At 33.1% G+C, this 72,089-nt stretch overlaps 5 protein-coding genes and 1 long non-coding RNA gene across 13 annotated transcripts; 3 read left to right on the forward strand and 3 right to left on the reverse strand.

Moving 5' to 3' along the window:
• The first annotated feature begins 11,975 nt into the window (after window positions 1–11,975).
• Window positions 11,976–14,672, forward strand: LOC140987850 (3-hydroxy-3-methylglutaryl-coenzyme A reductase-like). Of its 2 annotated transcripts, XM_073456547.1 has the most exons (4): window positions 11,977–12,148; window positions 12,236–13,352; window positions 13,440–13,786; window positions 14,134–14,672. In XM_073456547.1, exons 2-4 carry the CDS (start codon window positions 12,239–12,241, stop codon window positions 14,368–14,370), a joined length of 1,698 nt encoding a protein of 565 aa, XP_073312648.1. In that variant the 5' UTR covers window positions 11,977–12,148; window positions 12,236–12,238; the 3' UTR covers window positions 14,371–14,672. The 2 variants fall into 2 exon arrangements, with proteins under 2 accessions (XP_073312647.1, XP_073312648.1); XM_073456546.1 differs by having other exon boundaries at window positions 11,976–13,352.
• Window positions 14,673–14,960: 288 nt separating this feature from the next.
• LOC140987853 (AT-rich interactive domain-containing protein 6-like) lies at window positions 14,961–24,668 on the reverse strand. Its single transcript, XM_073456551.1, has 12 exons — window positions 23,815–24,668; window positions 23,697–23,736; window positions 20,280–20,332; window positions 20,041–20,086; window positions 18,872–18,961; window positions 18,398–18,523; window positions 18,215–18,266; window positions 18,050–18,122; window positions 16,912–16,978; window positions 16,769–16,819; window positions 16,125–16,217; window positions 14,961–15,406 (listed from the first exon to the last, which is right to left on the reverse strand). Exons 1-12 carry the CDS (start codon window positions 24,582–24,584, stop codon window positions 15,302–15,304), a joined length of 1,566 nt encoding a protein of 521 aa, XP_073312652.1. The 5' UTR covers window positions 24,585–24,668; the 3' UTR covers window positions 14,961–15,301.
• A 4,734-nt stretch (window positions 24,669–29,402) lies between these two features.
• On the forward strand, window positions 29,403–36,957 carry LOC140988047 (protein AUXIN RESPONSE 4). The gene is made up of 2 exons (XM_073456900.1): window positions 29,403–30,743; window positions 36,525–36,957. Exons 1-2 carry the CDS (start codon window positions 29,538–29,540, stop codon window positions 36,729–36,731), a joined length of 1,413 nt encoding a protein of 470 aa, XP_073313001.1. The 5' UTR covers window positions 29,403–29,537; the 3' UTR covers window positions 36,732–36,957.
• A 317-nt stretch (window positions 36,958–37,274) lies between these two features.
• LOC140987286 (protein SRC2 homolog) lies at window positions 37,275–38,418 on the reverse strand. Its single transcript, XM_073455738.1, has one exon. It carries the CDS (start codon window positions 38,272–38,274, stop codon window positions 37,447–37,449), a length of 828 nt encoding a protein of 275 aa, XP_073311839.1. The 5' UTR covers window positions 38,275–38,418; the 3' UTR covers window positions 37,275–37,446.
• A 15,976-nt stretch (window positions 38,419–54,394) lies between these two features.
• LOC140989037 (uncharacterized) lies at window positions 54,395–55,104 on the forward strand. Its single transcript, XR_012177411.1, has 2 exons — window positions 54,395–54,561; window positions 54,792–55,104. It is a non-coding gene; the product is annotated as an uncharacterized lncRNA (long non-coding RNA).
• A 186-nt stretch (window positions 55,105–55,290) lies between these two features.
• LOC140988565 (uncharacterized) lies at window positions 55,291–69,173 on the reverse strand. 7 transcript variants are annotated; one of them, XM_073457572.1, is made up of 12 exons: window positions 68,578–68,684; window positions 68,444–68,490; window positions 68,272–68,324; window positions 67,953–68,072; window positions 67,756–67,864; window positions 66,276–66,527; window positions 66,078–66,190; window positions 65,713–65,777; window positions 65,111–65,331; window positions 64,883–65,036; window positions 64,175–64,215; window positions 62,324–64,087 (listed from the first exon to the last, which is right to left on the reverse strand). In XM_073457572.1, exons 3-12 carry the CDS (start codon window positions 68,275–68,277, stop codon window positions 63,963–63,965), a joined length of 1,206 nt encoding a protein of 401 aa, XP_073313673.1. In that variant the 5' UTR covers window positions 68,278–68,324; window positions 68,444–68,490; window positions 68,578–68,684; the 3' UTR covers window positions 62,324–63,962. The 7 variants fall into 7 exon arrangements, with proteins under 7 accessions (XP_073313670.1, XP_073313671.1, XP_073313673.1 ...); XM_073457569.1 differs by lacking the exons at window positions 68,272–68,324; window positions 68,444–68,490 and adding an exon at window positions 55,291–55,406 and having other exon boundaries at window positions 63,956–64,087; window positions 68,578–69,171; XM_073457570.1 differs by lacking the exons at window positions 68,272–68,324; window positions 68,444–68,490 and adding an exon at window positions 62,056–62,285 and having other exon boundaries at window positions 63,956–64,087; window positions 68,578–69,171.
• Between the last annotated feature and the right edge of the window lie 2,916 nt (window positions 69,174–72,089).

A 72,089-nucleotide genomic window follows, 5' to 3' on the forward strand; every position in this document is an offset into this window, starting at 1 on the left:
AATACATACATATATTTATTTATTTATTATTTGTGGGTGTGTTTGTGTTTCAGTATGTGTGAAAATTTACTTATGATGTATGCCTAAAATCATTTTAGGACATGAGTTTTTGGTTTATTTTTAAATCAGTGCGCATGATATATTGAAGTGGACTTGATTGGTACATATTTGGCATTTATATGAAAATTAGCACAGATGATTAAAATTGACCCAATTAGTACATGTTCAACTGCAATTAATTAAAGTATACATGAAATATCATTTTATATATTTTATTCATTTAATTTAACATATTGGGTTTTGCTTAATCGACCCTTCTAACACCACCACCACCGTCCCTTTTACACTTAATTATCTTTAGTTCTAAACCAACGACAAATAAATTTCTCTTACATTGCATTAAAACTACAACTACAAAGAAGTCAAAGATTTAAAAATAATTATTTTGATTTTTTTTATGATAATAAATTTTTCAAGTGTTTAGAAATAAGAGTAGTCTCCTATTAGATAACGATTGAAACATGGAATTAAATTAAATCCATTGTACGCTTCAAAAAATTTTAAATTGTGTAATTATTAGTACTACTAGTAGGTTTTGGTACGTTCATTTAAATGATAAATTTTACCAGTTCTTGGAAGATATTATTCAACTTTACTTTTTTTAATTATACTAGTAACAAAGTATGTGCGTTGCACACAGGTAAATCACTATGAATATTAGTCTTAAATTTGTAAATCAAATAAATTTGTAAATCAATGTAGACACGTAATTTTTTTCACAAATTGTTCAATAACAAATGTTATTTCACGGTTTATCTATCATTTCAAACAACCATAATTTAATTTCTTCAATATTTTTCTTGTTTGATTTTTGAATAATTCAATATCTTTTTCGATTTTTTAAATTTTTTTTATGTTAAGGAAGGTGCACGGCTAGGACACAACCTAGCCGTGGCCGCAGGTTGTAGGGAGAACCATGCACGTCCTCGTGCATGGCTCGCTAGGGCTGGTCTAGGTAGGTCTAAGGGGCTGGGTCATGGTCTTAGGAAGGTGACATAAGGATTGGTTGGGTTGGCCAAGGGCTAGGAACGAAGTGCTTAAGGGTCAAACAAGTTAGGGTTTAGGATATTAAGTGCAGAAAATTCCAACAAGATTCTAGGCTTGTTCATGGGTTATAATTGGCTTGTTTTGGGTTGTATATGGTATAGTTAGGTGTTATTAAGCTATGGTTCAAGTTTGGTGAAGTTTGGTTAAGTTTTGAGTTAATTCGGGTTAAAACCGAGATGTATGTTTAAGTTTTAAATACGAATTGAGAAATTAGTCGAGAAGCTTAAGTTTACGTCTAAGAAATATTTATGGGTTTATTTTAAGGTGTTATGTTAAGTTTGGAATGATTTGGGTCATCGTTTTAAGGTCTAAGGATAAATTGGGAAGTTAGAGTTTCAGCGGCAAAACAGTCATTTTACATCTGAAAAATGTTAAACGTCCTGGCAATACCCTGACTGTAGTAATAAATGTTAAAATATTTATGTCAAATGTTTATGGAATTTTATGATGAAACGTTAATGCTAAAAAGACATATTGCATGCTTGATTTAAAAGAAAATTGATTTATATATGCATGAATTTTTATAAGTGATGGAAATATGAAAAGTTGAAGGAGGTGAATTGATTGTGACTAATACGATGATATGTAAGGCCAATTCTCAATTGACGGGTTAGAGTGTCCGTGATGTCCCCGTCGTCCGGTACCGTGGTAATACGTAGATGGATCCATCGACCTACGGCTAATACGAAAGTCACAATTGAGGATCTGAATTCCATAAAAAGGAAAACATATACGTATATGATGAAAAGGAAAAAGTATATGATAAAAGGAAATATGTTTAAGTTTATGTTAATGAAAAGCTATTTTATTAAAAGTATTTTCACTGTTGCTTATGAATGTATATGTATTACTTGATATCATGGTTAAAGTTTGCTGAGTCAATAGATTCACTAAGTGTGATCGATGCAGGTGAGCATGATATTAATAGAGGACTTGATGGTAGAACTAGCTGGACTGAAGGTGCACACAACCCGAGGACCGTCGCTAGTTTTCCACAAAATTATGTTTAAGATTTAAGCTACTTTAAAGATTTTATGACTTATGATGTTTTCGAGATGTTTTTGAGAGGATGTTAGAGTTAAGTTTACTTTTTGACATAACGTTAGCTTAGGGTTGGTTGACATTTACGATTTTATATTTTAAATGCGCTCTTTTGGATTTTCAAATAATAGTTGGTTAGTTTATTTAAAATAGTTCAAAAATCAAAAGTACTTCAAAATATATTTACGTATACTTTCGGCCGAATGCTTAGGTGGGGAAAAAATTCTAGTATATTTTAAAGAAAAACGAGTAGTGGACGTTTCATATTTACAATCATGTTTCAAAACAAAATGAGAAGAAAAAAAGAAGGAATGAAAATAATTAAGAATCAAGAAATAACTATATTTTTATTTTTTCAAATACATGACATTTTCTCAATATTGTTATCAAATCAAAGATATTAAAAAATATATCAATTAGCAACATAATATTTCACTCAATCGTATAATTGTTTAATAATAATAAATGATAATCATTATGTATACATTTCTATTTGAATGAAAAAGAAAAAATATGATTTGAAATCTTAAAAAAAAGTTAAAACTAAGAAAAATCATAAGAGTTGTATATAATTTCTTTAAATAATATCAATATAACACAATGATAATTGAAAATAAATTAAATAATTTTACATATATAATCTCGGGGAAATAATTTTAACATATGTTATATAAAGTTTAGTTTTCGGAGAAAATTGAAGAAAAAATACAATATCGTGTTAAGGAATCATTATTGGTTGACAAAAAAAAACTGATTTTCAAATTATCTGAATCATAATATGAAATTATTATAAAATAGAAAAAACATGATCGAATATATCTATGTTATAAGAATAATAAGAAGAAAACATGCATTGTAGTTGCATAAAAAAAAAGAAAATTTTATCGATAAAATATCACATATCCAAATGAAATTAAAATATCATTTTAAAAAAATTTACTGCTAATTAAATGTGTTGATTAACTGTGGGGACGGTAATCATCTTCTTAATCGTCATTGGGATAATTGGATCAAATTAATTAATCTGGGTCTAATTTTTTTTTTATATACAGTGCGGAACGATATGGAATTCAACTAATTTACATATCAGTATAACAGTACAAGTCTTGTACAACATACAACCATTTAAAACTCAGGTTCAACAACTAATTATCAAGTGTTCAAACCCTATTTACATCAATGTCCGTAGTCTCCACTCTAATCACGATCTCTCCTCATCTCCTCGACCCTGATACTGTCCCACCTGTTGCCATGCACACATACAAACACGACAACAGCCGGATAATTCCGGTAAGGAATACATCCCAGTATAAATCAACAAAACATGCAATCATATAATCGATAGAAACGCATGAAATAGATATCAAGAACACGTATCAAATCTGAACACATGAATCAATATAAACCTGTAAATAAACTCGTGACTCCACATCTCAGACTAGACTCATTCCTAGTCTAGGGATCCCGATTTTCCAGACTTTGGCATACTATATCGAATCTCAGCAATAGAAGTAACTCCACTCCCAAGCAAACATCGATATAAACCAAACATCCAGTGTTTTGACCTATCCGTCAAAGACTGTGGCACATCCGCCAATTACTCCTCTGTGACAATGTGCAATAGGCCAGTGACTACTCTATCACAATCTGGCACCTCTGTCACAAGACCAATCGTCTAAATCATGCGTTCTATAAATCAATAGAACAAGCATATCAATGCAATAAATTCAAATAACCGAAAACAATAGCAAATAAGTATGTGGTTTAGGGAAACTCAGGTCATATCTGATTCGAGTTATCAATCCCGGTTTAACATTGATTTATACATTTCTTTTTGTAGTCTCGGTCTGAAGAAATGGACGTTCTGAATTCAAGGCAGTCAATACAATCTGAAATGACATATTCGACAGGTACACTATCAATATACCATCCAAATCAAATCTGTTCTGATCACTCTTAATCTGATTCAAAATCAACAGCATAACGGCACTAAAATAATGTCCCCGATAACTCAACAACTCGAGATATCAATTACAATTCATAACCAATAGCCAATACGATCCATAATTAATCAATAATCGCAATTTCAATACCAAATCTGTATATCTCAATCATATCCATTCTGAAAATCATAACAATTGCATAAACGGTCTGTTCTTCGATCTGACTTTAAATATATACTGATCAGTATATCCAGAACACATAATACTAGTCAACTCACAATTCCATCAATATCATAATTTCAAACTATATCAGAAATCAATAAAACTTATGTCTTGTTGTAGCTGTTGACAAGAGGAGCACGGTACTGTGTCCTGATTCAAATTCTGACGGTTAGATCTTGTAAAATCAGAATTCTAGTCTTCGAGGAATTTTTGCAAAGTCTCTGTAGCTATTCTCGTTTTTCCTTTTCTCTTAAGTTGCTGAATGAAAGATTTTAACATATATATTTGCATGGTGAAGACAAGTGTCCTCAAATCCCATAATTGCACTTTAGACCTTGAAGTCTTCACTATTTGCAATTTGGTCCTCACAACTCTTTTTAATTCCATGTCAATCCTAATTAATTACAAAAATCGTGGAATCTAATTCATCATTCCAAAATTCATAAATTAAATAATCTCGGATTAAAATGATAAAATCTCGGGCCTTACATTAACATTGTTGTGAAATGAAGTAATATAAATCATTATAATCAGATAATTATGAAAATTGAAATTTTTGTGATAAATAATTTACCTTGAATATGTTTTATATTAAATGACATTATATTTCAATTGATTTGAATTTAAAGGACAACATTAGATATTGAATTCTTGAACATTTAAAAAAAATACAAAAACTCAAATAATAAGAAGACATATTTAAGGATATATTTATTATTGGTGAGAAATATAACAAAATCTAATGCATATGAATGCAACTTCGTGATTTAATTTTTGTACAAAAAATTTAAATCTATCTTTATTAATATAAAAATCTATGTATCCAACAAATAAAAAGTATATGAATAAAAAATTGAAGAGCACATATTAATTATACGTAAATCAATCTAAGCAATACACATTAGATTAGCACTAATATAATTTTGTCGATTTTGATTGTTTTGTGAAATCGAAGTACATTAAGTCATTTGGCTCAAAAAAAACTCAACACCTTCACATGAGAATGAATATATCATATTGTATACAAAAATTTATTTAAGTTAAAACTGTAAATTGAAACTATACATTATTTAAATGTGATAGTTTTTTTAAACATGACTAAAGTCGGAAAACTTCCAAGTCTCCAAAGCAACATATATAATAAAGAGATTGAACCTCGACATTCGAGATCTAATTATGAAATTAAATCGTCCAACCAAAATGAATAAATAACAAAATTCAAATTTTAATACCCGACAAATAGAAAAATTACAAAAATATGATATAACATTAAAAGTAAAAGTAATACATGTAAGTTGATCAAATCATCATAGTTCCATTGAAAATAGGATCCAAACAAGAAAAAACTTTTGAAATTCGTTGATTATTAGCGGCATCTCAAAAACTTTTGGTGTATAGAAATATAAATTATTCTTTAATATTCCATCAATCCCTCCTTGCCTTTCATAACTTTTTTATTTTTTATTGCGCCTTTTCAATAATTTAAATACACGTCTAACTTGCAAAACAAAATAATCAAATAGAATAGACACATAGTATTCTAAGCATGTTCACACATGTATATATAACACATTAATCCAATAATTCATATAGTGATAAATAATTTTTTGTATTTCTAAAAACTCCAATTCAAATCCTTAAATCTATATATGAATCTGCCTCTTATCCAATATAGTTTGATTTTCTTATATTTGCAATTAAAGATAAATGATGATAAATAATAGTAGATGAGAAATATATATAGACAAACACCCAGCTCAAAAAAATTCAACACCTTCACATGAAAATGAAAATAATGATTATTGTCCACAAAAATTTATTTAAGTTAAAACTGTAAATTGAAATATACATTATTTATATGTGATAGTTTTTTTTAAAACATGACTGAAGTCGGAAAACTTCCAAGTCTCCAAAACAACATATATAATAAAGAGATTGAACCTCAATATTCGAGATGTAATTATGGAATTAAATCGTCTAACCAAAAATGAAGAAAGAAAAAAAATTCAAATTTAATATCCGATAGATAAAAAATTACAAAAATACGATATAACAGTAAAAGTAAAAGTAATACATGTAAGTGGATCGACTCATCATAGTTCCATTGAAATAGGATCCGAACAAGAAAAAACATTTGATATTCATTGATTATTAGCGGCATCTCAAAAACGTTTGGGTTAGAGAAATATAAATTATTTCCATCAATCCCTCGTTACCATGACTTCCAATAACTTTTAAATTTTTTACTATGTTTCTTCAATAATTTAAAAATACACATCTAACTTGCAAAACAAAATAATTCAAATAGAATATACACATAGTATTCTAAGCATGTTTACGCGGGTATATATAACACATTAATTCAATAATTCATATAATGATAAATAATTTGTTGTATTTCTAAAAAAAATCCAATTCCAATCCCTAAATCCATGAATATGCTTCTTATCCAATATAGTTTGATTTGCTTGTATTTGTAATTAAAGATAAAAGATAATAAATAATAGTATATGAGATATATATAGACAAACACCCAGCTCAAAAAAACTCAACACTTTCACATGAGAATGAAAATAATGATTATTGTCTACAAAAATTTATTTAACTTAAAACTGTAAATTGAAACTATACATTATTTAAATGTGATAGTTTTTTTTAAACATGTCTGAAGTCGGAAAACCTCCAAGTCTCCAAAACAACATATAAAATAAATATATTTAACCTCGAGATTCGAGATGTAATTATGAAATTAAATTGTCCAACCAAAAATGAAAAAAGAAGAAAATTTAAATTTTAATATCTAACAAATAGAAAAATGACAAAATTAATATATAACAATAAAAGTAATATGTGTAAGTGGATCGACTCATCATAATTCCATTGAAATATGATCCAAACAAGAAAAAACATTTATCATTTGTTGATTATTGACGGCATCCCAAAAACGTTTGAGTTAGAGAAATATAAATTATTCGTTAATATTTCATCAATCTCTCATTACCCTGCCTTTCAATAACTTTTTAATTTTTTATTACGTTTTCTTCAATAATTTAGGTACACGTCTAACTTGCAAAACAAAATAATCAAAAAGAAAAAGAAGAAAATTAAGCATATAGTATTCTAAGTATGTTTACGCGGGTATATATATGAAATGTCTCTAACTCGTTTTCTTTAGAATATACTAGAAATTTTTTTTCTAAAACAACCGGCCGAACCTATATACATATATATAATTTATTTTACTCAAAATTCAAAAGTGCAGTAAAAGTCATTAAATCGTAAACGTCAAAATAAACCTAAAGTTAACATTTTTCAAAAATAGAATAAACATCTTAAATTCTCTCAATAAGGATAAAAGTCATCAAAATATTTAAAGTACTGTAAAATCGTCATAGTGCGGAAGAACTAGCAATATATAAGTCCTCAAGTTAGTGCACCATCCGCCCAGCTAGTTCAGTCATTCAACCCTCTTGTCTCAACATCAAAATCCTCACCTGTATCATTCATACCTATATATATACACACACACCGAATTCATCCAAACTTATCATAACACCTTAAAATACACACATAAATATTTCTTAGACATAAACTTAAGATCCTTGACTAAATTCGTAATTCGTTTTAAAATTTAAATCGAAGTCTCGGTTTTAACCCGAATCAACCCAAAGCTTAACCGAACCTTACCAAACTTTAACCATAGCTTAATAACACCTAACCAACCTTTTTCAACCAAAATCAAGCCATTTAAAACTCTTGGAAGCCACCTAGTAGGCTACAGAATTTTCTGCACTCATTCAAACAGAACCCTAGCCTTAAACCAACAAGTCCTTCGAACCTAGCCCTTAACCAACGTGTCAAGCCCCTATCCAACTATCCTAGGACCTAGACCGAACCCTTAGGAACCTACTGGACTGAGCCTAGTGATCCATGCACACGCAGCCCCCCAAACCCGTGCCCTTCATGCATCGCGCGGCCAAGGAACTCGACTCCGACCTTTACCCTCGAACCAGGTACAGCACCACCCCTCTAGGACCACGACCCGACCCTCCTCGGACCTTTGGACATGGCCCAAACGTGGCTCATAGCCTGCACCTTCCAATGGCTCAAAACCAAAACCCTAATCCTATTAAACCCAATTTTCGATCATGCATTTAAGAGCCCTTAAACCCTTTGAAAATCGACCCTTCTAATAGCCCTACCCTGGCAGCCCCTTTGTTCATCAATAAATATCAAGAATCATGCAATAACATCAAGGTTTTCCATGTGTTTTTCATAAAAAACGAAAAATATAGAGTAACATATTTTTCATGCAAACATGTATAATCACACATAATATGGTATGAACGATGAGCAAAGTAGGAATAAGGCGTGTCTTTGCGTGATTCACGCATAAAAATCAATTCTAAACGCGAAGAACGTTGGCGGAGAAATGGGGAATCTTTGTTGCGTTTTCTTCCTTCAAAACCTATGGGATTTGGCTAAAAACGTGTGGTGTGTGTTCGTGTGGGGTGGGGAGAGAAAACCCTAGGATTCTAGTGCTTTAAAAGTGAGTTATGAACAGTTTTAGGCTTTAGAAACTGCAACATTTAATATAAATAATTAGGTAGAATTCTAGGCCTAATAACCTTGTTATAATAGGCTCATTATAATGTTGCTAACCAACTCGTTTAGGAAAGTTTTCGAAAAAAATAACCGAGCCTCCAAAAAGTCCTTGTTTTCTTCTAAAATTGATTACCGGTTTAAAATACAACCCGACATGCAAAAACACCTCAAAAAAACCATTTTCGAAAATCACCTATTAAATATGCCATGAATTAAATAATTAAAAATAATCATTTAATAAAAATATTTTTCTTTTATAATCTCAGGTCTCTGTTCCTCGGTCGCGTCTCGAATATCCCTTGAAAACACTGTTTTATGCATTCTAATAGAAAATCATATTTTTAAGATGTAAACATGTCTACCACATATAATCAATGTAATTAAAATGATTTAATTAAGTATTTTCTATTTTTCCTAGATTTGCATGCAGTTGGATTACGTTATCGCATTTTGGACCTTACAATATAACACATTAATCCAATAATTCATATAGTGATAAATAATTTGTTGTTTTTCTAAAAAATCAATTCCAATCAATAAACCTGTGAATATTGCTCTTATCCAATATAGTTTGATTTGCTTGTATTTGTAATTAATGATAAAAGATGATAAATAACAGAAGATGAGGAATATATATGGACAAACACCAATATTAATTGTGTATCATATATGATTACCAAATGACAAAAATATACATATCTCTAATAATTAACATGTATGACAAAATGACAATTTACTCACACTTTTATAATAATAATAATAATAAAAATAAAAGATGATAAATAATAGTAGATGAGGAATATATATGGACAAACACCCAATATTAATTTTATATCATAAATTATTACCAAAAGACAAAAATATACATACCTCTAATAATTAATACATATGACACAAGGACAATTTACAAAATAAACAATGAAAACTCATATTTTTATAATAATAATAAATTTTCATATAAATAACAATTACGACCTAGCATGTTCAATTATTTTAAAGATTAATATACATACATACATACATACATACATACATATCTCTAGTGATAAAGGTTGGCTATAATAGACAAAAAAATAGACACCAATTTTTTCTTTCAATTTTGTCTTTATGTGATACCAATATTACACTTTTGTTTTTTTTTTTTAAATTTTTAGTTCAACAAATAGTTTTGTGTTCAACAATTCAAATAGTACTTTAGGTCTTTACTATTTATCAAATGTCATTTTAGTCTTTCGATAATTATAAAAAAGACTGTACACACACGCACCGCGTGTGCAGAGTAATTAGTATATATAAAGGTTGGGACTTATATAGACAAAAATGGGCACCAACTTTTTCTTTCAACTTTGACCTTATATAATATCAATATTACACTTTTGTTTTTAGTTTTTTTATTTTTAATTTCAACAAACACTTTTATTTTTATTTTTTTAAATTTCAACAATTCAAATAACACTTTAGTCCTTCATTAATTATAAAAAAGATTATACACGCGTGTGCATAGTAATTAGTATATATAATGATACCAAACGCAGTTTGCTCACGTAACAATTAAACCAAAACAATCTATAATAGATTTTGTATGCCTACGATTTAATTAATTAATTATTGTTGAAATTGCCATGAAATTATAGAAATCGTTTTCCACGTTGAAAATGGATTGCAGCGAAGCTCCTTTGGTTAGAACTCCACTCGATACATTGAAAAATAACCAATGACTTTATTGCCAAAAGTGCCACTGGTACCAAAAAAAAAATTTAATGAGACTTTCTCATGTATCGGTTTTGTAAAACGAATCTTTCACCCGACCCAACTCATAAAAAATATCATTTTTATGTCAAAAGTATTACTTTTCATGATATTTATAGATCAAATCAACTCGTCTCACAGATAAAACTCCATGTGACCATGTCACAAACAACCTGCTCATGGACCAGCACCTTTGCTAGCTTGCCGTGTTTAATGGACCTCAAACTCAAACAACATACTATCATTATAATAAAAATAATAACAACAACAATAACACAAGTACGAGTAGGGGAGAATGATAAAAGCAATACATTTTTTTTTAATTTATATTTTCGATCAGCCTATGAAAAAAGAAAAGGTTATTGTGGAAGGATAGTGATGTTACTCTGATGTAGTGAGATCCTGACCAGAGATTTCTATACTAACCCTCTGGTTGGCGGTGGGCAGACTTTTTTGGATGTTCATGTTCAAAGTAATTGTTCTATGTTAGTTTCCATTCCACTGAATATGAGTCGGCACACGTCTCCATTAGTTTTCCTTCAACTAATTATCTTTTCGAAAAGAGTAGGTCTCTTTTAAGACGGTCTCATGATTCTTTATATGTGAGACGGGTCAACCCTATCGATATTCACAATGAAAAATAATATTATTAGCATAAAAAGTAATAATTTTTCATGGATGACCCAAATAAGAGATCCGTCTCACAAAATACGACCCGTGAAACCGTCTCACACAAATTTTTGCCTTTCAAAAATGGTATCTTTCAAGACCTCTTCAATTTTTTTCTGTGGAAAATATTATTCCAAAAGAAAAACCCACCATGTTCAAGAAAATAAAAGAGAGATTTATTTTTCAACAATGGTAGCCCGGCATGCAGTTGAAAAACAAAGTAAGGGATCTCCATTAATATCACCAATTTTTATTCTTTAAAAAACTTCAAAGATACCCACTCAAATTATATTGAATTAAACGAAAAATAATAATTATTCGAATTTATATATATATATTTAAAGTAGGTCTCTTGTTATACGATCTCACGAATCTTTATCTGTGAGACGGGTCAACCCTACCGATATTCACAATAAAAAGTAATATTCTTAACATAAAAAAATAATATTTTTCATGGATGATCCAAATAAAAGATATATCTCATAAAATACGATCCGTAAAATTATCTCACATAATTTTTTGTTCCAAAAAAATTACTTTTTGATATAGGCCTGTCACCAATATTATTATTTATATTAATAAAATCAGGTGTGTTTTTTGACTGGTGGATGTGGAGTGATAGGGCCAGAAAGCGGAATTTACTCTCATAGGGTAGGTACAAACACAAATGCAACGCGTACGCCTCACTACCACCATTTCCAGCACTATAAATTCATTCTTCTGCACCACCGCTGCAAATCACCACCTCCTCCGCCTTCGTCCATCTCTCAATCCTTTACCCTTTTCTCCATTTGCTGAGAAAGGGTGAAAAGGTGGAAGCTTGATCCCATTTTTCTTGCATAAAATACATTTACAGTTTGAGGTGGAATTTCGGTTGTGATTTGGTTTTCTTTTTAAAGGAAATGGAGGCTCGTCGGAGGATGATCAAGGGTGGCCTTCAGCAGCCGGAGATTCTTGGAAATGATAAAGATTCGGAGGCGGTGAAGGCCACCGATGCTCTTCCGCTTCCTATGTATCTGACCAACATTGTCTTCTTCGGTCTCTTTTTCTCCGTCGTTTATTATCTGCTTCTGCGGTGGAGAGAGAAGATCAGAAACTCCACGCCGCTCCATGTGGTAACCCTCTCCGAGATCGCGGCCATTGTCACGTTCATAGCCTCCTTCATTTATCTACTCGGGTTCTTCGGCATCGGCTTTGTGCAGTCCCTTCTCATTCCTCGCGCTTCCCACGACGACATTTTGGATGAGGACGATTTTGATCTCAGGGTGCTCAAGGATGATTCTCGTGCTGCTCCTTGTGGGGTGGCCGATCAATGCAAGATTAGTGATCCGCAATTGTCTCCTTGTTCGCCTGTGGAGGACGAGGAGATCATCAAGTCTGTGGTAGAGGGCAAGACCCCATCGTACTCTCTGGAATCAAAGCTGGGCGATTGCCGCCGAGCCGCTGCCATCCGCCGAGAAGCCCTGCAGCGCACCACTGGCAAATCCCTCGCGGGGCTGCCTCTCGAGGGCTTTGATTACGATGCCATACTTGGCCAGTGCTGCGAAATGCCTGTGGGTTACGTGCAGATCCCCGTTGGCATCGCAGGGCCGCTTTTGTTGGACGGAAGGGAGTACTGGGTTCCAATGGCCACAACGGAGGGTTGCCTGGTGGCCAGCACCAATAGGGGATGCAAGGCCATCCATGCCTCTGGTGGTGCCACCGCTGTACTTTTGAGGGATGCAATGACCAGGGCTCCTGTCGTTAGATTCGGCACCGCAAAACGGGCTACTGAGTTGAAGTTCTTCCTCGAGGATTCCCACAATTTCGAGGACTTGTCCCTTGTTTTCAATAGTTCCAGCCGATTTGCTAGGCTTCAGAGCATCAAGTGTGCAATTGCTGGCAAGAATCTGTACATCAGGTTCTCTTGCAGCACAGGGGATGCCATGGGGATGAACATGGTCTCCAAGGGAGTGCAGAACGTCATGGACTTCCTCAGAAACGACTTCCCAGACATGGATGTTATTGGCATCTCTGGTATTTTTCTCTCTTCAAAAGAATCATCTTTCTTTTTCTTTACTCACAACCACAAACTAACTCATCATATTTACCTTAACCGAACAGGAAACTACTGTTCCGACAAGAAACCGGCTGCAGTCAATTGGATCGAAGGCCGGGGCAAGTCAGTTGTTTGTGAAGCTATTATCAAGGAAGAGATAGTGAAGAAGGTTCTCAAGACCGACGTTGCTTCCTTGGTGGAGCTCAATATGCTAAAGAACCTCACTGGTTCTGCCATTGCTGGAGCTCTGGGTGGCTTCAACGCTCATGCCAGCAATATTGTGTCCGCTATTTACATCGCCACTGGCCAAGATCCTGCCCAAAATATCGAGAGTTCTCACTGCATCACCATGATGGAAGCAGTCAATGATGGAAGGGACCTTCATATCTCTGTTACCATGCCTTCTATTGAGGTAAGCTTCACTTCTTTCCATTTCTTGTTGGATGTTGTTGGCTAGGGAATTGTCCAAAACTAGCGATTTTATGAGGGCCTACAGAATGTCAGACGTTCATAATTTCATACATAGGACCCACAGCGGTCCCCTCTATAGAAATCTTGCCCATAAAATATGGATCACATATACTTATCTGCTGATATTCCTCCATCATATTTCTCGGCACCAATATTAAGATATCAAATCTGAATAGAGTCCAAACAACTGGCTTCCATCACAATTTCCCAGTGGCATCATAACCAAATATTATGTTTGATTGAGGACCATTGTTCTTGCATTAATATCTTTGCCATGTTCCTATATAGGTTGGCACAGTCGGAGGTGGGACTCAATTGGGGTCTCAATCAGCCTGCCTGAACCTTCTTGGAGTAAAGGGAGCCAGTAAGGAGGCACCAGGATCAAACTCCAGGTTGCTAGCTACCATTGTGGCTGGTGCAGTTCTTGCGGGCGAGCTGTCTCTCATGTCGGCTATCGCTGCCGGGCAACTCGTCAAGAGCCATATGAAATACAACAGATCAAGTAAAGATGTGTCCCAGATGTAACTTATGGCTCGCACATGAATTCAAACAATAATGATGTTAAACCCTTACCGGGATTATCACTCTCCTTTTCGTTTTTTCGCATTTTGTTATACTTGCAAGAAGCCCAAGGTGGAAATTTTGTATATACACGGGAATACTAGTCAGTCCTAGCAAAACAAAGCTTCATCTGCTTTTCTATTTCTACTGGCTATCAGTGTCATTGTTTCTATCTTTCCACTGTATCCAGTATTTTCAATTTTATACAGAATTCTAAAAGATTGTTTTTTGATAGTTTTCCATTTTAATAAACAGAATTTACTCCATTATTTGTAGTTTTTCCCACGCTTACGAGAATTCTGTAGCATTAGCACGATGTGTAGTTTCTCTCTCGATTATTCTCATGTTACATCGCTCTTTTAATATTTACTTCTGATCATTAATCTAGCATATTTTTACATAAATTCACATACTTACAATAAAAACCATTTTCTCCAGAAAAAAATTGATAATATTTCTCAAAACGGAACCAAGGATTGTAATTTAACTCATATTTCCAAATTGAAGCCGACTAATAAATGCTAGCTATACAAATCAATAAAATGTAGAGCCTATTCTTGTGATAACCACATTAAAATACTCCACTGTTGTCCAAATATTACCAACATCCAGCAATTACATCCACTTTCGCAAGAAGGGAGAACATTTTATACAAGGGGAAAACAACGACGCCTAACAGAAATCTTTCCAGTTTCCTAAAAGCCTCAAAGGCCCAAACTTTTAAGTGATTCTACCCAAAGAAAATAAAAGTAAACAACGGGATTCAACGATATATGTAGAAACCTAACGGCAGTCAGTCATCAGTCAGTCACCACTCGGACAATAACATATCCCTAGCAAATTTTTAAATTTGAAATAAAACTATCTATCCTTCTAACGACAACTATATCGTTTCCTAAACATCTGATTGCTCGAACGGTACTCGCACGAATAGCTGCCCATGCAAGGTCACCACAGCAGATGTCAGATGAGGATCGATTCTAGACGGCAAGGTGACTACCTGAGAACACAAAGAGGAGAGGAAACCTCATTCAAATACAAATTGAACAAGTTATGAACAATGTAAACAAATTAAACCCACTCTTATATTTTCAATGAAAAAACAAGACAATGATAAATTGGAAGAACATACAAATGTCTTAGATCTGACTAGTTGCTAGAGGTGAGTAAAATATCAATCTACCCGAGCTAACTGATGGAATATAATTAGTTCAGTAATTTGATACTGTTCAATAATTGATCCGTTGCATAATACAATTAATTCAGTAGTGTCCATGCTTTTCTAAGAAAAAATTAGCTAAGTCAAAAGGTAGTATTTTCAAATTTTATGTTCTATTCAATTAGTTCGATTATTTTGAACATTTCATTTCAGTCAGTTCAGGTTTTATGATAGTTAAATTAAATTTGATTGGCTAAATTTCAGCGAAAGGTTTATTCAATATCTAAAACGTATTGACTGAGGAGTACATTCAATACCGCTGGCCCAAGCTTAAAATCATGTACAGGACAAGCAGATACCAAACCATGTTATGCCGGTCGTCCATAACCAAAATGTATGACAATCACTTAGATCAATGAGCATAGAGATCAAAATAAATAAATCCCACGCTTGCTTTTTTGAAAAAAATGGATACAAGACAAATATTCCACGTTCCTCGGTCCTCACATTCACACCAAAATAGATCTAGTAATATAAACCTTGAATGACATATCATAACCTTTTTAAATGGAGTGACACCCCATGGATTATCCTGCTCTTCTGGTTGCCCAGATATAACCAAACGGCCTGCAGGATCCGACTGTACGCGCACCTGCCATAGAAGAACGAGGCCATAATAACAAGTTGTTAGATCATATAAAGACATTCGAGGTTTGGTTTTAAACCAAAAAAACGGTAAATCCAAATCGAAAAAGCCAAAAACCGAACTGAATCCAACCGAAAACCGAATTTTTTAATTCGGATATAAATGTTAAAACTGAAGTTTCTATGATTCAATTTCAGATTATATGTCAAAACCGAAATGCAAAAAAAAAAAACCAAAATTTAAGTGAATTAAGAATATTATTTTAGTTCTTTGTTATTTTATATAATTCATTTAAAGTTATATTTAAAGAATATTTACTAAAAAGATAATATATTATATTTAAAATATGTTTAAATTATAAATTTAAATAATTTTTGAAACCGAATAAACCGAACCGAAAGAAAATGATTCGAATATCGGATTATATATATATCTAAAATGAAAACTGAAAAAACCGAAATAATTTGCATAAAACTGAACCGACCGACCGATGACACCCCTTACAATGACCGGTGATACCCAAAAAATTAAGAAATGTGCATAAGCATGTTACTTGCCTCCTCACGCAAAAACCCGGGAACTAAAGCATAGACTTCAAAACAATCTTTCTGCAGAAAATAGTAACTTTAACGTGTAAAATCTCTATGAAATAGCAAACATACACCAATTAAATATTCAAGGAATGGTAAGAAAAACGCACAGTTCTTTGCACGTTGACCTTCACCCAATCAGCCGGGACACCAACATCCACAACCATCATCTCCTGTCTGTCCATAACACTGAATTTCATAAGTGGACAGAAAAGAAGGCATGCAGAACAAGTACATTCAAAACCAGCAACTCAGTCGGACAGGGCATGTGTGACGTGTCCAAATGATGAGGTAACCATATTTCTTTTAGTTGTCATTTCAATGTTAGTAAAGACCTACTTTGAGAGAGAGAGAGGATAAGACATAATGAAGAATCCAGAAACCGATTGTCCATGAGTGATTATGAATTATGATACATCTATCAACCTTATAGTTAGTTTCTAGAAGATAGAAGATTGGAGTAGAAACGCCAGTAATTTTTGTCAATACCATCTTCAATTTCTCATCACATTTCCAGACGTCACCTGTCAATGCCCCCCAAAACAAGCTTCTTACCAAGTAGGGGAATAAATGAGGGGAAGGGAAACAAGGATTGATTTAAATTGGGAGTTCACAATATCTTATATTTTTGGGGAGACTGATCTTTGTTCATTGGAATGGCTGAAACTGTCACAATCATTGGTTATTACAAATGGAAACAATACGCGACAAGGTTGGGGAGGGGATATGACTGCTTTAGCAGTTGCAAAGGATATGAGTGGGTGGTGAAATCTAGGGGAAGAGGCTTTTGTTTATTGGTATGTGGTACAAATGATGAAAGGTAGCATCAATTCTAGGGGCAAACTTTGAAGTAGTTGACAGTGGAGGGAGATAGGGTCTAGTAGCTGGGTGGTAGAGGTAAATAGAGGGGTGACAGAGGTGGAGACATTAAATGAGTGAAGTAAATAGAAGATTTTAACTTCTTTATACTAAAGTTTGGTGGTACTTTATCAAAAAATTCCTAACCACAGCCCCTCAGGATAAGAACATGAGTATTCTTCCAAAAAGAAAAAGAAAACAGTGATGAACAATCCCCACTGACAAAAGTAGAGCTGAATGCAGAATGAAAAGGAGTTTATAAAAGTTCTACATCATCCTTAAGCAAAATAGAAATCTTTAACATTGCCAAGGCATTTGTCACCAGAAAGAAATAAGATGTCAAAGGTTATGTCCAGAACCTCATAAGGCTTCAAATTACAAGATCTTAACTGTTGTTTTGATGCTAAACGTGCAACTTTGACAGCTTGCTCAACAGGAGATGATCCCTTACGCTTCAGAAAACCTAAAGCAATAACAAACACCAATGACGTAAAATCCAAAATATGGAAAATAGAGTCATAGAAGGACCAATCCAATTACAATAGCAAGACTTACCAATATTTCTCAAGTGTTTTTCACGCTTCAACGATGTAATTGGATTCTTATCCTGTCAAAACAATATTCAAGAAACAAAAGATGGAAATCTCAATTATGGTTAATTAATACGATCTTAATTGTTTAAGAGACCAAGCACAGATGGAGAGGACGTGCAAAAATGAAATCAATTGTGAGTTATACCTTAATGATCGGATCTCCAACCTCACCATTGCCGAGAAGGCGCTGGGAATGCCATCCCTGCATGGCACGAGCAGCAGCATCCCTTCTTGCCCTACCACCTGATCCTGGAGCATGATTAGGATCCGCCTGCAAGTATTGGAAATTGGATAACCAAATTTTATAACATATACAGTTTCTTGTCATCAGAAACTGTTCAACATTCAAAATATCGCAATCCAGGAATATTACAAAACTAGTTAAATATTGCTTTGAAAAGAGATGTTATAGCCTGGAATTCAACTTGCATCACAAGTACAACATATGAAAAGTAGTCTGAACTGCTATCACAATTAGCAGAAGTCAAAAAAAATAATGAATCACCAGATTCCCAGAAACAGGATCCGATAAAGTAGCTCACAAGTACAACATATGAATAGGAGTCTGAGCTACTACCACACTTAGCATAAATCAAAAAGGAAAGAGATAAGAAATCACCTGATTCCCAGAAACAGGATCTGGTAAAGTGGCATCAGTGAACGGTAGCACACCGTTACGCATTTTGTATTTTTCATACTCCAACAGCGCCTGCAAGACAAATCATCTGCTCTAGAATGCACAAGGAAAAAACAAGATTTTCTATAACCACGTATAACCCACAATAGACATCGGACTGTCGTGTACGAATGTCCATAATGCAGGCAGACCAATAAGTAAAAGCTAACTGTACCAGCAAACAATCAAAGATTAAAGAAAAAACGGAAAAAATGGTATGCATTGAAATGTAAAAAGAAAACAGTAAGGAGACTTTTTCATGGCATATCAAACATTGCCAACTTCATGCTTAGCAAGTTGTTAAAATAACAAGTCAGGAATTCGATCCCAAATGTGACAGCAGAACAGCCGTAAAATACTCCAAGTCGATTTCCTTATCATTGTAAGAAGAGAAAAATAACTCTAATGAACAATTTTTTTCCCAGAAGCAGCATGAGGAGGAACATGACATGGCATTCCTGATCCAGGAGAAAAGGTCGAACAAAAAAAGACAGTAATGCCCTACTACCTAGACCATTACCATATCCAATTATTACCTTGTCTTATAGCTCAAGCTGCGGGAAATGTTAACAAATAATACTCAACATCCCTAGTAACCACCCAACTAGTGTTTAACAGTCTTTAAACACTTCCTACCAGGTCAAGCTCATTTTCCCAAATAGAGTGATGACAAGACTTATCATACAGGTCACTTGTTCATAGTCACTCATATATATAGGTAAGAGAGAATTTTCTTACAAGTAAAAATTATAAAATGGTGCATTGACTTCATGGAATTCAATCAGTTATTTGGAATAGGAAAAAAAAAGACAAAAATGAAGGTTCAAATCTTCTGTCCACATCCAGCCATAGCAATTTGGAAAAACTCAAACAGCGACAAACATGAATATATGTATGATGCTCCTTTCGTCACAAACAAAAGAACAAAATTACACTTCATTACACCATTCCAAGGTATATTGCTTGCAACATTATACAGACACATAGACACACATGTAAAGCCAAAAAACAAGATACCTAGACAAAAAAACAAGAGATTAGCTTCTAAGCCACCAATACATGAAAGAACTGCTTTACAATGATAAATCGTGAAAGAAACTTGTGATTATAACCTTCTCATAGAAACCTCGAAACGTCCAAGAAACAGTGGTGCAGGTCCTGTTTAAAGTAGCAAACAATATTTAGACATATAGATGTCCACTTCAAAGAAAGTAAGAAACTGCAGAACCGTGTAGTCGTGTAGATTATGACACAGTCCATGAGAGTGTGCATTAATAAGCATATAAGTGGTCCTAAGTACAATAAACATATCGGATTTACTCATAGAATATAAATAAAGGTTTATACTCACTTGGGAGGCCTAAAGGATTCTCCTACTTGACGCCACAACTTCAATGAAGTAACCTACAAATTGAGAATCAAGATGAAGGTTATAAAGGTTTGCTTCATACTAATCAATTAAATCTTTAAACCAAAATACAATTTTAAAAGGTAAAAAGATCAACGTGGCATTAAAAAAGGTAGTATAGATCAACAGATATAAATTAAAGATAAATTAAAAATCCCTTAATCAAAGCCTCTAATTCTTCATATGATTGTTTTTCATACACAATCAAGTATAACAATAAATGTACTTATCAACCTACAGTAATTAGCATCCCATACAAATTGGGGCAAATGAAAAAGAACACATCAATCGCAGTCGTGAAATCAAGCACACATCATCAGCTTGACTTTATTTCAAAACAGATATAGCTTTCTTAAGTCTGTACAACACCTTGTTACCTTAAGTAATATATCCCCAGTCTGCTTCTTGTATATCCATATACACTTCTAACAAGTCAACAAATGAGAAGACATTCTTTGCATCTAGTTGAAACACGGTCCATTCCTTATTCATGACAATGGCCGGAATGACTCGAACTGTATTTGGTCAATCAACAGGAGAGAATCTCAAAATAATCTACATCATTCATGTTTATAGCATTGAGCAACTAAGTTGCCTTGATACCTAACAGTTATATGATTGGGCTTATGTTTGACAATAAAGATCTATGACTGACCGACGATGTGAATGTGTTGAGGGACGTAGGTGGTGGTCGGGATCTATGCTTAAACTTTAAAGGCTTGGTGTTGGTCAAGATCGCAGGAGGCATAATACATTCATTCCTTTGTCAATGGACTTGCAATGGCATGTGCATTGAGATGAAGACTATAAACATCCTTGGAAGAAGGGATCTAATAAGTTAAGGAAGTGGAATGGAGAGGTTGATTCGTCAATATCAGAGAAATGTAAATAGGGAGAATCCTCAAGTTTGGTTTTGGTTTGGTCATCCTGGTAGAATATTAGCTAATATTCAACAATATAAGTTAATTGTTGAAGAAGTCAACATTATTCTTTAATATAGTACATATAAACATCATTCTTTAATATAGTACATATAAGTTCCTCTTATTCCATATTCCAAATTCCAATGAGAAATAACTAATAAGAGGTCTAAATGTCCTTGGCATAAGTTTAAACTAGATAGGGAGTCGGGACACAAGAGTGGCAGTAGTTAAAAATACACAGCGAGAACGAACAAAGTGCTCTCACATTTTCAATATATGTGTTAAACTCGTGACTTAGCTTGGTTTATCAGCTTTATCAAGATCCAAATGAACTAGTAAAAAGGTTTGCCTTTAAAAAATGTATGTTTCCATTTGTCTAGTGACTTTAACCATATAATTTCTAGGGAGACACAAGGTCATATACCGACCTTGTATCCTTGACTGTAGGGTACATCAAAGCATTAAAATATGCATTAACTGATTAACCCACTACTAATGTAACGCTCCAAAAATTTAAAAGTCCACCTAGACCGCATGAATCTATTTCAATTGTAAGATATGATTTATCTAGTTAAATTAAAATTTAAAAGTAAAGAATTTTAAAGATATTTTATTTATCCATGACTTTTCAGGTTTGATGGTTTTGAGATGGCTTCCAAAGGAAGATGCTTGAACACGGTAAATTTTATTTAGGATTTTTGAGGTGAAAGTTATAAAAATTAAAATAATCGATATTATGCAAGGAGGGTCAAATTGTTACATTTTTGTCCAAGTTAAAGTGCACCATGTAATCTATTTCAAATGTAAAATATGATTTATCTAGTTAAATTATAATTTACAAGTAAAAAAATTTTAAAGATATTTTTGTATAGCCATGACTTTGAGATAAAGCTATGAAATCAATTTTTGATATGTCAATAGAGATCTTATAAGATTTAAACTCATAATGAATATGAGACAGTAATTGCGTTGAAAGGTGAATTAAAGTTTTAACTCACTATTGAGTTGAGATTTTAAGAATATAGTTAAGGTATATCGAGAATTAGCTTAAGCTCCAAGATTTCATGTAGGTGTTCAGTTCTACATTGAGATTTTACAAACAATTATGAAATTATGATTTCTTCTGGTGAATAAAATTACAAGGAAACAATGATAATTTAGCACAAGAGAAAGTTCAACCATGTGAACAAGTTCGGGTAAATTAGCTTTTGGTGGCTAGGTAACAACATGATGAACTTAACAAGAGGTTGATGAGTTTTAGTTGTAATTTAATACTATACTAAGATCGAAGATAATTAGAAGGAAAATAGTAATAGTAGATAAAAAAAAGTACATATTGAAATTTCAAGTATATTTAGTTGACTCAATTATGTACATTTTAAAAGCACACATTTTTGTGGTCTATAATTTTAGACACAACAAAGTTTATGATAAAATCATGATATGAAGTTTGTGACTTGAACTATAATATTTAGGCGTGAATCATTTAATTTTTTTGAGCTTTGGATTTAAGAAATTGTTTATGCTAGTGCAAAGAAAAATATTTATAGTTAATGTAACAATGAGGTATCAGATAGGCATAATTTGTTACAATGATATAACGACTTATAATCGTGGATACTATAGGATATAACAATATAAGTGTTAGTAAAATATTTTTGTGGCGAATTAAAATTTAGATCATGACGACTAAAGAAAAATTGGACATGCACGAGGACTTACTCGGTTATGTAGCTGTCATAGGAGATTCTCTTCCGCCCCAATTATGTTCTGTGGATATAGTTTTAAATATACGTATATATACATGAATATGTGCACACACATATATAGTTCATGCACGAGGACCTAAAAAAATGGACAGAAGCTTTTTAGGAGAGTACATACATTCCACATTTTAGAAAATAATTGAGAATATGGGGTTTTGCTTTTAAAATCAAATCTAAAGTTTTTTGATGTTTTGGTATCGATGATTGATGGGTGTGTGAGTTGTGGAATATTTTTAATATATAAACATACACACACACACACATATATATATGTATATATAATTATATATTTACATGTGTTTGGTTGGCAAGTTTGCTGAAATTTCATTTTTTAGAATATTTTTAGGACGTTCGACTATAGCTCATCTCATAGCCAACACTACCTAGACTGAAGGGGTGTTAAGGCTTTCCCACAAAGTACTAGCATTCTTAAGCATTATATCAAGGAAACAAAATCTACTGGACAAGTGACAAGAAAAAAATAAGAGGATGTCATAAGCTATTAACGTAGGGGCAAGCTTGTGTTAAAACCTTTTGTTGTTATGTTCCTATACACCAATAAATGAACAGAGGATATATCAAGGAACATTCTGAGGAAATAACTTCATTTTAGTTGATTCCTTGTGAAAGATGATGGAACAAACAATAAGAACAAGCAATCCCAGGCACACCTGTTCATAGCCACCGAGTCTGATCACGGCTCTCCACAACCTGTTCCAAATAGAATGTAATAAGAAACTGGATATTTGAAAATCTTCACGTGATGCAAAACGACTACAGTAGACTTACTTGAGGCAATTCAATGGCTCTTGGTAGAATTTTGGAGGCTTAAACTCCAAGCACCTTTCTCTATGGAAAGTTTCGAGCTCCTTCATAAACGCAGACTGTTCCTCTTCTGTTCCCGATTCATTCCCTGTTACATCATCCGCATCCAATAGGAAATGTTTAGAAGGGGTTCCAAGTACAGTTTCGCGTGTTCCATTAAGTTGGGGTTCATGCAACTCTGTCTCCATTTTCCGCTGCACCTTTGTATCTGAAAATACACCATTTAGTTCCTCATTTCCGTTCTTGGTCGCAACCTCCTCCTCTTTCACCCCGTATACCGTTCCCTCCTCTTCCTGGACATTTCTCTTTTGAGTCAAATCATCGGTCAATTCCTCCTCCCTGGATCCGTTCTCTGCAGATGACAAGATACCCGGAACCAGATCAGTTGATTCTTCTTCCAGCTTTACGCGTTCTGCTTCTACGTCCGGTAATGCCCTGTCCAACGCAACAGAGTCGCCGCATATGTCTTTAGAATTATCATCTACAGTGGAAGGAACTTTTCCCTCAGCCCCGTCTTCCAGCAATCGAGAATTCCCATTCACATGTTCGGCGGCCCGGGGAGCATCTTTCACATTACTTTCTCCATTTTCATCCTCTACTTCGTTCTGAAATTCCGTATCCTTGGACTCTTGAAACTCTTCGTTTCCAATTATTGATGTCTCAAGATTATCCGGAACAGCAGCGCCTGCCCCACCTCCATGTGCATCCCTAACAGCTTCTTCGTTATCCTCCATCCCTCGTCTGCCGTTTATATCAAGCCCTCCCAGTTAAAAAAAAATAAAGAAAACCTAATTGTCCCTGAACCCTAGTTTTTTCTAGCAAGATGGTGTATTTTTTTTTTTTTTTTTTAAGAGATTTGTTGAATTTTTTTATATAAATAATATATTTATGAACACTAATATATTTCTATTGACTTTTGTAAAATCTCATATATTTTTATTGACTTTTGTATTATTTTGTAGAATGTTTATTGATATTTGTAAATTTTTTCGAAGTTTATGGATTTTATAACTATGATTGTCAAATTTTTTAAAAAATTGAACTAATAGTTGAACATAAATAAAAATATATAACTTTAATTTCAATATTAATAAATAATTAAATTTAAAATAATGATAACTTTATTTTCAATATTAATAAATAATTAAATTTAAAATAATTTCATTTATTTTAAATATAATTTTATATAAAAATATATATATCAATTTTGTTTTTGACAATATCTGACGAAAAAAATAAAAAAAATAATTATTTGTATTTGAAATAGAGAATAAATATGTTAAAGTATTTGTAATCAGTGTAATTTTATAAAATTTTAATATATTTAATTTATTATTATTATATTTATCATTATATATATGTTTATAAATTTTATCATAATTCAGTAAACAGATCATTCATGTTAAATACCATGACGGGAAAGACTACAAGTTTTGCAGAATATTTAATTGAAAAAAAAAAAAAGAAACATTTTATGGAATAGCAGGCTGCCGGGAGTAAAGAAACTCGTCGAAAATTCTGCAATATGACTCATGTGGGAAGATGGTCATAACAGATCTGCCCAAAATGCCCAAACTAGAAGGAGCCAGAATTTGGCAAGGGCTTCAAACCTCGATCAGACAGGAAGCATCTTGCAGAAATAAGACCAAGTGGTGAAAGACCACATCCACGCTTTCCTCGGGGACATAAAAAATTTAAGATTCCTCGACAAAAATAAGTGAACACGTGAACCTAATCACCTTTTCTGGGGAATAATAAAAGTAAAAGATTCCTCGACAAAAGATAGTGGGCATACGAATAACCCACTAAATGAACAGGAAAATTGGGACTCGATTTTTCCTATAAAGACGGAAAAAAGAGAACCAGTAAAAATACACAAGGGAAAAGTCGGAACCTAAAGAAAATGTATTTTACATATCTGAAGGGTTCTAAAAGACGCATCAAGGAAATAAGAAAGAAGTTGGAAAATCTTAAAGATCTATATCAACTTATAAAAGGAGCAGGAAAAGAAATTTCAGCTAATATAATTCAGACGCATATATACTATTTATGCCAAAAGATAAAAGCTGAAGAACAAGTTATTTCTAGATTAATGATCTAGAAGAAAACAAATCATGAAAAGTGGAGGGACCATCCAACCACTCCACTAGATAGGGCCAACTACAGCCGTAAGGCATCAAGTTATAGCAAGAGTTTGGAGTAAGGGCTTCTATAAATTAGAAGGCAGGGCTTCTATAAATTAGAAGGCAGAAGGAAGATGATAAAATCATTCAACCTTTTCATTTTCTTACAAACATTGTAATATTTTATCTTTCAAGTTTATGTGTGTTTCTATTTTGGCTACTATAAGCAGCTAAACAAGTTTCTCATCCTCTACAGGAGGTTACTATGTAATAATATTTCGTATGTTTGAATAAAATAACCAAGACTTTTGCCCCTCTCATGTATTATTTTCAAATTGAGCTTTTTACTATACACGCTGAGGTAGAAAGCGAAACAGGGGTTGTGTTAAGTGCTGCTTAAGGAATCTGCGTCATAAACCATCGGTTGCGATTGTGTGGTTGGACTGTGAGGAGCAGCCTGTAAAATTCGGTGAATATAACCCGGCGGCATTCTGGTCGAAAAGATAAACTGTTCAATTTATTATACGGAAGCATGATGTGCCTTTTATAAAAAAAATCGATCATTTATGAATGGTATATAGGCTGGAAACCTTGCGTAGCTGTATGTCTTGGGGTTATATGTCATTAAGAATAGACTCGATATGTATAACAATGTCACACACCAAAATAATAGAATTAAGGATGTTTTTGAAAATTTTAGAAAAATGAAGAGTTTAAACAAAGAAATAAGGAAATGGAGAGTGTGGAGAAAGTTGGGTTTTTTTTTTAAAATAATATAAATTTAAAAATAGTTTATTAAAATATTGCAATACAGAAAGTTTGATGGAAATAGTACAATCCGTGGAACACTGCTCCGGATTCTAGATTTTTTTATATAAAAAAATTAAAATAATAAAAAATGTCTCGGAACCCGTGACCTTAAAAAAAGTTGTCGTGGATTCTTAGAATCCGTGATCTTTTCTCTCCTTTGTAAATTGCACGCCTTTTAGAATGAATTCGGAGAAATGTGCCAAGTATCAAAAATCGATTCGTGGGAATTGGGTGTAATACCAGACTTCAGAATTTTATTTTGGAGAATTGTGCTGAGTATCAGAATCCAAGAGAATTGCGTCGAGTTCAGCCGATACTTTGTTATTTCTTTCTATATTGTTTTTTTTAATAATATTTTTGATAATGTTTGTCATTTATTGCAGATATTAACATCGTTCGTTGATTCAATTACAAGTTACGCCCAACCAAATTTGAAAAGGTAATTTAAGTAATTTGTTATATTTTAATTGTATTATTTATATTATATTAATATAATTATAATTTTGTTCGGTTGCATTATAATAATAAATATAATTTTGATATATTTTATATTTTTTATTTAATCATATTTTAAAATTAATAATAAGAGTACTAATAAGAAAATAATAATAAATATAAATTGTTGATATTTGAAAAGAATTTTCAAAGTTCGTATTTTAAATATAATTATATAGTATTTAAATATGAGAGTGAGTTAATATACTGATAGAATTATAATGTATTTTATTACATTTGTTAACAAAATTTATAAGTGTTTTATTATAAAATAGTGTATAGTTGTGCTATAACTTTGATCTCATTAATATAATATTTAATATTTTAATTATGCTTATGTTAATGCAAAGTAATATAAGAATTTATAATTCTAATTAACATATTTTTATTTGATGATATAATTTTAATTATTTTACTTAAAACTTTTATTTAAGTAATTAAAAAAAAATTTGAGGTCAAATTTTATCACGTACTTATGTAGAAAACAATTTTTAAAAATATAACTTTATATTGTGAAATTGAATTTTTTTATCTGTTTATTATGTTTTATTTTCTTTTAGAATTTATTGATACTCTTAATTGTTAAAATTGTTAATATTAAAAAGTAATATCTGCAAAAATTATAATTACACAATTTTAAAATTTTAATTTTTTGATATAAGTTTTAGCATTTTTTTTATTATTATAAAAACAAACATGGGTATTATTAAAATTATTTTCTAATTAAATTGATCTGACAATATATATTTTAATAGTAATTTTCTAAGTGATTTTTGAAACATAATTCAATATAAAATATATATTTTAATATATGTGTAATAAACTCATAATTAAATTTTGTTATGATTGTATACATTATATCTTAGTTTTCGCTCCATACTGGATACTGTGAGGGTCTTATTCTACGTAGGTGGCTATGTCTTTATTTCAAAAATAATAAACAATTCATAACACGTAAATAAGCAAATTACTTTAAATGATTAAGTTGTCTTTACTTAAGAATATTAGTAAATAGTATTTTGATAGTGGGATCATATTATATTATAATAATATTAAATGTATTATTAACGAATAATAAATAAATACTAAAAAAAGCATTTAGTTTTGGTATTATTATTACAATAAGCAAATACTAATAAGATTAATTGATTCAATAACATTTTTAAATAATATATGAAACTAATTAATATTAACTATAAAAAATACTAATTTTAACTAATATTAATTAAAGAATATTAGTCTGAATTATTATTGTACCGTATCATAATATAATTAACTAAAGAATTAATTAAAATTTAAAGAAATTTAATATTCTTATTATAATTAGCTTGTGCAAAATTTAATTCCGTCACTCAAATTTTTAACTATATGTATCAGATAATAATATATTAAAAAATAGTATAGATATTAAAATTAATCTTATTTATAGAAAACTATATTTAATTCTGTTTATTCCAAATTATGATTAACAAATATGGTAAAAGCCATTTTTTTAAAATGATTATTATATCTTATCTAAATATGATGTTCTAAAATTATTATTGTTTGTTAAATATTTCACAGTATAAGTGCTCGCAAAAGTTTTAAAAAATGCTTATATATTTTCTCTTATTAAATAAAATTTAATAATTTTTTAAAAAAACATTGAAAACATGATTATGAATTTAGAAGTTAGGGCATTTTTATTGTTGGGAACAGAATAATTCTAAATTGATCATATATAATTTGTTATATTTAAAATTTTAATCGTCTAATTGATGTTAGTGTAATAAATTATTTTTCAACACTCGGTTCTATTTATTGCCACGGATATTGATTTTTATTTTTTATTTTTTTTATTTTTAAAAGTAGAATCCGGAGCAGTGTTCGACGGATTGTACTATTTTCATAATACTTTCTGTATTGCAATATTTTCATACAAAATGTGGTAAACTTCATGTGGAAATGTGGTACTAAAAAAGTACCTAGGAACTGAACACAAAAAAAATCTACGGCTGAGGACTGATGGTCAATTTCCCGAAAAAAAAACCATTGAGAATGAAAATGGCGAATGAATACAAATTTGTCCTTGTATAATTCCTAATATTAAAGCATATCCTGATATTCGACTACTTTTGGGAAACATAACTTTTTTTTTTCCCAAATTGCAACTTTCCCAAATGGACGGCAGTTGAAACATGGAAGAAGAATCTCAATTCCCGTTGATTGTACCTCGGATGTGCCATCAACAGGCATAAAAACCCTTTAACCAGAGCAACAATGGCGATCATAACCGAAGAACCTGACGCTCCGAAGCCTCTGCTTAGGAAGTCTAAGCAGAAGCTGGAGCCTCAGCCAGAGCCACCGTCGACACACACTCCTCCCAAATCCGTCGCCCCTTCAAGGAACCCATTTCAGTTCTGGTTATATCTCACACTTTTCACTTCCCTCATTACTCTAGTCTGCGTCCTTCTCTCTTCTCTATCCTCCAAAGATCCCAAGACTTGGTTCCTCAATCTTCCCCCAGATCTTCGTCTCCACTATTCCAGTGGTCGCAGCATCAAGGTACAAACCGCTCCTAATCACCCCCAAGTTGAAGTCTTTTCCATTCAGCAGGGACCCACTAGCTCGGATAGCCATGTTTTGATTGTACATGGCGTAGGCTGCAGCTCTCTTGCCTTTCGTGGAGTTGTTAAGTTTTTAGGTCTTAGAAATGTCCACGCCATGGCTCTTGATCTTCCAGGCTCAGGGTTCTCGGATAAATCTTATGTTGTGGTTGAAGAGAATGTGGGCGGGAATGGCTTTTTCGGTAGAATGTGGAAGGTTTATGCGGATATAAAGGAGAGGGGCCTGTTTTGGGGATTTGATCAGCTTGTTGAACAAGGGTATGTGAACTTTGAGGAGAATGAGATTCGTGTTTCGAAGAAAGAGAGCATCCAGTCTATTGAATTCGGTAGTGAAGAAATGGGCAGGGTGTTAGGCCAGGTGGTGGATTCGATTGGATTGGCCCCTGTGGACTTGGTCCTGCATGACTCTGCATTTGGGTTGAGTGCCAACTGGATTGCAGAAAATCGAGGATTAATTAGAAGTGTTGTGGTCCTTGATGGTGTCCCAAGTGGAACAACATGGCCACTCTGGACTTTGGAAATGCCTGTGGTGAGGCAGGTAGTGTTGGGTTTTAGGTTTGTGTTTGAGAGAGTTGTTGCAGTGTGTTGTATAAAGTCGGTTGGCTCACCAGAGGTTGAGGCACATAGGATTCTATTGAAGGGGATAGATGGGGGAAGAGCAGTTGTTGGTATGGGGAAGAAGCTGAATTCTACCTTTGATATGTCTGAATGGAGCAGCCTCGATGGAGTTAAAGGTCTGCCCATTCGAGTGATTTGGTCTCGTGGGTGGTCTGACTCATGGACAACTGAGGGACGCCATATCACTGATGCCATCCCTCAGGCTACGCTTGTCACACATTCTGGAGGACGATGGACCCAGGTGAGAGTCTGGTGTACTTGCTTTAATTTATTTCACAGCGTAAAATGCCTCCAATAGTTTGTTTCTTTTTGAATCTATGTGGTATAGTGCATTGAAAGTATTTTATTTCACTAATCTATGATGTGAAATATCTTCAAATGATCTGGTTATTTAGAGTTTGGCATTGAATTTGCGATTGATTGTTGGGTCATAACTTGGAGGAAAAAGCAACACAGAACAGATTTCTTGAACAAATATATTTTGTGTGCATCTAGAAGCAGTCATTGGGAATGCACACTGGTGAACATACACTATGTTGTGTTTGTCACACCCCATGCCCGTGCAAGCGCGAGTCCACAAGGGGCTCCTGTATACAATCACTTATAAACAATTTTAAACTTTCATTTTCACATGTGGGACAAGGGCATCACGGTATTATTTCTTTTTATCTTATGACTTGAAATTTTGATGAATCAGCTGTGTTTCACCGCCAAAATCGTCAATCTCTTGAAAGATGTTTGCGAACATGGGCACTTTTCAAATGTTCCATCACTTTATTGTAGTCTCCGACTTCAACAATTTAGTGAAATTGGCATGTATTCCCCGCCAAAATAGTCAGCCTCTTGAAAAACATCATAATGTGATTGTGCAAGTATGCCAAAGTCTTTCCTATATAAAAAAAAAAAATGCCAAAGCCTTTGGACAGCTAAACTGCTTAAGAAAAAAAAACCGGGTCTTAATGTTTGTTGACTTCCATTTCCATGGTAGTTATTGCGAAATCTACCTATAAAAGTGTGGATAAATGACATTATTTTTCAATTGCGCATTGACAAAATTAACCTCTATACACACTTTTATGTGTACATCATGAAACACAATATATTGCATTCTACTTTATTCTTTTTGTGAAATTTTTTTTACTTTTTTTGTATAACTATAGAAGTGTGGATGATGGAAAATTTTCCAATTGTAAACGGACATGAGAAAAATAAGGTTGAGTCATATTTATATTTTAGTTTGTATGTAACAAAATAAGTCATATTCATGTTCGTAAATGTTTGAGCTAATTTAAAAAAAAAAGCAAAAATTCGTGTGAGACGGTCTCACGGGTCGTATTTTGTGAGACGGATCTCTTATTTGGTTCATCCATGAAAAAATATTACTTTTTATTGTAGGAGTATTATTTTTTAGTGTGAATATCGGTAGGGTTGACACGTCTCACAGATAAAGATTCGTGAGATCGTCTCACAAGAGACCTAGTCCAAAAAAAAAACACTATTAAATTTATTTAATATTAGCATTATTATTTTTCTCATTTTGATAATTTTCTTGGACTTTCATTTAAATTCTAAATTAAATTAATTATGTTATTTATTGGTCTATTTCACTATCATTTGAATAAACTCGATTAATTATAATGTAATTAAATTAAAAAATACTTCAAAAACTTATATATATGAAGGACCCAGATAAAGTATCTGAATGCTTTGAATGGAGAGTCATCTAAATAAATTCTAAATTAAATATATTGACAAATGAAAAAAAAAAGTAATATCACTATTGTTACTTTTAAATTAAATAAATGAATTGAACTAAAAGAAAAATTATATTTAATCATTTTTTTAAAAATTTATTTTTTCAATTACTACTAACTTAATGAACAAATATGATATTTTATAACCCAAAATTTAATTGTGAATTTAAATATTATTAATCAATAAAATTACTAAATTTGAATTAGAAGTACTTATAAAATCATCTGCATACATTATATGATATGATACCATAAAGATATTTTTGTAAAAGCTGTTAAACGAGAAAGAGTTATGTGGAAATCAAATCAAAATTTTCATTGGTTTTTTCACTAATTCTAATAATAAATAAAATAAATTGAATGATTAATTATTTTAATTCATCTCATAACTTCTATTTTATTTGAGTATCTCCATAATTATCTATTATCAAATAGTACTTAATTATAAAAAATAATGACATGACAATTTGTTTGCACTTGTAAAGTTAATCTATACACATATATAATAACAATTATATTGACAAAAAGGTAATCAAACATTGACCAAACAAATACAATTAATTTGAATGAAAAAATATGATATATTTTAGACTCATTCACATATGTGCAAAAAGTGAATATAATTATCTTATGCAGTATTGTTTGTCCTTTTGTGGTTCAAATGTAGACAAATAGTGGTCGGTTGAATAAAATAAATATGTGTAAATTTGAGTTGAAAGAATGTAAATAGAATAATTTGGTGCATATATTTATTTAACTAATATGTCAATTAATTGGTTTATATTGAAATGGTTATAAGTTAATTAGGAGAATATATGCATTAAATTCTTTGATTTATGATTATTTGCTATTGTTAATATGAATGAGAGTTAAATGAATTGATTTGTAATGATTTGGATAATATTAAATTTATCTATGTCTATTCACTTGTCTTTGCATTATTTGTGTTTTCTATTTAATTTACGTTATTTATTCATTTCATATTTGTTACTATTAAATTTATATTTTCATTTTTTTATAATATAATTATTGTTCCTGAAAAATTAAATATATTTATAATTATTTTAACTAACTTTAGTTGTACAATTTTGAAAATCCCAAATCATCTACACAAATCAAAAGACTTCATAGAGACATATATTTAAAATTTTAATATCATGAGACATATATGGAAATTTTATTCTATATTATTTTTATTTTTATTAACTTTAATTTTCTAAAATAATTTGTTATTAGATTAATGGGTCAAGTACTATGAATGTCAAATTAAATGTTAATATTAATCACAATTTAATTTCTATAACCATTATTTCTCTCTTTAATTTCTTTGAATACTCACTCACAAATGATCCACCTTATTGTAATTATTGTTTGGAGTTTTTGTTAATTGCTAAAGGCTTAAGATTGAAAAGTTAGATATTTTTTCTTGAAAATCGTATTTATTATCATAGCTTTGACCTCCAGTTTCTCTCAAAAAATTGCACATGGGTAAGTGCGAAAAGAAGAGAGCAATTCATTAAATTTACTTGTTTGGTTGTCGTGTTTTTATTTTTCAAATGTCATGTCATACATTTTTTCCCATATTGTACTTATTATTTACTTCTATGATGAATATTTAGTGAGATGTTTCAATGATTGTAGATTTTTGAGGTCAAACTATAAATTTGAATTGACATATGTTCTATTGTCTGTATATTCAGCATGTCATTTCATCTTCATCTAAATTGTTGATTTTTTTGTTACTTACCCTAATGTATGGTGGGTGGAAGGATAAGCATTTTTTTGAGTTTGTTGGAATCTATATTGTTTTATATGTGTTTTGTTTATTATAATATGCTAATATACAAGTTTTAGATATTGAATTTTTAACTTTCTATNGAAGATATATTAAAAAATTATTATATATACAATAGTAGAATAACTTGATAAATATAGAATAATATGATAATATAAAGTTTAATATTAACATATTTTATGGTTTTTTTAACAAAGAATTGAAAATAAATAGTTTAATAAATTATTTAGGAGATATTATATCAACAATTATGAATGTTAATATATTAATAATCTCATAAAATATGAATTATATATCAGGCAAATTTATAAATCAATACACAAAATTTAATAGTATTTGAAACTTCTACTAAGATTGTTTAAGATTTAGATATTAAGGTTATAAAGGTAAACCCTACCTTGGTTTTCAAGAACGATAGAACCAAATTCAGAACTAAAATATTTTCTTGGTTTCAGTTCCAAAATCAGCTCTCATAATATATAAATTTTAAGACATTATTGTTAAATAATTAGCTTCATTGTCCCACAAGTTGTATATATTTTATTTGATATTTAAAAATATATAGATATATTTTTAAAAAATGTATATAAGACAAATTTATAAATTTTATAAACAAAATTTGTTAATATGAGATCTTTTGATTTATAATTTTCAATATCTATATATGCTTTTTAATTATTTATGAAATTTTAAGAAAATAAAAAAATCAATAATAAGAAAATAAAAAATTATACATTCAAGTAAGTGACGATATAAATTTAATTATCCGTGATATAGAATTCTAATTTTCAATATCTATATATGCTTTTTAATGATATTTTTCATATAATCTTATTTGAATGTGTATTTCATTATATATGCTTTTTAATGATATTTTTCATATAATCTTATTTGAATGTGTATTTTATTATATATGTTGATTTATTTATTGTTTTAAAACTGTATTTAATAAGAAATCAATAGTCATCGATGTTAGTCTACAAAAGATCGATTACGATATAAATTTAATTATCCGTGATATAGAATTCTAAAAAAAAAAGTAAAAATATTCCGTTTGAGGTTAAATATTATTTAAATTGAATATTATGAATTATATTTTATTATCAATATTACTATTTTATTAGTTTTGATGAGTTAGTTAAGAAGATTTAAATTAATAATTATTTGTCCTTAATGTTCTTCACATATGTAAATTACGATTTATGTATTGATAAAATCCATAATTTGGTTGATTTTTAGGTTATTATGCTTTATACGCGGCGCTTGAATATATAATTTTTTTTAAATTGTTTCAATTCATTTCGTTCTATATATTATGTTCATTATCATTTATTATATAACACATAATCAACTGCATGAATTTTAGTTTGGGAAACAATTTTGAAAGTAAGTTATATAAGTTTTTAATTAATTTATTCGTCTAACATGACAAGATATTATACTTCGATAAATAACAAAATGATTAAAATTTTTTTTTAGAAAATAATTTTTTTAATTTTTATTATATAATTGAGCACCTAATTCATGCTAGTTCATGCTAAATGGTTGAAGAAACCTCACTTGGATGTGAAATGATGTTTCACTGACATTTATTCAACACTAACTTCAGATGTTTCTGTGTTAGAATATGTAAAAAAGAATCAACTTAGCATAAGACTTCTATTTTTTTTATCTATCGACACAGATGTAGCAAGATGAAAATTGTTTAAAAATAAAGTTTGGGTCAGCTTGTTGCTATGACCTATCTTTTCAAGGGATTGTAGCGTAAAATCCAGTTGATTGATCAATCAACCTAACCTAGCAGTTGTCTGTTTGGCTGATATCTCACATGGTAAAAAAAGCCTCTACTTACAGAAACCCAGCCAAAGATTAGAGGAACTTGTTTACGAGCTAGAAGACCTTCAGTCTTTTTCTCTACAAATGCTCGTCTCTTGAACGTGTTATGTGTAAAATCCCTGGTCATGGAAGATGATTACTTCTACTTCCTCATTAGTTTCATCCGCAGTGCCACCTCATGTTTGCTCCCCATCTGATCCCACAATGAGCAGAATAAACTGATTTGGTATGTATCTATCTCAAATTATTTAGCATCAATTCTAAGCTACCTACATCTTCATCTCCCCTGGATCAGAATTCTTCACCAGGGGCGAGCCTTGGATCAATATGCTTAGGATGGTTTAGTGTCTTACCGGTGTTTATTGGAAACTTGAAAGGAACAGCTCTCTGGCTTTGTAATAGAAAACAGTTATTGCAAATATTTGTTGTCATGAACCGGAAATTAAGTATCAAAACTTCAAGATTGAGCACAGTGGTTGAAAATGAATTTTGTCAGCGTTTGTTGTCTGGCTGTTAATTGTGGGCATTTTCATATAAGCCTAGCCCATATGAGCGGGAAAGCATGGATGGTATTCTGACTTATCCTGCTTAAATTCAGAGTAGGGAAGGGGCCATTGCTAATGTTTCTTTAATGTAGGAACAATACGCCGAAGAGGTAGCTGAAAATATTTTCGCGTTTGTTTCCTCTCTACCAAAGCTGACTAAACAACGCATGGAAGAGCCAATACACGAACACTTACACGTACAAAAGACGGTTCACGAAGCTGAAAGCACTGATCACCACAATGGCCACTGTGGATATACGGATAACGCGTATGGTCTTCATCATGGATGGGGCATGTGATTTCGTTTTATCCATCTACAAACATGGATGAATTACAGGCAGGATAATTGCGTCACCTTTGAAAGGATAGTCTTTGTTGAGTAGTAGAAAAGAAAAATCGGTCATTATTTGTGATTTGCCCATCTGCTTCAGGGCTCAATGTTTGTAAAATTGTTCTTGCTGGTGTAGTACCTTTTACTTTCTTGATCAGATACACATTTGCTTCTTCATACATACTTTTCTGATATGAAGGTGAGTTGTTTGTTTTCAAAATAACCATTTGCACAAGTCTCTTAACTTGAGTTTGATGTTATTTTTACACAAATTTCAATTAACTAGAGAGAATATGGTTTCGACCAGTGCGATATGGCTTCAATCTATGCAGCATTTCGTTTCGGTACTTACTGTTTGATAACCGAAATCGCTCGAATCTGAGTCCCCTTTGGTCTCATGGGATTTAGATTTGTGCAGGATCGAGATCCCCTCCCCCATTTGTACTAAAAAAACGAGCCTATGTATACTTCTATCCTCCCGAATGAGAGAACTACTGCGTATTTTGAGAACACAAATTAAACAGTAATATGATATAACGAATCGAATAATTACAGGAAAAAAAAAAAAAAGGTAAAACGACTGCTCACAAAGCGATTGCATACTTTTATTAAAATTATTCGAAACCTAGGAAATTTAACACATCGGAAAAAGTAAAATGGAAGAAAGGACATTTGGCCTAAACTTAGAAGTCGCCCATATCACCCATGGCGTCGCTGTATCCATCAGCGTAATCCCCTGAATCGCCAATATCCGACACCATTTCTCCGACGAGCAATCCTCCAAGCAATCCGGCACCCAATCCCATCCCCATTCCCCCCATTCCCCCCATCCCCATCTTATTTTTATTCGGCTTCTGTCCCGGCGGATACGCACCGTATCCCGCAGGGTAACCCCCATACCCCGGCGGCGGAGCCTGATATCCATACGCACCCTGAGGCGGGTACCCAGGATAGCCGGCGGCAGGAGGGTACTGCGGAGAATACCTCATTCCTGGATGAGGCTGCGCCGGGGAGCTGGGGCCAGCACCATACGGCTGGTGCCCCGCCGGATACGCCATCATGGGTTCCTCCGTGTGTTTCTTCGCCTCCGGTTGCTGCGTGAATTTTTCCCCGAAACTGTAGGAGATCTTCAGGGAGCCTTTGCGCTTTCCGGAGGAAGTGCGCACCTGGTACTCAGCAACCTTGTCTCCGGATGAATTGCTCCTGTACAGATCATCGATAGGGATTGTAACAGAACCAACCTCTTTATCGCTGCCGATTGTTCCCTCCGCCTTGATCTGAAAGAGTAGAGAAAGACCTGGCTTCGTGAGGTACGGCTCGTCGACGATGAACTCCATGCGGTGATTCCACTTGGGGTGGGTTCCGCAATCCTTGTCCACGAACGTTTTCTTCTTGGATTGCGGGTACCCTTCGATGGACACCACCGTGTAAACGTCCATCTTTGAGAACATATTCACATCCTTCAGGCCTTCAGCCGATATCACGGTGATGTTCATTGGCCGATACTCCATGGCTATTCTTCTACAGAGTTGTGAATTTATCGGGTTTTGCGCAGTGGGAAATTGATGAAATCGACAAAATGGTGATTTGATATTGTTACAATATGAGAGGTATAGAGAATTGTTGATTTACAGTTACGATTGATAATGAAAAACTAATCTCTTGTGGTGTATTGTATATAAAGGTGCAGAGAAGATTCGATAAACCGACTCAAGAAGAAGCAACCAAAAGAAGAGCATATGCCTCGGTGACACAAGTTGATTCATTCCATATTTAAATATAATTGTTAAAGAATAATATTTTTTTTATAGATTAAATAAGTTTTACAAAATTGACGTATAATAATTTGTGTGTTTTTTAGTACAATTGTTTACACCTATGAGGGGTGGAATTTTGGAGTGGAGACATTTGATTTATGTGGCCCTATCCCACGTAGGGGAGAGGTTTCCGCCATTAATTAATATAGATTATTGTGAAGATTTTCGGGTCAATTTTGTGAGCAAATGGAGCAATTTACTATGTTTTAATTTTGGTGTGGTGTCCATTACCGCATTAGAGTTGAACAGACACGGGTCGAATTTATTATGAGTATTAGTGTACTGATATATCCGTTACGTGTTTATATAATATTTTTTAAAATTTATTTTGTTTATATTTAAATTATTATTAAAATATAACTATAAGATATACTGAGAGATTGTATTGCACTGCACTGTAATTTTAATATATTAATATTAAAAATATATAAGAAAAAGGAATAGAAAAAAATCCAAATAAGAATTGAACTTACAACTTAATGTTTAGAAAAATAAATTCTATCAATTGAACTACATTTGACTTGTTTTAAATTTGTAACAATTTATTAATATTTATAATTATTAAAACAGACCATGACACAAAAGTTTGTTACTCTAAGGGTGCGTTTGGTACGGGTGATTAGGTGAGTTTATTTTTTTAACCCACCTAATCACATGTTTGGTAGGGGTGATTATTTAACCAAGTCTATCCCTCCTATGAATGATTAGGTTATATTAGGTGTGATAAAATAATCACTCATCACCCCTTATGATTATTAATCTCATTCTTAATCCATCATATTTTTTCAATTTTACCATTCTCCTAAATTCAAACTCACCCCCACTTTCCTACACCGTTGCCGAAGACCACCGCCGCTGCTGCTGCCGTCGTCGACCACCGCCGCCGATCGCCCTCGCTGCCGCCGACCACCCCCTCCTCCTGTCAGCCGATAGCCGGACCGCCTCCGCTGCCGTCGCCGAACACCCCCTCCTCCTGTCGGCCTCCGCCGCCGCCGCCGACCACCGCCACAAAACTGGAAGGGCAATTTTGTCAATTCATCAAAAGATTATTATTTATCACATTCTTAAAAATCATACCAAACATAATATTATTTTATATTTATCTACTTCAATCATTCTTTTTATCATTTCTCTCTTAATCATTTCATTATTTTATCCTCCAACCAACGTATCCTAAATGTCTCAAATTTAATAATATGATATAATAATATAGATGTTGGAATGAAATCCACGAGTCAATTGAGAAGGCTTGTTCCCTCCATTTTGGTTAGGTTTCGGTTTGTCCATTTCCATTTTCTCTATTTCTTTTATTTTTTTTATTTATATTTTAAAACGTTTTAATACTAATTCTTTATCCTTTTTTTGTTATAAGAATAATAATAAATCGGTTAGTACGAGTTTATATGTAATTTGACGTCGGGTTTGATATATAGTAAGGCATAGTTTAGTACACATGATATGATAAACATGTGATATATAATATAAGGATAAGATAATGATAAATAAGATGTGTGATATTATATTTAATGTTTGGTATGATTTTAATAAGAGTGATTAAATTTATATATTAGATTGTAATGACAAAATTAACCTTATCATAATAAATTTATAAATTCAAAGTTGTTGCTTGACTTCATATTTCTTATCTGTTAATGCGCCGACAGTAGTTGCATGATTTATTTATTTTTACATAATTTTATATATTATATAATATGATAATTGAGCTCTTGATTTTGTTAGTCAAGTCAAATATCAATTTTTAAGATTAATCGAGTGATACTAATAATTTTATTGAGATTTATAAAAATCATTTATATAATTATCATATTATATAATATATATAAATAAATAAAAATATTTATTTGATGGGAGATGAAATGAAAGAACGATAGAGTTTAAGATTTTTATATATTGGGGGCAATTAAGTCATTTGTGGTGTTTTTTATCATTAAATTAAAATTATCATATCTCATAAAAAAGATATTTTATCCTTGTATAAAATTATTTATCACAGACTCATGGTATTATCATGGACTTTCTAAAAAAGTACCAAACGTGGGATAAGGAGGATTATTTATCAATCACTCTCTTATCCATTGTACAAAAATATATCTAATAAAAGAAATAGACATATATTTTATAATTTATTATTATTATTATTATTATTATTGATGTTTAACATGATATATTTTATATCTTCACAAAGTCAAACCCCAAGAAAAGATAAAAATATATACGTGAATACACCACTTCATAGTTATAATATAATAAGATAATTTGGAGCAATATAATAAGATAATTGATGGATATAATTATGGAGCGATATTTGACAATTTAAGAATCTGCAGAGTGTCCATCACTTTGGAAGTTGCTAGTTAAATTTTCTATATAATTATTTATTCTTGTAATTGTCAACTGCTTGCATAAGAGGCATATAATTCTTCTGCTGATTTTTATTCCTTTCAGATTCAGGCATTGTTTTGTGATTAAATTTGCCTGTATATGTTTATTATTAATTTATTAACGAATAGGTCTCTTGTGAGACGGTCTCACGAATCTTTATTTGTGAGACGGGTCAACCATACCGATATTCATAATAAAAAGTAATACTCTCAGCATAAAAAGTAATACATTTTCATGGATGACACAAATAAGATATCTGTCGCACAAAATACGACCCGTGAGACCGTTTGCCTTTATTAGCACCTCCTACCTACTTTTATGGAAAATTCTTGTATATGAGACATACACGGACTAAGATCTTGACATATGTCTTTTTTTTTTTTTACATGTGTCAAGATCCTGTAAAAAAAAAAGTGGTAGGAATGAACAAAAATTATTTTTAGCCTGTGATTCTACACATGTACACATAAAAATTGCTTTTATTAAATACATTGTGCGACCATTGGAAATAAATTCTATATATTATGGGTACGTGCGTGTGCGTAGGAGAAAAACTCAAAGGTCAATTCCGCGTTCATCACACGCTTCTCGTATTCCTTTTTCTTTCCTCTCACTTTATTCTTCCTTTCCAAAAAAAGGAAAGTCACCATTACATTATTTTAAATTTATTTATTTTATTTTCATCCGATAAAACGATATAAAAAGAAAAGAGAGTTCCTTCGGCCCACGTTTGATATAAAAAAAAGCTATTTCGTGGTGAGCCCATATTGGTTCATCAAGGATTAACGGTGGGCCAAATGACGAATCCCTTGACCGAATAAGCCTTAATGGTTAGGCTAAAAATAATAATATTAGCTTGATTTTGGGCCTACGATTGTCATTTCATCTCAAAATACCAGGATTTGTTGCCCATCGATGAAGACCTTGAAGGGCGAGGAAATGAGCGATTGTGTTAGTTGTACGTGGACAATGTCGAATGGTAAACCACTGAAGAAGCGAACAAAAGTGACTAATATATAAGCAATTACTGTGCTTTCAAAGCAAGAGGCTGAGAACTTGTCAATAGCATGAACTGTGGTAGCATAAGTTTCCAAAATCCAGGCTGACCATTAAAAGCGCTAAGCCATTAAAACAGCCGTTAGAGTAGGTGGCTCAGCAAAGTAACCTCTGACTTGAGTTGACTTGAGTTTTATGAAAAACAATCTTTATTTTAATAATATTTTACGGTTTTATACAATTATGACATTTATTTTATCCGTATAGTCATGCAATCTGTATAGATAAAGTCCTTACACATATTATAGGTGTCACGAGGTCTGCCTCACAACATAAGATTATGAAACTAATTATGAAGTGTACCTTATATTTTAAACATATTCCTAGCCGAATCAGCCGCCTAAAATAAATATAAAGCTTAAGACTAGCATCTGTGATGTAAACAACGTGTTTCATTGGTAAAGACATGAAGATGTCTATTCATACAGATGAGGTGATCATATGATGATGTAGTGAACAAATTTCCATCTGACTGTCCAAACGGTTATGACTTATCGAGTGGAATTTTAGTGTTCAAAAAACCAGTACACGTAAACTCATGCATGATTATAATTGTTAATTTACTTGATTAATGATTTAGGGATGCATGTTATATGTTTAAATTATTTTATATGTCTATATATTTATTTTTATGCAATTTAAAATATTTTCTCGAGTTTTAACTTTTCAGGCGAATATACGATGCTGGACCAGGAAAGGAGACCGAAGATGATTGAGGTGTTAAAATTAAATGTTATATTTTTATTTTAAGCAAAGAAATTATTTATTTTACATGGTTTATGAAATTTTAGCATTTAAAAATCAAATTTAATTTATCGAGTGAAATAAAGAATGTTAATTATTTTAATTAGAAAAATTTGAAAAGTAGGGGATCTAAATCCTTTCACTTGAGATATAATATTTTTATAGTTATTTTATGTCTTGATTAATTAGTTTGGTTGGTATTTAATTTATTAGTTGAATTTAGGATTTTAAGTATTTTTAATTATCATTTTAGAAAATGTGGGATTTAATTATTTATCTTGGAATTTAAATTTTAAATAAAAGTTATGATTTGATTTAAATAACTAGTTAATGTTTTTAAGTAATAAATTGGAGAATTAAACCCTAATTATCACACAACTCACGCCTCACACCCAAAACACACACTAATCACACACACAAAAGGCCGTGAGTTTATAAGCTTGTAGAATAGGTTTTGGCCTTCACTCCTAGCAGCCACCATCACCGAAACCTTCACCCTACTTCTCCTGGAGATTTACGTCTCTTTTGAGGCAAGAAAAACCCAGCAATCGTTCTCCGATCGGCCTCCGTCTTTCCCGTGTCGGAACTCGATAAATAGTGCGTTTAAAATGCAAAGACATGTTCTAAACCCTTCCTCGACGCATCGATCACGTTATATACAGTATTTTGATATGAAATATGTATGAAAATTTGTTGGTTCAATCATATGAATGGTAGATCGTTACCGATATTGTTTTCGATACAAAACACGTATGAACTCCACGTTTTCTTGAGTTTCTTGAGCGCAGGCTTCGCTGGACCGATCCAAAGGCATGTTGTTGCATATGATTGCATTGTGGGGTGTTTTTAGATGATAGTAAGTGGTCCGAGATGGGTCGGTAGGCCTCTGGTACAGCGAGAAGCGTGGGAAGCGTGAGTTGTGTGAATGCATGCGTGTTGGGGCTGTTATGGCTTCGACCGCGTGGCTCGGTGCAAGGGCTGGACCAGGGCTTATGGCTAGGGACTAGGTAGGGTCTTAGGGTCCTAGGGTAAGCCTGGTCATGGTCGCTTATGGTCTGGATCGATAGCAAGGTGGTTGGGATCGAGTCGGGGCAGCTGCACGCATAGGGGGAAACGTGCAGGGCATGGTCATGGCTAGGGCTTGGTTGGGGCCTAAGCGTGTGTCTTGGGCTGGAAAGAGGCAAACCATGGTCTTAAGTGGTGTCTAAGGGTCGAGTCTAGGGCTTTGTTCAAGGTTTTTTCGCAGGAGCCGTGCGGATCGCATATGTGTCATAGTGTCACTCCTTAGACAGTTTTCATTTGATGGATTGTTGTTCGTAGTTTAAGGGGTTCCGTCATGGTTCGGGGTTGGTTTAGGGCCTTGGGCAGTAGTTTAGGATGTGGTTCACGCATGGTTTGAATCCCGAGTCAATTGGTACGTCCTAAGTGGTTTTATTTAATTCGGTAGTCGAATGAGTCCGAATGCATCTTTAGGGCTGTTTTGGTTATTTAATTGAGGATGTTGAGGCAGCATGTCCGGGGACGATCCATCGAGGTCAACGATGTTCGTAAGTATGTGTGACGTGCAAAATAATTATTTTTGAGGTATGCGATTTTCTTGTGGCCAATTATGTTTATGGTTTGGAAGCCGGAGAACGTGTCCGTGGACCTCTCCAACCTCTTTAGGAGAATTATTTTACATGTTAGGGAGTGGACATCCAGTCCAAGGGCTGTGGTGATTCTTGTCGGTCCAGTATTGTGGTTAGTTTGGTCAGACGATTTATGCTATGGGGCACTTTCATTGAATAGAACTCTTCGCAAAATGATATACGATTACGATTATGTATGACAAGAATGAAAATATGATTTTATGAAAATATTTATGCATGAAAGTCACATTATGTACATATATGCTCAGATTATGCTATGTACGAGCTATGCTTAAATTGCATTAATTTTTATTTCTTATTACTTGTTATTCACGGTTTATGCATGCTGAGTCTTTAGATTTAGTAGACTTGATCGATGCAGATGAATTAGATGAGGAGACAGGAGGTGATGACCAGTGGGAAAACTCAGACCAGTGGCAGTGCATATCTGAGGACCTTGCAGCCATGACATTTTATTTATGCTCAATTTAAAACTATTTACTCTGATTTTTATTCATTAGTAATGGTGACAAGTACGTTTAAATTTTATTATGATATGTTAGACTTTTTCAAAATTTAATTATTCATTATTAACTTTGGATTTTGGTGATCGTGGTATTCAAATATTGGATTTTTATTATTAAATTTATTATTATTTTGAATGCATGGTGATCATCATTTTATTTTAAGAGCTATGTTTATAATTAAGAAAAAAAATTTCTCCACAAATATTAAAGCAGTATTATTTTAAATAAGGGGTCGTTACAGGAATAGTCCGCACTTATGGTTGTACATCATTAGTCTCGAGACAACATAAAAGTTCGACGTACAACATGCGCTTTGATTCGTTTACCGACCCCATTGAGTGTCATTAGGTGGCGAGATTGCGTGTAGTTTCGAAATACTTGTGAGCCAATACATTGTAGTCGGAGATTTATTGTTTTCCTACAGATGAAGATATCCTATATGATCTAATGAGTTAATAGTGTAACGAATCTCTGGCCAAAGTAAGACATGTGCGTTTTGGAAAGATGTTTTCTCAGTTGCACATATCATGTCACAATCAAGGTTCTAAAAAGCGTGAAGCGCCCCGAAGCTCGGATGTCGAGCTCCAAGCTTTTCAAGCTTAAGCGAGATTAGCACAGGCTTAAGCGTGAAAAAGCGTTTTTTATCTTTAGTGTAATTGTAATTATCTCAAACCAATAAATAGATAAAATAATACATAAATATGATAAATTTAAGTCTGATGCATTAATTCTCATATTTATAGAAGCATAAAAATCTCAAAATTACAATCTTTATTTGTTTTTGCAACTAGATCACATTAAAAATGTTAAATATTTGTCAAATCATTATCAGACACGCTTAATCATAATTAAAATTAAAAAATAAACATCTAAATTATAAATCTAATTTATTTTTTAAAAATAAAAAGACATACTTTCAAAATAAAAGAATTAAAAAATAAATAGATGTGATTAATTGTGCTTAAATACGCTTAATTAAACGTTTTAATTACTCTTAATTCAATCAAACTACAATTTGACCGCTTTTTTCCGCTTTCTCCGAAGCGAGACGTTTTTGCTGAGCTTCAAGCTTAAGCGCGCTTAAGCCGGGCTTTTTAGAACACTGGTCACAATTATTACTCAAATATACATACATTGTTATTGAATTCATTTGCAACTCTGGATATACCAATTATTACAAATTCAATCGAGATATATGAGTTGTTGCAGTAGACCGAGACTGGATAAACTCTTTGAGGAATGACACCCAACTTTTGAATGAAATTCCTCATCCAAACAACCTCATTTGCTGCAGCTGATGTAACTATGTATTCGGCCTTAGTGGTTGAATACAAATCCGGATGTTGATTTCGAATCATCCACATGTAATTAGAAGCTAGAATCACTATAGCATTTCAAATTTTATTTTCCACTCCCGTAAACTAAGAACAAACTCTCAGTTCTTTTTAAGTACTTAAGAATGTCTTTTCACGATTTTCCAATGCAATGGACCGGGATACAACTGATATCTGCTTGCAACACTCAGTGCAAATGCAATATCAGGTCGAGTAGATATCATACCATACATTATGCTGTCTATAATAGACGCATATGAGATGAGGCTCATGGCTTCTATCTCATCGTCAGTCTTAGGGCAAATAAACTTAGATAGAGTCGCACCATGACATATTGTGAGATATTCTCTCTTGACTCTTCCATAGAGAATCTCCTCAGTATGATATTGATATAAGTGGATTGGACGAGCCCTAATATCTTTTTTTATATGTCCTTATAGATCTATATTCCTAATACATTGGATACTTCACACATATCTTTTATAGAGAATTTACTAGGTAACCATACTTTAATTGATTGCGACATCTCTACATCATTCCCAATGAGTAGTATGTTATTAACATAATGTACTAGGAATGTCACTGCAATCCACTAACTTTCTTGTATACACATGGTTTCCTCATGGTTTTTAACAAAATCAAACTCTTTGATAGTGTTGTCAAATCTGAGGTTCTATCTTCTTATGCCTATTCGAGTCCATAGAAGGATATTGGAATTTGCATACTTTATGCTTACTTCCTATTGATTTGAATCATTCAGGTTCAGATATGTAAATCTCTTCCTTAATGTCACTATTAAGAAACACTGTCATCACATCTGTCTGCCATATTTCATAGTCATACCATGATTCTATAGATAGCAATATCCTAATGGACTTGAACATTGCGATTGGAAAAAAAATGTTTCTTTAAAATCAATACACTGCCTTTGAGTGTGTCCTTTTGCTACCAACATTGCTTTGAAAATCATTACTTTCACATCTGCCCCAAGTTTCTTTTTGTAAATCCATTTGCTTCCTATAGAAACAATACTCGGGTGGATCTACTAAGGACCCTACTTGGTTTGAATAAATGGAGTCCATCTCGGACTGCATGGCTTCAAGCCATTTAGATGAATCGGCATCATATAATGCTTCTTTAAAGTTTCTTGGATCACATCTAGGAATGAGCTCATCTTGGTCTGCTTCAAGAAGCAGGGCCGTCCTCTTAGGTGATCTTGAAACCATTTTGGATCTCCTAGGAGCTTGTGTTTTTTCTAAAATGTCATCGTGGCGGGAACATCTTGACAACGCTTTCTCTTCCAAAGCCGCTCCCTGAATGGTCGGAGATTGATCGGATTTTGGGCCGATTTGGATATAAAATTGCATGATCTGAATGCGCGATTCTTCGGCCTCCTTGCCGATTTAATACTCCGGACGGCAATGCAATTTGGTAGCCTTGACATGGGCTGTCGTCCGGTGGATCCAATTCTGTAGTTGTATTTTGTACGAAGGCGATTTGTTGATATGAAAACTAGGGGTTTTTTTTCTCCCTCTTTTTGGTTCAATTTTAAAAATTGCACAAAAAAAATTAAAAATTGCATTTTTTTAAAAAAATTTACTTATTGTATCAAGACATATGTAAAACTTGCTCTGATACCAAATGTAAAAAAATTGTTCATGTTTTAAACTTAATAATATGGTACTGAATGCTGAAAAATAATACGTCTTAATGAAGTATGTTGACCATAATTAAATTATTTTATGAACATAAATAAAATAATCTTACGTTTCGGTCGGGAGTTCGTATAAAATGCATTTTTTGATGGACAAACAAGAGGAAAGCAAAATGAAGGATTTGGAACGATCAAGCTTGGGTTACTTCTTGATTATACAAGGATTATCATTATAATAGAGTTTTTGACAGTCTTTTCATTTTGTTCGATTCTAATTTGCGGGCTGTGTAATAAAGCCAACAAAAATTAACATTGCATACTTCTGTTCAATTCTCTTCAGCTTATGCTTCATGCTATTAACATTAGAACATTCCCTTGGAATGTAGAAGGTGTTTCTTGGTCCAAATTTCAAATTTAGTGGCCTTAGTAACGAGTTTCAAGATATTTCAATTTTTTTATTGGTCCAAATAACTAATTTGGACTATGGGTAAGAAAAAGAAAAAGTACCGAGTAGTTTTCGTTACAGTATAGTAACGATATGAAATTTGAAAATTTCGATATATATCAGAATATATCGGAATACCGAAAACATATATAAAAATTTCAAAACATAAAATAATTTAAAACAATAAATTTATAAAATTTAAGGTTTTTTTGGTATAAAACAGTATATATCGATACCGTACCGAAATAAAAATTTTGGTACGATATTCATATAAAATTTGCTTATACCGTAATTATTGATATGTTATATAATTTCAGTACGGTACGGTATATCACCCCTAAATTTTGGACTATAATCCTTCAACAACAATGATAAAAATTATGCAAATATTATACACAAAGGATATTAAGAGCATGAATAAAAGTAAAAAAAAATCATGAATAGATTATTAGAAATAATTATTTTTTTAAAAATATTACACGGTAATAAGTTAAACTCATAAAATAGTCTTTGTAGTGACCCAACGAAGTCGTAGCAATTTAGTTGCATGCATGCTATTAGTATAAAAATATAAAAACATATATCAATTTTCTGAAAATTTATATGCCACCAAGGATCAACAATTGTTTCGACGATCTTGATCATGTCCGTCTTACACTCAGGACATAGCCAGAAAATTGAATTAAAGGGGCCAAAAATATTTCGTAAAATTAATTAAAATTATATTTGAAAATATATAATTAAAAAAATGTTACTATAAAACAACCTTAATCTAGTACGATAAAATAAAACTTCAAAACTATGTATTAAAATAAATTACCTAAAAATAGGAAAACAAATGCAGAATACAAAAATTGAATACTTTACCCATAACGTATTTCATAGCAACCAAATGTTTTTAAAAAAATTTAAAAGATAAGCATAGTACAAATCTGGAATTCATAAATGTTGTGTTAAGATCAAACGCTTACCATTAGGCCAAAAGCTATAGCTGTTAGTCAACGCGCAACTTTAATTCTTTATACTTGTGCCAGCGTAGAGTGCACCTAATTGGTGGTAATGGGTCGGACTGTTATGCTCATGAGTCCGAGGAAGTGCGTGTCTATCTGCTGCTGCTGTCTCATATCCTTTAGAGATATGTTTTACCATTTCTCTACCGTCGGTCCTGTCCCCAGCAGAGACAGTATTATCCGTTTGGATTTGGTGTCACTCTTTTACGGTCCACTTAGCCAACCAGATCAAGCGGCGCAACGTCAGCAGCTTGACATATGAGAACTTCCGAAGATGTCACCTATATCAGTACTACTCTCACTCATGCACGTTGAATCCAACTTGTTGTAATGATAAAAAAAAGTACAAATCAAAGAAATAGAGGTAGGAAAATTTAGATAAATTGATTTAGAATTTATATTATATTTTTATCATTTTTAAATTTTTTTTTATCGATTATTCTTAGTTTTTAAAATATTATTTAAACGATTTTTTTTTTTAATTGAACATTAGAAGGGCGTTCCGCGTTCGGTTAAATTATTGAATAAATAATTTCTGTTGAGCACGACAATTGTTAAATAATTGCATTATTTTTTAAAATTGGGATGGGTGGTGGGGAGCGGGTCAGAGGTCCAATTCATAGCCAAACTCATCTATGCATATTTTAGAATTTTAAAAGAAAAATAGTTGAAAAGGTGACAATAAATTTTCAACTAATATTAAATGAAACTCACTTATTGAATATATCATTTGAATATGTTTACTAACATCTAATATATGTGTATCATCTTATTATTGAATATCATTTGAATATGTTTAATAACATTTAATATATGTATATCATCTTATTTGTGGACATAAATGTGAGCACATGAATTCACACCACACCATATATATATATATATGTGTGTGTGTGTTTATAAATGAAATGATACTCACCTATTGAATATGAAACGTCTGCCCTTTTTATTGATTTAAAAGTACTAGAAATTTTTTTTAAACACTCAATTTTCGGTCATTTACATTTACTACATGAAAATACTTTAATAAAATTATTTACCCTTTTAAAATAAAACATCATTCATCTAGCATTTTAAAAATCAAGTGCAATAGTCATAAAAATGAAATCGTCAACTGTTTTACCAAACCTAAAAAGCAATAAGTTTGAAAAGTATAGACCATACTAAACCTCTCAAAAATCTCTCAAAAACATGAATAAATAGTCTTAAAATCTTTAACATAAATCATGATTCATAAATCGTAAATGCGGAAAAGTAGAAGCGCTGATCCTCGGGTTGTATGCGCCTTCAGTCCAGTCAAATCATCCGTCAAGACCTCCCTCAACCTCACCTGCGTCCATCACATCTAGTGAGTCTAAAGACTCAACACACCATAAGCTTTATAACAAATAATACGTATAAAACCACATGCAACAGTGAAAATACTTTTACGTAAAACTAACTTTTCATGAAGATGCATAACCTTTGAACATGAACATTGTCGTAAACATTTTCATGACATGTATAACGTAAACTTTAACTTTTTCCTTTTTTCCTCAACATGACATAACATAAAACATTTTTCATGATAATAAACATTTTTCCTTTTCCTTTTCCTTTTCGTTTTCATTTTTCGTTGAATTCAGATCGTTAATTGTGACTTTCCTTATCATGACATAAACCTCAAAAGTCGATGGATCCATCTACATGAAACCACAGTACTGGGCGGTGGTGGACACCAGCAACACTCTCACCGGTCAACTGGGCCGTGACCTATCCTCTTTCGAATAGAAATACGATCGTCGGGGTTCTCTCTGGGTCCTTTTCCCATAAATAGGCTCCCTCTGGAGCCTTTTCCCCTCACGATATTCTCATTCTTACCGTTACAACATACCGTTACTTCATATTCGTAACGATGAAAATACGATCGTCGGGCTCCCACTGGGACCGTCACCCTCACGATATCTCCAACAATATCGAATTAGCCACAATTACTTCACTTTCTTCAACGTTTACATTCTCATCACTTTATAAAATCATGCATAACATAACATTTTTGTTTTGAAACCAAGCATGCATATGTATTTTAAATGTCAACCTTAAATCATAAAAATCCATGGACATTTAAAAATCATAATTTAATCATGAATATTTCATAAACATTTAAAAATAATCATATTATCATAAAAACAGCATTTAGAGCACTGCCATGACGTTTACTAATTTTTGGCGTAAAAAGACCGTTTTACCCTTAGACTTGACATTTTACGTTTTTGAATTTTTTTTCTTGATTTCTTGACTCTAACATGTCCCAAATAATTATTTAAGTATACATGAATTTTTCCATAATTTTATTTAACTTAAATCGAGGACTTTTAATTTATTCTCTAAATACGACGTATTACTGTGTTCTAATCTCGAATTAAACCAAACCTTAATATAAAATTCCCAAATTTAAAAATTAGACTTATAATAATTATTTAAGCTTAAATACAATTTTCCATAATTTTATAAAGCCTAAAACTAGGCGTTTCAATTAACTCGTTAATTAGCGTTTCGTGCGGCGATTAAATCCCGAATAAATCCAAAACTCATTAATTTGATCCTAAATTTTTAACATAACATTTTTAAGATTTATTATACCCTTCCAAGTCATGAGCCACCCCCGTGGACCCATGGATTCAATTTTAGTCTAATTAAATTTGAAATTGACACCTTATGGAACACACCGAGCCATCTCCTAATTTACTCGAGCCACGCCCGAGCCACCTTGAGCCAAAACCTAGCCAACTCACCTAGGGACCCTACTGACTAAGCCCAGCCCAAAAAACAAGCCCTGGTCCGCTCAAAAACTTGCTGGAATTTGACCCCGAAATATGCTTTTGTGTGTGTGTGCTTCCTTGTATGTCTAGGACTCCAAACCCAACTAGGACTCTCCCACCCGAGCCACCACCAAGCCCACCTGTCCCTAACCACCCATGGATCACGCCCATACCATACCCAGACCAGTCCACTCCCTAGAACCCAGCAGCGAAGCCCCTGAACCAGAAGCACAAACATGCGCGTCCCTCGCTGTCATCCTCACGGTTTGCACTCTGGGCTCGAGCCAGCAGAGACTCAACCACCCCAGCCCCTAGCCAGACCACTGCCCATGACCCTTGGACCCTAATGAACCATCTAACTCGCCCTTAGACCGAGCCGCGAGCCCCTCTTCTCTCCTGAACAGATTCTGCGCGTGAATATGGGAGGAGTCCCACTTCGGGTGGGCTCCTTCCCCAAGCCTAGAACTCGAACCTTATACACCCTAGGACCCAACCCAGCCCTAGACCGAGACCACCCCTGACCCTGGACGAGCCCTGGTAGAGCCCCCAAGTCCCATGCACAATAACCGAACCAAAGAATTAAGAACAAGCCAAGCAATCCTACGTTTCTTTCTCTTGTTGCTGCCCACAGTTCCTGCTTGTTTCTATTCATGTTGCAGCGTTTTGTGTGTGATTCTAGGCCCTTAAACTTGTGTAAAACAATCTCATATTACTTCCTAATCATGGCAGCCCCTTATGTACATGAATTTCATGATTTATGGATCAGATTACATGTTTTGAAAACCACTTGAGATGCTTGTGCGAAAATAATAAGGTGCAACTTGTTTTCATGCAATTTCATGAGCAAATACATAATATGGTGTGATGATGAGTAAAAGAAAGAATATGGCGTGCCTTTGCGTAATTTACGCACGAATATACGTTGACGAATCGAAGAACGACGACGAACGATCATGGCTTGAACTCCCTTGAAGCTTTTGAATTTTTTCTTCAAATTGTTGAGTGTGTGCCGTGTGATGTTTTGCTAGGGAGAAAGAATTTGTATTGCCTTGCAGATTGATGCGTGAAACATAAGGGGTTTGGGGTGGGGTTAATTACAAATTATATAGTTAATTACATCTTAAACAAGCTTAGGCCCATTAAATAGTTAATTAGGCCCAATTAAGCTCATTAGTTATTAATTAAAATATTAAAAATAATTTTGTTTAGGAAAGTTTGTGAATTTATTAGTCGGGTTGCCCATAAGTTCGTATTTTTGTTGAAAAATCAACACTGATAAAATTTGCGTCCCGGCGTATAAAATCACCTCAAAACCCCTTATTTTCAAAAATAAGAAAAAGCATCACTCATAATTAAAATAATTAAAAACACTTATTTAATAAAAATATTTTCTATTTTTCAGCTATCGGTCTCCGTTCCTCGATTGCAACTCGAATAACCTTAAAAATACATTTTAATGCAACCATGTAGAAAAATATATTTTTAAACATATCAATATGCACCACATAATTAATTCATGCAATTAAAACAATTAACTAAAATACAGGAGAAATTAATAATGGCATGCATGTGGTTCACGTGGACATTTAAATTTTCGGGGCGTTACAGAATATATAATTTGAATATATTTAATAACATCTAATATACGTGTGTCATCTCATTTGTAGACATGGATGTGAGCACATGGATGGACACCATATATATATATATATATTTATTTACTATCAATGGCTTGAATAAAAATAAAAAAAGCAGCTAGTTGGACGGAATTGTGAGCTGGAGATGTTGATATTTGAAGTATATAAAACGTTTTATTGTCGACATCATCATTTTGGAGGAATAATTTGGACATACAATATCTTGCATTTGTAATGTTGGTTAAGCTGAGTAAAACTTTGACATATTCTAATCGGTACAAAAATTCTAATGAGATTGTTTAACAGATCAATTTTATTAGACGGATATTCGACCCGACCCGACCCGACCAGGTTCATATTTGAATATTATTTTTTATGTCAAAAATATTATTTTTTAGTGTATGTATCGGACCGACTCGTGTAACTGATATATATAAATGTATGAGATCATATAACAAGAGACCTACCGTCTAATCGGACAACATTTAGAATTGTATATAAAAAATTCCCCTCGATTCCTTCTTTTTAGTGCAGTTCCCCGTCTATAAAATGGCATCGAGCTAACAAGTCTCTACTCACAATAGAGATAACTTAGTAAAATTAATATTGGTGTCCTAATTCAAAATGACTTCAAACAAGATCATTTTGCATCTTGTCTTGTCGTATCTACTCATCTTCTATGCTTTCTCAATGGCGGCAGCTGCTAGAGACTTGACCATGACTTCCATCTCAAACTCAAACGGTATATCGTATTATATGCTTTTTCAAAATAATTAATGATACTTATTTATCATAATTCTATTATAAAAATAAAATGCTTATTATAAATTTGTGTGTTATGCCGAGTCATTAAAATTTTAGAAAAACTTAATAAATATTCGTTATTGATACTTGAAAGATATACTTATAAACAACGAACTACATCAAATTACTGAAATTTTTACGGCGAAAACTTGTTTGTTGATGGTGCAGCTAATGAAGGTGAGAGAAAACTAGCGTTCCCCAACGAAATCACTGACGGGATGAAGGTTTTGCATCCTACCGGTCGATGCACGGAGTGGTGCGTCGAAGATTTTATGACTGTTTGTTGTTACTGGGATGACAATTAGACAACAATTGCTATGTTCTAGTTTCCTTTCAATTTGGTATATCACCTGTCCTTGTGAGTTAAACTAAATAAACTGGGATGCCCCCAATGTGTGATGTGGTTGTACAAGAACAATTGTCATCCAAACATGTAAAATATGTTTATTATTATTTAATGAAAAAGATTTCCTCTACATAAGCTAATAATAATTATAAATTCAAACTATTTAATACATAGAAAGAATCATTATATTAGTTTGGCATCATAAAATAAAAATTATAACTAAATTTTGTTAATATTATCCTTAATATATGGTTAAAGTGTGATGATAACAAAGTAAATAATCAAATACGTGATAGAAAGACATAACATAGACAAATACGTGATAGAAAGACATTGAAGCTAGTTACTAACAAGAACATCAAAAGATAAGTGCATCGTGTAGTGATATTTGCTTGAGTTTAGGCTTGACACTCGAGAGATATGGCGAAATAGTCAACCTACACATCAAACACAATAAAATTATCCACAGTTGATAAATTATCTATATCTATCAATCTTTTATCACTAATATTAACATTCACATCCTTTAATAATCTCATATCACCTATGAAATAAATATGTATTATCTGTGTTCGATATAGTGAGTATTTTCTCCCACCCCTCTAAAATTAGGTCTTTTCTTAATCAATTTGAACTTAAAGCTTTGTCATGCACCTATATTTTAAATCCATGATTTCAAATTTTTTAACTTTTTTGGCTGAACAAAATTCAAGTAAATTTCAAATACACTCTATATATTAACCATTTTGCAATAGTAATTGTGATTAATTTTCATATACATATTAGGTGAATATCATTTGAAATTCATTTTTTAAAGCTTTCCTGAAATTAAATCATTTCATCCAAATATAATCTAAAGTTGCGCTTGGACGGAAATTTTCTATTTGGAGGGAGGAATTGGAATTACCTTTATATTGAGTGTATTTCAAATCTATCACAATTATCATTACATATACATATATTAACAAAATGATGACCTTCAAATTCTCCCAACATTAATTCATCCAAACAATCGGATGAATTTGAAATCATGAAAAGTCAAAGACTTGTCCCCCAATCCAAGCACACCTTAGATTTTGCATTTGGATAGAAAGATTTGAATGGATTTGAAATTTTCCCTCAAATCAATTGTATTGGATCAAAATTTTAATGCATGGCTGAGAGTATTTTTTTGCTTCAATTTCAAATTAATTTTCCAACCTAATTATTTGAAAAAAAATTCTCTCACATGTCTATATCCTTCTATGCAAACACCTTAGTGAAATAATTCATTCCATAATTTTTGGGCAAAGGTGGGTGATTGAGAATATAATTATCCCTTTCAAAATCAATTCTAAAAAAATTTACACAAATATTAAGACTGCAATTAGGTTAACGCTTTAAAATGTCATTGTTACAAAAGAAAGCATATATTCAGTTAAAAAAGTTATTAGGCACATATTCAGTTAAAAAAGTTATTATGAGATCGTTTCACGGATCAATTTTGTGATACAGATCTCTAATCCGACTCAGTTTAAAAAATATATTATTTTTTATGTCAAAAAATAAACACGTGTCTTGAATATAAATCCGTAAAACAATCTAATACCATACTTACTCATTCAACTAAATTTTTGTCAAAATAGATATGATCACACGCTGCCGACAATTCCACGAAATGTTTCAAACGTGTCTAAAATCAAGCCAATCGAAAGCAAGGTTCCAATTGATTGGTTAGAAAAAAGTTTGTGGTGACCCCAATAAATTCACTCAGTTTACTTTTAAGAGAAGAGCATAAAAACATATATCAAATCAAAATCTCTAATATATATATATATGCCAGCAAGGAATAAAATTGTTGTGATGATCTTGAAGCCCATCTCTTAATTTATCTTTGTACATTTTAGAATTAAACATGAATAGTTGAGAGGTGAAAGGTGATACAATATTTTTTAATTCATAGATATGTAATGAGTAAAGCACGATTAGCGAATAATGTCCAAAAAAAAATTAATATAATAAAAATAAGATAGTGTTTCGATCAATTGCCTGATTCGAAAAAGCTAGTGGGACTGGGGTATTGGTCCATTCTAGCATCAGTGATACGTGTAAACTTCAATATATTCTAATCGGGAAAGATTTAGAATTGTATAGAAGCAAAAGAGTACGTGTTTTTTCAAATACATCGATCGTTTTATCTATACTATATTATTAAATTTGAAATATATAGAGTAACTAACTTTTGGTACCATGGTCTGTTTTAATAATTATATATATAAATAAAGTGTTAAAATTTAAAAGCAAGACATATGTAGTTCAACGGATAGATCTTTAGTTTTCTAAGTATTAGGTTGTAAGTTAAATTTTTATTGAATTTTTTTTCTTTTTTTTTAATTCATATATCAAAATTGTATTATAGTTTATCACTATTTCTTATAATTATATTTTAATCTTCATTTAAATATAAACAAAATAAATTATAAAAAATATTGTATAAGCACGACATCAGTAGACTAGTGCACAGAATAAATTGGGATGCCCAGATGCTTGGTGTGGTTGTACGAGAAGTGTTTTGTCCAAAACTTCCTTGTATGTAAAATATATTAACGTATCACATCTCTAATTGTGTGTATTCATGTTAGAATTCCATCAAGTGTTTTTTCCTTACAACTAACAAGACTTGAAGGTTAATAAAGTTTGTGCAACAACCCAGGAAACCTATATGATGATGATGATGGTTTTGATTTTTCTGGTATGCCTTTCAGGAGTGTCAAGAAAATCTTCAAGGACTAGATGTGATTGGGATCGAATCGGATATTGAAAGGATGGCAAGCCGATAACTGGAAACCCAGTGTACACTTGCAAAAGTGCGGCATGCATATAAAATGCATTTCTGTATAAACAAACGAGAGGAAAGTAAAATTAAGGATTTGGAAGGCTCAAGCTTAGGTCACTTCTGGGTTCTCTTTGTATATCATTCCTCGTCGAAAGACAGTTAATGTTGACAGCAGGTGGAGACATTTTTTTGGCACCTTCAAAAGGAAATGCGAGCAAGGTAGAGCTCGGTAACGGCTATCTTGAGACACCACTATTGCGTTGATTTTTGTTGGTTTCCATTTAGCGAAATTATAGAAGGATAGTATATTATATACTATCACTATGTCCTACACATACCGATACACTTGTGTCCGCTAAGAAATGCTAACACAACGAGTTTTGACAATGCGATTAATTCTAATTTGTCTGCTATGAAATAAGACAACAAAGACTTAAAATTAGCACTGTATACTCTGTTCAATCCTCTTCAGATTATGCTTCATGTTATCTTTTAAGCAATTATGCAATGTATCTTGTTGAGTTTTGACAGCGGAAGTAGTTAAAGGGAATATTGTATAAAGTTGGAGCAATATGTGTGTGATATGTAAATATGAAAAACTTATAGAAGAGAAACAAAAAAGATTTTCAGAACAAGTTTTATTCCTTCAATTACAAGAGTAATACAAGTGATCCGTTGGCTTATTATCTGATATTCTCACTCCTTAAACTCTCATTGAAGTTTCTAAATGAACTCTGTGTACAAACTACAAATCACAAACCTTTAATAGATCAAAGAATAAAGAAAACTAACTAGAAGTTAAATAACTTCCTAACCACTTGCCCACTAATCCACTACATAGAACAAAAACTTTTGACTTGTTCAACTCTTGAATATTTGGAATGAATCCACAAATCTTCTCCTTAATTCCTAAATTCAGATCCTTGTACTTTGCAGACAATCCTCAAACTTTGCAGTTGGCATAACCTTAGTGAACATAGCCGTGAGATTGTCTTAAGTCCCAATCATTGATATGCACAGTTCCCCTCTTTCGATATTCTCCTTGATGAAGTGTAGTTTCTAATCCACATGCTTAGTCCTCTCATGAGTCACTTGATTTCTGGCCAAATGAATCGTACTTTGACTATCACAGTAGATTTCCCACTTGTTCTCTTCAATCCCAATCTCCCTTAAGAATCCCTTGATCCATAAGGCTTCTTTATTACTTTGGTAAATGATATGAACAAAATTTCAGTTGTGGAGAGTGCCACCACTGCTTGCAAGCTTGATCTCCATCTTATTGCAGTCCCAAACATGGTGAATATATAACCAAAGAGTGATTTCCTGCTGTCTTTGCACCCAACAAATCTGAATCACCGTATCCTCTGATTATTCCAGCCCCTCCTCCATCTCCTGAGTCTAATCCCCTATCTTTTGAGTCTAATCCCCCAAATCTCAGGCCATAATTCATTATTTCCTTCAAGTATCTTAATGTCCACTTGACAACCTCTCAATGAATCTTAGGTTTTGACATAAACCTGCTGATCATGCTCATTGCATATGCCAAGTCAAATCTTGTGCATACCATGACATACATAGTAGATCCCACAACACTCGAATATGGTATTTTATCCCATATGATCCTTCTCCTCTGTTTTTGGCGATTGATAATTGGACAACTTGAAATGAGATGCCATTGGTAATCGGACTCCCTTAGCCTAAAAAATACTGAATCTTTTAAGTACATTTTCAAAATACATTTTTTGAGTGAAATATAGAAGTCACTTTCTCCTGTCCCCAGCAATTTCCATGCCTAGGATTATTACAGCTTCACCAATGTTCTTCATCTCAAATTCTTGCTTTAATCCAGCCTTCAATCTTTGTATTTGTGCTTTATCCTTGCTTGCAATCAAGATATCATCTACATATATCAACTAGAAGATGAGACCCTAATTGTGTTCCTTCTTGAAATACACATAGAGATCCGAATTGCATCCCTTGAATTTTTGACTTTCCATTAATGTATCGAATTTCTCATTCCGTTGCCTCGGGGACTACCTCAACCCGTATAATGATTTTTTCAGGAAACATACTTTGTCTTCCTGCCCTTACTCACAAATCCTTCAGGCTACTCCATGAAGATTTTCTCATCCCAAACTCCACAGAAGAAAGTAGTTTTAACGTCAACTTGATGAATTCCAAGTTCTGTTGTGCCACCAATGTCAGGAGGATTCTAATTGATCTGTGCTTTACAACTGGTGAGTAAATTTAACCAAAATCCACTCCTTCCTGTTGAAGGAATCCTCTTGCAACCAACCTCGCCTTATGCCTGGGAGGGTTACCTGGATTTATATGATCATTCTTCAAATAAATCCATCTACAAGGTCTATCCACCAACTCTCATGTTTTATTGATCTTTAAGGACATCATCTCCTCCTCCATAGCTTGTATCCATCTAAAGCTATCATTTCCTTGTACAACCTCCATATAAGTTGTTGGTTCCCCTTGTTCTTGTATGTTATTCGCTACAACCACAGCATAAGAAATTATGTCAGCATAGCCATATCTGTCATGGTGTATAATTTGTCTTCTGGTCTCATCCTTGACCAAATTATATTGTGTTGGCTCCTCCAAGTTTTCAGTAGGGGGAGGGGATTCCCATTGTTCCTCAATCTTTGATACAAGTTTTGTTCAGTCCTCTCAGTGGCTTGTGGTATTTCCCACCGTGTAGTTTTCTCCTTATTTGAATTAGATTAGGTTTCCTCCAAGTCCTTCACTCTGTCCTTCCTCATCGCCATTCCTCTTCCTTAAACACCACATCACTGCTGATCAAGCACTTTTTGTATCTAGGCTCAAGGCGACAAAGTTTATAGCATTTAACACCTTCTGGATATCTAAAGAAAAAACACTTCAATGCCCTAGCCTTCAGTTTATCTTGTCTGTTGTGAACATATATTAAGAAACCAAAAGTTTTTAACAAATTATAATAGGGAAATTTCCCGCTCCAGATTTCATGTTATTTTATGAAATTTAATGCCGTAGAAGGGCACCTGTTTATCAAATATATTGTTGTGACGGCAACCTCTGCCCAAAATGCTTTTGGCAGATTTACACCAATGAGCATGCATTGTATTCTCTCAAGCATGATTCTATTCAACTTCTCAACCAATCTATTTTGTTGGGGATTACCTGGTACAACCTTGTGCCTTAATAGTCCTCCTTCTGCACACATTTTTTAACTCCTCCCTCCTCCCTAATCGAGTTTCATTCAGTGTCTTTCATTACTTGAACTTTTTGAAGGTTTGGTCCTTGCTAGAAAGTGGACAGCCCATATTTTTCTGGAATAATCATCCACAATGGTCAAGAGATACACTATACAAACATGTGAAGGAGTCTTTGTTGGTTCCCATAAGTCAATATGTATGTAGTACAATTTTTATCTGGTTGTATATTGTCCAGTGTTGAATTTTACCTTGTGAGATTTACCAAGAGTACAATACTCACAAAATTCCAAATCATCCTCAAGACGATCCCCAACGCTCCTTGCTTCTTGAGTTCCTGAATACCTTTGTGACTCATACGTCCCAATCTCTTGTGCCATAAGAAAGTTGTATCCTTTTTTCCGGTCACAAGATTACAAACTGAACCTGTCACAACCTTTCTCAACAGATAATATAATCCATGTCTCAGTTTTCCCTTGTACATGACCATGACTCCCTTGATAATCCTCAAGCTTTTGTTGTCTCCTGTGAAAGTATATCCAGCCTTATAAAATTTACCAAGTGAGATAAGATTCATCTTTAGCTTAGGAATGTATCTCACGTCATGCAACGTCCTCACCATGTCATCATGTAACTTGAAACTCAAGTGCCTATTCCCTCCACTGCACTTTATCATCTCCTTTTGAAGCCATACCTTGTCTCTGTCCTTTGTATATGATTTCTTCTTCAAATCCTCAGATCTTAGTGCACTTTGGACATCTTCCAGAGACAAACTCTCTCCTTTATACAATGTGTCCAAAAAATTTGATTATTATCATAATAGAGAACCAATCGGTAGGAGTGTTAGATCCTCATCATCTACCTCAATTCCAGTGTTTCCTAAATCTTGGATTATCTTTTCAAATGCATCCAGTTGACATTCGAGATCACCATACCCTCTCATCTTAAAAGCATACAAGGATTCCTTCAAGAATAACCTGCTCACTAGAGTCTTTGTCATGTACAGACTCAAGTTTACTCCACACTCCAGCCGCTGTATCTTCCTTAGCTACCTTCCTCAAAACCGAGTTAGACAAGTTTAAAATCAATATGATGTTCGCTTTGTGAAGTAAATCGGTCTTTCTTGGGCCGATAAACTTACTGGTAATTCTTTTTCCTCCTTCAATGCAATATTGAGGCCTTGGTGAACCACCAATGCTCTCATTTTTATCCTCCATAATCCAAAATTGTTGTCCCCATTGAATTTCTCTAGATTGAACTTTGTGGACGTCATCCTTGAACCCTCAACCCTCAACATGGCTCTGGTACCAATTTGTTGAGTTTCGACAGTGGAAGTAGCCAAGAGAATGTTGTATAAAGTTGGAAGAATATGTGTGTGATATGTAAATACAAAAATCTTAAAAACAAAGAAGATTTTCAGAACAAATTTCATTCCTTCACAAGAGTTATACAAGTGACCCAAGCTTATTCCCTGATCATCTCCCTCCCTAAGCTCTCGTTAAAGTTTCTGAATGAACTATGTCGTACAAACTTCAAATCACAAGCCTTTAATAAAACAAAGAAATAAGGAAAACCAACTAGAACTTAAATAATTTCCTAGCCACTTGCACATTCCATTAGATAAAAACTAACCAACTTTTGATTGGTTCAACTATTGAATATATTTCGAATGAATCCACGTATCTTTTGAACATGTTTTTAAATTATACCAATTAGATATTTGGTCCTTAGAGCAGAACACCCTGTCGGCCCATCATTTTTCAATCTCAATTATAAAACATCCGATCCATTCATAGTTTGGATATTTCGTCATAGCGGGGTAGGCCCTCTGATTTTTACTAGTCTCCAGGTTTAATTACACCATAGACATTTAATTAACATAAAACAGGTGACAAAGCCTCATATTACATGGAATTTGACTTTTGGTTGTGTGAGGCCCTGGGCCGAAGAGGGCGGTGGTGATCGCCGGTGCCATGAGGTTGCACGAACAATGAGTGACTCTTGACAGTCTTCTAAGCGAAGGGAACATGAATAAACCGATCTTACACTAGAAGGAGAGAGATTCCAAAAATTGTTCAGGTATGAGACTGTGCAGTTGAGAAGTGCTTAAAATATTTGATATGTACTACTCATATCAAGAAGATGCATCTTCTTTTCGGGAGCTCGTCACATAACAATTCCAAAGTTAAGCGTGCTTGGCTTGAGGCAATTTTGTGATGGGTGACCCCCTGGAAAGTTTTTTAGGATGCGTGTGAATGAGAACAAAAGCACGTAAAAAGACTTGTCTTGGTACAGTGAGAACGGTCATCAAATCTGGGCCGTTACAGTTGGTATCAGAGCCAGTGTGTGTAGACGCCGCACGTTGTGACGCGTTTTAAAGCCGTGAGGCCACAGACCAAAGTGGACAATATCACAAGTGGGCTGGGCCACTACAGATTGTTTCAACCTTCCTCCCCTTTAAAGACCTTGTCGTCAAGATCAACAAGCAAACAAGGCTAACACAATACACCAAGTCATCAACATTACTTGTATGTGCACTAAGACCACACTTTAAAATGCAAGAAACAGATAGATGCGAGTTCCGATTATGTTTTTATCTTGTTTTGAACTTAGTGAAAAAGCGGCATCTTTGTCAACCTAAAAATAATAAATACACAAAGTAAAAACAACAGGGTGAAAAAGACGAAGATGAAGTATTATCTTCTACAGTGACATCTATCCAAAATACAGTAATTTTTAAAAGAATCTATTTTTATTTTTTAACCGAGTCCCAACATTCACAATATATAACCAGCATCAAAGGAGAAATATAGGACATTATGCAATCAGGCAGAGAAATTTATGAAGTTCTCATACATGTAAATGTTATGTGGTGAGCATCTCTTTTAAATTAGCCACTCGTTCTAATTTAGAATCATGTGGCTAAATATTCACTATTTCATTTCAACTACTAAAAAAGGGAAAAATATACCTTCTATTCATGAGTATGGAGGTGTTGACTGAACAAACAAGTCTGCTTCATCCTCTTCATCATCATCCGCAACTGCATCTACCCAGTTTCTAGGATGGCGTTGTGATAAAGTACTGCCAATTACATCTCCACCTAAAAGCACAACAATGGAAGTAGTATTTGATTGAGCATGAGCAGGATAAAAAAAACCACCAAGGTAAACCTGCACATTTGACCAACCTCGAGGGTTTCCTGCATTATTTGTTTCCATGGCACCACAACTATTACACTCCGTCAAGAAAATTGAAAGTGAATATTTGCTAAAAATAGGTGTGCTATGGTATATCACATGCTCTTATCAAGTTTATATGGTCTAGTAGGTTTATGAAATTGATCCCGATAATAACTAATGTGGCTCTTATGGTAAAGATTTTCCACTACATATTTTTTCTTTTTTACCAGTCTAAAAAACATGCATCAGTTCAAGAATGTGAGTTAAGACTTAAAATGCGCCGATACTTCAACAATTTGATGTCCCATCGTGCTAAACTGAACAAAATAAAGTCAAAAGATTGAGACCCTTTATTTCTGATGAAAATTAGGTCTCGTTTTACAAGAAATAATCATACCTTTCTTTTTCTCTGTTTCTTTATTTCCTAGAACTGTTCAGAGGTTGGACTACCTTTTCTCACTCACGGAGACCATATGACCAAAAAATGAGAAACTTGTAATTGAAAATAATTCATGTAAAAACATTAAAAAGTAAAATATATGCACTGAAGCTTCGTATTTTTGAAGCTACCAGCATCTCCTAGGAATAGAATTGCTGAATTATTCTTTTTTTCCCCCTTTCAACCCCAGTTCATCAGACTATGAGCATAAAATTTTGACCCATTAGGAAGATAGCAATAGGACTCCTGCAACACAATGTAATATTTATAAGGATACGCTCCTTGGTAGCCAGGCATTCCAGTAGCATTTTTATCCACAGAAATGTTCATCTCACCAATCCTCTGGATTGTCCTATGTTCTTTAGTCTGTTGATTTCCTTCTACATGGGCACGCCTATCTTCAGTGTCATTACCATCTTTTGCTGCACTTCCTTCATGTGTACAAACTCATGAAGAACAATGCAAGTTATTCAGTCTAACATTATAAGAAATATGTTGAACTCACCTGAGAGTTCAGACCAAATTCTGGTGTGATCAGACGGGTGATCAGAAGTATTTCCATTAGGATCTTGCTGTGCTGAAGCCCCTGCACTGGCAGCTGGAGGAGGTCCTGCAGAATTTCCAAAGTTGAGCTGCGAGACAAGCATGGTTGCAAGCACTAGTGTGGCATCAAAATTTGAGAAGGATTTGTCATCTGAGCCAAATTTTGGCGCCATTAGAATTGGCCTGTTTATCCATTTAGCCGATCAGATTAAATTCAATCTGAAAACTAAAAATTTGATGACAACAAGTAAATAAGCAGGAACGTTCAGAATATGTGGATCCACCTACAAAGAAAAAAGTTCTTCATTAAATACGTGCAGAGGGTAACTGTGCATTGTCAACTCTTGTTTTGCTGAAGATACAACTCAATATTAAACATTTAATCTAATACCAAAAATTCAAATATACATTTCAGCATGTCCACAAACAGAAGTAGCAAGAACTTTTGCTGTGCCAGAGGCATCCTCAATTGGAAAGCAACGTCATGAACAATGGAAAGAAAAAGCTTATATGCTAATTAGAAAATGGTTAATTAATCAAGTGTGAGAAGAAAATTCATCTTACTCGCCAGCTTTATCAAAGTATATGTGTATGTCAACTTCACATCCCTCGCAGAATGAAAGAAATGCCTGGAATGTATAGCAAAAATAAACCAAAGGAAGAGAAGTGTTACAAACAACAGAAAAAGAAAAAATAATAAAGCTCACAATATGATGAAAGGGAACAGTCCAAAGTATCCTGCTGGCATTATTTTGATGGTAATAGAGGTTGCCTAGCAGCATGAGAGTGGAGTCTAGTATAGACTGATGCATGTGTCATAGACATGAAACTAAGTTGATGGAAAATCTGCTTTTAAGTTTTCATTTATATGCCACCACTTCTATAAGTCATTGATGGAAAGAAAATTAATATGTATTCAGTTGCTTCACCTTCAGTTCCTTCACTCCAAATGTTATATCTACAGGATCTCGAAAGTGCTCATACTGTACAAACTCCTCCTTAGGATCTATCCACAGCTGAGTATGTAGCAATGAATCATTTTCTGCATGTAGGAGTGTACACTCTAATATTAGCTGTGAACTGAGCCTTTTCTAGTGCAAAAAAATATACAAAGTTGCCTAGTGTACCTGAGGTTGGGTCAATGTAACTTCTAAATTCAACGGCTTTTCCCCTAAACTGATCAGCAGCATTGGCATTCAAGGCAGGTTGTTGTGTTGCGATGATTGTGATCTCCTGAAGTGTTGATTGAAAATTAGCTAGTAATCTGTTGAGATCCCGAGGCCGAACTACAAAGCTGCTAGGAAGCAGCCTCCGATCAAGTGATAGTTGTTGTATATCAGGTTCAACATTGCATGAGATCCAATAGGTTTTTCTCATTCCTGTAAAAGAACATAATATTCACACTCTAAACCATGACAGGTGGTGGAAATGGGATTTGATGTCATACAGTGGCGGACATACATTCGTCTCAACACAATGCAACACACTTGAAACATGATTAAGCAGAGATTGAAAACTTACAGATATAGGCTAAAGGTGACAACGATGAAATGATGCTCCTTTTCTAATAACTTTTTTTGGGCCATATTGAAAGGAAGTTAAATGTGACATATAGCTCAGTTGCATGCCATTCTTGTATTTTATATCAAATAACCTCAGTCTAGCAGAAATTTTCGTAAAAGAAGCACAAAGAAATTTCTGATATTTTGAGTGATTTTTTTTGTCCAAGCAATTGAAGGGGTTTTGGACATGCTCATGAAAGTATATTAATTTTTTTTTTTAAGTCTAACAGGTCTACAACAAAATTTATGCCTTCTTGATAGCAGCCATGCTTCTCATTTTTAACAATTATATGCAGTTACCATATTAGAGGTCAAAGAGCCACATGTTTTTTTAGCATAAGAGCTATATATTTTTGGAATCATACTATTGTACCCATTCCTTCACCATAAGCAGCATTTCTGCTTTGAACAGAAGAAGTGCAATTTCAATAGGTCTAAGTAAATTGGTAGCAAATCAGTCTTTCAACCACCAAAAGAGTTGAAGCTAGAACATCTGGTTTTACAGCATATGAGGGAATGGAATTCAATATTCATGATAACGGAGTCTGGGCATCAACTCAGTTTTAATACAGAGTAAAATTATGATTGATGTTTTCTGCATTAAAATCAAAGCAAAACATTGAAGCAGAAAATCAATTAAATGTGGAGTTCATTTGATTATTGAGTCGCTAAATAACTCACGTTTTTTTATTTTTATTACAAAAATTTGAATCTGTTCATCCCTTCCGCCTTCTATGTTATGAATATCATTCCACTTTGAACAGAGAGAATTTTGATGGGTGAAAATCTTGTATGCAACTTGAACCATTAAATACTTGTTCAATCTACAAACTGCTTAACTGCCATCTGCGTATCTATCTTAGGTGTTTTTGCACAGAAGGCTAAATGGACATAATCAGGTTTAGAACTTTTCTGCAATATCCAACAAACAATTCTTTATGAACACCAACAATACTTAACAAAATCTGTCACTGTGAACTATGTATCTAGTGGAAACTAAGCAGAGTATCCGAGGGAATTATAAGAAGTAACAATAGGACTCTACCATTAAAACATTCTAAAGTCCACTGCACCTTTGGTGAATTAGGATCAGACAATAGAACACTTATATGCTCTATACTTGCTATTGGAGTTCGCAATACGGAACAGATGGCCTGCATAAATCAAAGTAAAGCAAGTTATTTTGATCCCGGCGGTATAAAAATTATCTTAGGAGACTGTTGTTAATGCAAAAAGGAATACCTTCAAAAGCACACTGCATTGCACCTGGGCACCAGAAACTGAATAGACATCAAAGAAATCGGGTTTCAAGGTTATGGATTGATAGGCGGACCTCGATGAATTAAGAGTATGACAAGTAAGCTGCCACAAAAAGTTGAATATTAAATGAAAATTGAAACAGCAAAGACTCCGCTCCATTCCAAATTCAAACTATATTTACATTACACTGAACGCAAAAAATTGGAACAAAGTGGTCAGTCAATACTCATTTCACACGAAAACATAGTATATTTCTGAAATGTAACATGATTCAGAACATATGATTTTACATAGCTCGTACTGACATTCATGCCATCAGGCCTACACTGGTTTTGTTTTACTGGAAGCCAACACCTATACAGTATAATTCGGACACGATGAAATTCCATCCCGAAATCCTTAAAACCCTAATTACTTTATCAAAACTAGTAAAAAAGGTATAGAAACAATCTCATAAATTTCTGGAAAAAGACAAAACTGACTTGCTGCAACAGCGGTTATGCTCATCGCATTCTACCAACTTCGATAAGAAGCAAAACATTTGAGGAATCGTAAGTCAAAATACACGACGAATCACAGGAATAATATACAATTAAAAATAGCTCACCAGAGACGGTGATGCCTGAAGGACGATCTCGTTGCCGATTCGCGCCAGGCATATGATTGATCGAGCGAAGATTTTGAGAGCATTCCCGCTTAGACCCAGCTCCATTTCCTCACCAAAATTTGGTAATCAAACTACAAGCTAAGCCTATAGATAGATTGTGGCGGGAAAAGGTAATGGGCTCGTATATCATAGCACACCAGACACTGAATTTATATTATAATTTGGGTTAATTGTAAAAAATAATCTCAAATGTGGAGACCAAATTTGGTGATTAGTCCCTATGTTGGAGATTTTTTTATTTGCACTAATTTGACAAACCCTAAAATTAATTTCACCCCTAAATTGACAAATTTTGCATATTTTCCCCGCGTAATTCAATTCTAACTTATGTCCTTTCCCAATTTATTCGTCTCAAATGCAAACAACGTAAAATCATAATATATCGAGGAGAATGGAACACTTAAACCCCCGACCGATGAAACCCACAGACGAATAAACGAAAGCAAGCAATGAAGCCAGCATCTCACCTTGGAAAGTAGTAGGTTTGTTTGCGCATGTTATTATTGGTTCTCCGCTTGTTATTGTTTGAAATTTTTTGGCTTCTGGATTTGTAGTTGGTTATTGAGTGATTTTACAAGTTCTTTTGTGTGATTTGTTGGTGATTTTTGTCTACTATTGATTTGCACTTGGTTTTAAGTGTGATTTTTTAGTTATAATTTTTGAGCTTGGAATTTTTGAAGTGTGTGTCGATGCTATAGTTTTCGATGTGCAACATGTCATCGTCCAAGCAATATAATGATTTGCTGAACAAGACAAATGTGGATGTGTACACTAAGAAGTTCAGACTTCAAAATTCGAAAAAAAATCACAAACGACACACTTAAAACCGGCTAGGATGAAAACATGACAGATTTGACCAATCCTAAGATTCAACCCGTCAAGAAAAAATTGGACCTGACCCCCCAACCGCCCAGCCAAAACATGCCGGGTCCAATCCAGGTTAGAGCCACAAACCCGCTAAACACCACACACATTTTTTTTATTCTAGTAATAGTAATTTGACAACAACAAAACAAGTTCATACTAGGGATGACAATTGGCCGGGGCGGGGATGGGGATGGGGCCCGTCCCAATCCCCGCTTTTTCGGGTTCGGAGAATCCCCAAACCCGAAACTTCGGAGATCAACTTCCCATCCCCGTTTCAAAAATATTATTATTGCAAGACAATGACGGATTCAGAGATTTTCTCAAACCAAAACTTATTATTATCTATTATTATTAGAGATAATATTAATATTAATATCAATATTAATAATAATAATATTATTAATATTTTAAAAAATAATAATATTATTATATTATTAATACTAATTGTATTATTATTTTATTATTGATATTATTTTCGGGATGAGTTCGGGGATTTCGGAGATGGGTATAGTAATTCCATACCCGCCCCGAACTACATCGGGGATTTAAAAAATCCCGAACCCGAACCTAAACCCGAAAAAATCGGGGATCCCCATCCCGGTTTCGGATTTTTCCCGTGAGACCCCAAAACCGTGGGGAAAGTTGTCATCCCTAGTTCATACTTCCAAGCCATAACATTTTAATAATATACTATCAAAAAAATAATTATTATTACAAGCCACAACCTAGTAATTTATACCATTGTTAAAAAAAATTAATTATTTCTAAAAACAAAAAGAAAAATAATTATATATTACTATAAAACATAAATAAATTATTTTCAACGTATATATCGGGGAGGGTTTATTAAAAGTTGTTACCGCCCCGAACTTGCTTTTAGACACGTTGTTCAGGTCTATACTTGACCCGAACGAGACATGTTTTATGCTAGTTTGAGTTTAAATTTGAACTATTGTCGTTCCTACAACCAACAACAAATTGGTAATCATAAATTGCAGCAAAAAACCCAAGAAAATCTCATAATAACTAGCGGCAAAACAATAACAACTTGCGAAAATGGAACACAAACGTGACAAATGGAAAAAAATTAAAATGCAACAAATCGAACAAACTTGCAATTTTTCAAGGTGACTGGCGGGCTTCGTCACTTGCTTTCGTCTCACCTCTGTGGATTTCAGTGTTCGTTTCTCCTCGATGTATTGAAGCTTTACGTTATATGTGTTTGAGATAGAGGCTTTACATTGTCGCGTTTGAGATGGAGAAATTGAAAGAAGGCTCAAATTATAATTGAACTAAGGAAGACAGATGAGTACACTGGTCAATTAGAGAGTGAAAATAATTTTTATTATGGGTGCTTCTACATGGTATATCAAAATTTTCAAGTAAAACCGTATATCGTATTTATCGAAATTTTTGGTATAGGAAAAAAATATACTGACACCATGGTATAAATTTCATACCATTTAAGCAAAAATTTAGGTATACCAAAATTTTGATACGATATCGATATAATACTGTATCTACCATTATTAATTACGTTTTTTATTTGTTTTATAAATTCTTTTTCACATTTTAATCTATTTGTATATTAATTACTTCTACTGAATTTTTACAAATCTCGTACCGATACCAAATCCTTTGGTACGGTATATTTTTGGTATACCGTTAGTATCGATATGTTCAGTATTTGTCGGTATGGTAAGTGCGATATACCAAATTTTTTGATATGTTTCACACCTTTACGACAGACGAAAGTATGATATGAAAGTCTTAATAGTAATTGGGGGATAAAGTTTAAGTTATGAAGTATGATTAGAGAATAATACCAATTTGTTGTTTATAATGTCTAGGCTTGAAGTGTAAACATACCATACTGATTAGATATCAGTAAGTATTAATTGAGATATCCAGCCGAGTAAGCATTCTTATAAGTTACATTATTACTTTTCATATTACGATGATGCATGTTACATTATTACTTGTCATATTATGATGATGCATGTTATATTGCCATGTTATGTGCGGCATTTTCATATCATATTGAGCATGTTCTTCTTTGATATAGCCTAAATTGAGTAGGGTTGCTCAACCCGTTTTCTTGGATAATCGGGTATCGGGAGCCCTCAATGTGGCTTCGTCGAAGAGTGATACAGTGACTCAGAACATTACATTTCAAATATTTGATTCTAGTGTGGGATCCACCAACTGATTCTTCGGACCAGCGTGCTACACACTTACGCGCCTCTAAATCGAGCATGAGTTTCCAGTATTTATCCTTGATCACTAGTTCATATTCATGCATGCACATATTGGTTTGTATACTCATACTTACTTATGTTAATTGATATGGTTGTATAACATTTCAAGACTTCAACATTTCATTTGTAATTTCTTATTTCGGGTTTTAAACTGATGAGATCTCTGATTATCTTGTTTAAGTCTTATTAAGTTTATTATGCACACTAGATTATGTTAATATAGGTTTTCCGGGTAAAGGCGTTATATTTAGATGGTATCAGAGCATGAAATATTTTTTGGTGATTTAGAATTGTTCTTTGGTTCCTTTTAGATGTCAAGAGGACACC

This window comes from Primulina huaijiensis, chromosome 11, assembly GCF_012295235.1.
Source record: "Primulina huaijiensis isolate GDHJ02 chromosome 11, ASM1229523v2, whole genome shotgun sequence".
Lineage (NCBI taxonomy): Eukaryota > Viridiplantae > Streptophyta > Magnoliopsida > Lamiales > Gesneriaceae > Primulina > Primulina huaijiensis.

Excerpts from the sequence above, each read along its gene's own strand:
- LOC140988047 (XM_073456900.1), top strand. The coding sequence starts at position 29,538 with ATGGCGATCATAACCGAAGAACCTGACGCTCCGAAGCCTCTGCTTAGG. Across the intron at positions 30,744-36,524 it reads CTGGAGGACGATGGACCCAG|GAACAATACGCCGAAGAGGT; the intron begins GTGAGAGTCTGG and ends TCTTTAATGTAG.
- LOC140987286 (XM_073455738.1), bottom strand. The coding sequence starts at position 38,274 with ATGGAGTATCGGCCAATGAACATCACCGTGATATCGGCTGAAGGCCTG.
- LOC140987850 (XM_073456546.1), top strand. The coding sequence starts at position 12,239 with ATGGAGGCTCGTCGGAGGATGATCAAGGGTGGCCTTCAGCAGCCGGAG. Across the intron at positions 13,353-13,439 it reads GGATGTTATTGGCATCTCTG|GAAACTACTGTTCCGACAAG; the intron begins GTATTTTTCTCT and ends TTAACCGAACAG. Across the intron at positions 13,787-14,133 it reads TTACCATGCCTTCTATTGAG|GTTGGCACAGTCGGAGGTGG; the intron begins GTAAGCTTCACT and ends GTTCCTATATAG.
- LOC140988565 (XM_073457569.1), bottom strand. The coding sequence starts at position 68,682 with ATGGAGCTGGGTCTAAGCGGGAATGCTCTCAAAATCTTCGCTCGATCA. Across the intron at positions 67,865-67,952 it reads AATGCAGTGTGCTTTTGAAG|GCCATCTGTTCCGTATTGCG; the intron begins GTATTCCTTTTT and ends TGATTTATGCAG. Across the intron at positions 65,332-65,712 it reads TACTTTGATAAAGCTGGCGA|GCCAATTCTAATGGCGCCAA; the intron begins GTAAGATGAATT and ends ATGGATAAACAG.
- LOC140987853 (XM_073456551.1), bottom strand. The coding sequence starts at position 24,584 with ATGGAGGATAACGAAGAAGCTGTTAGGGATGCACATGGAGGTGGGGCA. Across the intron at positions 16,979-18,049 it reads CGTTTAGCATCAAAACAACA|ACAGGAGATGATGGTTGTGG; the intron begins GTTAAGATCTTG and ends TGTTATGGACAG. Across the intron at positions 15,407-16,124 it reads GTGTCACTCCATTTAAAAAG|GTAGTCACCTTGCCGTCTAG; the intron begins GTTATGATATGT and ends TTGTGTTCTCAG.